This window comes from Arvicanthis niloticus, chromosome 8 (assembly GCF_011762505.2).
Source record: "Arvicanthis niloticus isolate mArvNil1 chromosome 8, mArvNil1.pat.X, whole genome shotgun sequence".
Classification (NCBI taxonomy): Eukaryota; Metazoa; Chordata; class Mammalia; order Rodentia; family Muridae; genus Arvicanthis; species Arvicanthis niloticus.
In genome coordinates, this window is record NC_047665.1 from 71,710,014 (window position 1) to 71,781,819 (window position 71,806).

The 71,806-nt window shown below is 41.7% G+C and overlaps 2 protein-coding genes and 1 long non-coding RNA gene across 7 annotated transcripts; 1 reads left to right on the forward strand and 2 right to left on the reverse strand.

The window, feature by feature from the left end:
* Nucleotides 1-951: 951 nt before the first annotated feature.
* On the reverse strand, nt 952-23,977 carry Enkur (enkurin, TRPC channel interacting protein). Of its 2 annotated transcripts, none has more exons than XM_076939601.1 (5): nt 23,839-23,977; nt 15,120-15,265; nt 13,963-14,186; nt 9,004-9,150; nt 952-1,355 (listed from the first exon to the last, which is right to left on the reverse strand). In XM_076939601.1, exons 2-5 carry the CDS (start codon nt 15,226-15,228, stop codon nt 1,182-1,184), a joined length of 654 nt encoding a protein of 217 aa, XP_076795716.1. In that variant the 5' UTR covers nt 15,229-15,265; nt 23,839-23,977; the 3' UTR covers nt 952-1,181. The 2 variants fall into 2 exon arrangements, with proteins under 2 accessions (XP_076795716.1, XP_034366944.1); XM_034511053.2 differs by lacking the exon at nt 23,839-23,977 and adding an exon at nt 23,199-23,758.
* Nucleotides 19,432-23,192, reverse strand: LOC143443376 (uncharacterized). The gene is made up of 2 exons (XR_013112315.1): nt 23,031-23,192; nt 19,432-19,622 (listed from the first exon to the last, which is right to left on the reverse strand). It is a non-coding gene; the product is annotated as an uncharacterized LOC143443376 (long non-coding RNA).
* Nucleotides 23,843-30,808, forward strand: Thnsl1 (threonine synthase like 1). Of its 4 annotated transcripts, none has more exons than XM_034511054.2 (3): nt 23,843-23,978; nt 26,397-26,455; nt 27,476-30,808. In XM_034511054.2, exon 3 carries the CDS (start codon nt 27,522-27,524, stop codon nt 29,757-29,759), a length of 2,238 nt encoding a protein of 745 aa, XP_034366945.1. In that variant the 5' UTR covers nt 23,843-23,978; nt 26,397-26,455; nt 27,476-27,521; the 3' UTR covers nt 29,760-30,808. The 4 variants fall into 4 exon arrangements, with proteins under 4 accessions (XP_034366945.1, XP_076795714.1, XP_076795713.1 ...); XM_076939598.1 differs by lacking the exon at nt 23,843-23,978 and adding an exon at nt 24,117-24,553; XM_076939599.1 differs by lacking the exon at nt 26,397-26,455 and having other exon boundaries at nt 23,853-23,978.
* Nucleotides 30,809-71,806: the final 40,998 nt, after the last annotated feature.

Consider the following 71,806-nt stretch of genomic DNA (forward strand, 5'->3'; position numbering starts at 1 on the left):
TATAATGATGTCTCAAATTCTGTACATGTAGAATGTTTCAAAAGGACTGTTGCTATAGAAACCCAGTGGAAATAACATAAGCTATATTTCTCTGGTAGTTTGCAGTACTAATGCCTAATCAAGGTTTCCTAACTTAAAATTTCATGAAAAAAAAAGTAACTTCTTTCTTAGGTTATGTGTAGATTTGTTTCTTATTTTGAGTTGAGGATACCTCTAGGTGCATAAATCTATTGATTAATAAGCTGTGTAATCTTACAAAGTTTGGGATTCATAAGATTGATATTTACACTAGACCTAAATGGAAACAGAGCCCTGCTTAGTGAAACATTCACAGTGAATCATGGAACAGATCAAAGGATCACAGGATATTGGGATCGTTCATTTTGTCTCCTTATTGTTCGTTTCTGCTCCCTTTGAGTGGTGTGCTGGAAATCCCTCACCTGTGTCCAGTCATTCTTCACCCCCATCCCTGTGATCTTTCAGGTCCTACTACTGAGCTACATCCAGGCCTTAAAGGGAGTCTTTCCTGAATTCTCCCTGGAGCCTTTCACAAATAGTCTTTTAAAATATTCTTCCTTTAAATCAACATTTTATCATGCATAGTGTTGTGGATACTGGAAAGATCTTGAGTTATAAATAATTACAAATAACACTGGACCCCTGAGAACACACGCTTCAAATGTCTGGAGTTTAGAAGCAACATAGAGGAAATGCTTTGGAGTATCAGGTAGTCAGGTGTCCCAGTCTCTGACAGGCGTGGTTTTGTGCACTGTATTCTTACTGTCACCCAGGGAAGGAAAAATAAAACAAAAAACAAACATCAAAACAAAGCACCCCCCCAAAAAAATCCCTGAAATGCTTAATGTTTTTGCTTTTCAACGTCCAAAATTAATGTTCACGTGAAACACATCCACGGTGATAGGATGATTGACATGGAAGACAGACCCAGGGTACAGCTTTCGGCTTTAATGGTTTGTTTATAAGTAGATCTCTGACAACGGAGGAGAAATTTTTTTCTAGAACAAACAAATAATTCAACTATTTTTTCAACACTGCCTACATTTTCAGTGAAAGCTTTATTCTCTTCATAGTCCTCTTTGAGAAGAGTGGGTTTAGTTTGATGTCGGTGTGAGTTTTTTCTTTTTTTCTTTTTTTTTTTTTCCTGTGCTTCAATAGTTGGCTCACTTGTTAGCGATGTAGATGATCTTGTGCTTCTCGATGATACTGATGTCGTGTTCCAGCTGCTTCATCTCGTTTTCCAGCTTCTGCTTGCGAATCTTCTTTGGTACGGAATCGATGAACACCGAGAGGGACTGGAACTCTTTGTGTACTTCTTCCCAGTTCTTCTTCAGCCCCTGCAAATGGTAAAGAGACCTTGACATAACAGGTAGACTGCACAAGGAACCAGTAACAAAATTGCCTGTAATTTGACTGAGAATTTGTAATTGACTGAGAAGGTGCAGACGGCTGTTGGAGGAACTTTGGAAATGATATCCTGTCTGTCCTGGACTTGGCTACAGTAACAGAAAACAAGTATAGAAGCAGAGCACTGCCCTCTGTCATCTGCTCCATCCCTGCTGGGAGCACTGACTTGCTTTACCAGCAGTGTGGCTGTAGCTTGATTTTTAGCGTCTGATATGTAAGTGCAGAGCTATGAGCGTTGTGGAGCCAAGCTTATAGCAAATGCTGTAATAAATATCAACAATCTGAAAACTGATAGTCCCAAGTAAAGTTGGTTTTGGAAATATTTTTCATACATTTATTTGAAAAGTTTTGTCTTTCTAAAGCATTTGTGTGTGTATGTGTATGTATATGTACATATGTGCTCATGTATATTTGTGTGTGCGCCTGGGCATGTGTGTGAGCAAGTCAGTGGAAGCTAGAAGACAATCTCGTGTATCATCTTCAGGACTACCACCCTACCTCTTTGCAGCCTGGAACTCAGGAACTTAGGTTAGCTGGCCAGTGGTCCCTCCCACTGCTGCCCCCTCCCCCACTGCCGAGATCTACCTGTTTCTTGCATGCTACTGCTAAGATGACAGCACATGTCTCCATGCCTGGCATTCCCATACAGGTTCTGGAGATCAAGCTCAGCTCCCGATGCTCATAATGTAGACACTTTATATAACAAACCACCCCACCCCTACCTTCACCTCCTCCCTTGTTCAGAATTTTCTGTTTTTAATCCTTATTCTTGAACATGGAGGTCACATCAGAAGCCTGAATTTTGACTGGCATATTCATATTTTATTTGGTAAAATGTTATTGTAAGAAAAATAGCAAAATTCAGTTTTACAATGACCTTTTTGTGTATCTTTTTCAGTATATTACAAAGACTAAAATTATCTTCTATAGAGTCAAGAGGTCCATACTTCCTGTTAATGTATTCTAGACATGGTTGGAATGTCATTAAATGCAGAACACATGCTAATTTAATAACGTAGTTAATGTTTTATGGTCTCTGAAATCAACAAATTCAAAATTAAGGATCTCTTAGGAGCTATAAATGCCATTTCCATCTTTGCCTAGTTACATTTCTCATTACAGTGCACCAGGGGGCTCCACTGACAATGTGGCCTTAATCTACTAATTGGATTCATTTAGTGAAGTTTTACAAAGTAGCACTTTTCATTCATTGTGAGATCATAGATCATTTTATTTACACACTTGTCTGTAACTAACTCCACTCCTGGGCATGATGGTGGAGACAAGAAGATACAACAGGAGCTTTCAGATCAACCAGCCTGGCTGAGTTGAAAACTCCAGGTTCAGTGGGAGACCCTTTCTCAAAAAATACAGTAGACAGTGGCAGAAGAAGTCCCCCCACATTGATCCGTGACCTCTACGTATGAGTGCACATGCACTCACATGCTTGCACGTGTGCACACTTCCAGACACAAAGAAAAAGTAAGCTGCATTTTAAGAGAGAAAGAATGGGCTTTGGAAGTCCACAAAGGAAGCAAAGGAACGCCCCAAAAGAGCAGATGCCACGTGAACAAGGAGAAAGCCAAGCTGGGTCATGCAGGCTGAGAAGAAACAGATGCCACTTCTAAAGGTTGACCCACACAGGCAACAGGCGATCTCACTATCCATCAGGACAAGCCCAAGGCAGCATCACAAGCTGCCACTCCAGCTGTGGGTTTTGGTGAGACAGTGAGAAATCCCACAGTGTCATTCTGGGTGACTCAGGGCAACTAACAGGCAGTATCTTGAGCAAGATCCTATGAAAAACTAAGCTTCCTTGAAGCGTGAGAACAGGCCTAGGAGCTTCAGTTTGGCCTGCCACAGCGTCAGGGTGTGGGAAGTCTCTGGAGGCAGAAGTGAAGAGCAGCAGGCTGGATGCTGACAAGCCCAGGCTGTAGGCAACAGGAAGCTGGGGAGGGAAGTGCATGGGGGAGGATAATCTGACCCTGGAGGCCAGAAACAGATCTCATTGACAAAGAATAGCCCTGCAGTCAGATAGCTCTTAGTCTGATCAACCTCTGGACCACGATTACTGACCTGCACTGCCATATAGCCCCAGAAACCTGATGTTCCAGGCCTGGTCTGTTACCTAAAAGCGGTTTCCCTCCAACATGGCATATTAAAAAGTTCTGGCAAGTATAGAGACAGTTTCTGCCTGACTAGATCTCAGTGCTGTGGTTGCTTCTCACACCCCCAAGACATTTGGGAGACATCTCCAGCTAGAACAGTAGCCATCACAGGGATGTAGTACAGGTTGTATCTGAAGGATAAGACAATTATCCATCCCACAGGCTGAAAAGCTACATGTGGCCATCAGAGATTCCTGAGACAAAGAGTAAAGCCACCAAAGTGCAGACAGACCTGGTAAACATCTAGTTTTCCAATATCTACTCAGCAGCAGTATAAAGCTGGGAAAGGATGGGAGTCCACTAGTTCAACTGACCCTGCCTCCACCTCTGAACACATATGTGTCAGTTTCAAATCTTCAAGAGCCTTGAATAGCCAAAACAGACTTTATTGAAAGAGCAATGCTGAAGGACTCTCAATACCTCATCTCAGACCATATTACAGAGCCACAGTAACAAAAACAGCATGGTACTGTCTCAAATGCAGATAAGCAGACTGATGGAATAGAATAGAGGACCTAGAAATAAACCCACAGGTACATAACTACCTAATTCTTGACCAAAGTGTCAAAAACACACATTGAAAAGGAGAATCTCTTCAAAATATGGAGCTGAGAAAATGGAATTTCCGAGTGTAGAAGAATGAAATTACTCAAATCAGTTCAAAATGTATAGAAGGGATCTAAGGTAAGACCCGAAGCTTTGAAACAACTGGGGAGATGCGTGGGAAATACTTGAGAACATCAGCACAGGCGACAGAACTGCAACAGCACTGGAAACCAGCCCGAAGATTGACAGACCTATGGGATTGCATGAAAGTAAAGGGTTTCTTGGGGTCTGCAGAGAGGGCTCAGAAGTTAAGAGCACTGGCTGCTCTTCTAAAATGCCACAGTGTGGCTCCCATCTTCCACACAGCAGCTCATAACTATCCGTAACTCAGTTGTAGGGGATCCAACACCCTCTCTCTAGCCTCCACAGGCACTAGGCATGTAGGTGCTGTGCACTCATACATACATGCAGGCAAAACACGGATACATGTAAAATAAAATGAAAATGTAAACTAGGCTTCTTCAGAGCAAAGGAAATAATCGGCACAGTGAAGACATAGCTTTCAGAATAGGGAACAAAGACAAGCACAAATCATTCAGCCTGCTTCATTGTCTAAGAAACAGAACAAATAGGTCTCCAAAGAAGAAATCCAGAAGCTGTCCATTAGATAGCTGAGAAAATGTTCAGTATCCTCGGCCATCAATGAAATTCAAATTAAAACCTCTTGAGGTCTCCCATCTCATCCCTGGCAGAATGGCTGCTTTGAGAAACATGAATGCCAGCAAATACTGGTGAGGCTGTGGGGGGAAGAAATCTGTATAGGCTGCTGGTAGGAAGCTAAGAGGCTTCACATTACCCTGATACAGAGAACATAGACATAAAAGTATGCATATTTGTATGTTCATGTATGTTACATGTGTGTGTGTGTGTGCACTCACGTGTCTAAATCATAGAAGCAGGGAGGAGTCTTGAGGGAGGAGGGGACAGAGGAGGAACAGATCTTAAGCAGGGCAGTAAAAGGAGAGGGTAATGGATCAATGTGACAAGAGAACAGAAAGGAGGCCCATTTGTGCAGAAAAAGACCAGCAGAGAAGGTCAGGGAGTATGGGAGAGGCCACTGGGGAGGAGAACAAACTTGAACAGAGTTCAAAGCCGCATAGCATGAAGTGCATCTCGATTCCCATCACTCTGTGTGCCAACTTCAAACACTGGTAACAAACAGGGGAGGAAATGCAAAGGAGAAGAGATCAGTAAGAGGGAGAAGAAACATGCGAAGGCCATGAGGGGCATATATGATCAAAGCCCATTAGGTGCATTTATGAAAAATGTTGCAATGATTCCCAGAATGATTCCCAGTAATTATTTGTATCAGTATTTTGCTAAGCAAAAAAAAAAAAAAAAAAAAAAAAAAAAAAAAAAAAAAAAAAAAGAATTGGAACTATCTTATCTTATATAATGATGATGTCACAGTAAATAGAAACCTGTGGGGAGCAAAAGTTTCAGTGATTTACTTCTGTATTTAGGTAAAGCAACGAGCAGATGGGATATGCTAAGTAAGACACACTGGTTAGGGACATGGGACAGGTGACTTGGTCTCTTTCTGAGTCAGATTGAAGCAAAGATCTGGGATGACAAAAGGTAGAAGCTGTAATCACTGGACTTTAACTCTCTCAAGAGGGAGTCTGGTCACGGAAGCTTTTAATAGCACACGGCATGTGTCCTGAAGAGAAGTCCTCAAAGACACTCTGCCTCCCCCTGGTACCTCATTGTGGAACCTGAACATGTTTCCACAGTGTGCCACACAGGCATCTACCGCAGAGAGAAGATGCATACATTTATATACTTTCAAATATCAAAGGGGTTTCAAGCGAGTTGGGGAATATTTTCATATTATTTGTGGTCCCAGAAGCACATCTTTCCCCCTGTGGATTTCTTTTTGAAGGGTAGTTTGCTTTTAACTCCTAGAATGTACAACACTGTCTGGATCAAAGTCAACAGCTAAGGATGGAAACTCAATATAATTTTGTATCATGTTGACGCAGCCCCCTTTGCTGCTTTTAAACCTTTTGTTGTTGTTTACTTTATCTTACAAAACGATCTTTTATCCATTGGAGCAATAGAAATGTATCCTTTTAATTTTTTCATTTTTTTCTCCTGTTTTTGTACTCAAATAATATTGTTAGTGATGTAAAATTTCAAATAGTGAGCCATAAAAATTGCCTTCCATTTCCTGTTCTTGGGTCCTTGGCTCCCAAACACTCTCTACCTCCCTGCCCTGCCTTATGACACAGCTAGAGTGAACTTCCTGCTTTTTGTCCTTCTGTCCTCTGAAGGAGCTGTGGAGAGAGGGGGGAGAGATTGAGCCTACCCCCTTGCCATCTATACTCTTGGATACACTTCCGGGTGTCCTGTACCGTGAGGTCTTTCCAGCTCATTATGTACTGAGAACACTGACGGTCCTTTGTTCCCATCTCGCAGTCCTTATGTCTATACATGGTGCTGCACTTCCCTGTCCCTGGTCTTGGAGGTCTCAGGGCCTTGCTGGTTCCCTTCAATAGACTTCCCTTCTGTCTATCGTTTCTTTCAAAACTCCCTTCAGAACCCCAGCTGAGTCTGTCTTCTGTTTCCCCACTGCAACCCAGACTCACACAACTTCCCTTTTACCCATCTAGTCTTTGGTGGGAAAAACACCAGCCCAGGGTTTGTTAGATGTGGCTTTAGTCCCGACACAGACTTGATGATATGTGGCCAAAGGCAAGTGTTCCAGTTCACTAGAGTAAGGGCTGTGTTTATTTTCTGTGTTAGATTCTTGACCATAAACACATAGGTATCCACCAATTGAGGAAGGAATAAACACACAGATGAACTGCTTATGATATTTGCATTTAATCTCCTCATCTGTAGAAATGAGGTGTTTGGAATCATTAGCTCAGATGGTCCCGTCTAGGTGCAATGGGGCTGCTACTCGTTTAAAGAAGGAGCTCAGGGCGTATGTACAACACCTGTACCATGGACCTCTGCAGTTTTGAATTGCACGGGAAGCAAGGCTTGTCAGTAGGGTCACAATTAGCTTTATAACCGAGTATGCACTGGCTATGCACTAGCTGGGGAGTGAGGCATTCCATGAAGAATTTACTATGTTGCTACTGAAGCATCAAAGGGAGGTCCTGGGGTGACCAGAAGAGGAAAGCAAAGAATGTTTCTCCACTACGGCCAAAGGCACAGGAGGGAGGAGCCTTTGCACTCTGAGGAAGGCCTTCCTGTTCCCATTTTCCAGCCTCATGCAGTCCTGCGGACATGATGATCTGGCTTTTGCAGAGGCATGTGCTTCCCGAAGCCAAGTAATAATTGAAAAATAATGGGCTATGAGCCCTGACCTCCTGAAATGACCTGCAATTCCCCACTTCTTGCCTGCCATACCTACCCTCATCCCCTGTATATTTTCAACATTCCATCATGTTGCTTCCTCAACAGAGAAGCCCCTGCTCTACAGTTCCCCCTGGCGTCTGGGTGCTTCTCACTCTGCAGCTCCTCTTAAAAGTGATGTCATTTGGTGCTGACAACTACCTTAGATTGTTCTTAAGCTTCACACACACACACACACACACACACACACACACACACACACACACACTCCTGTCTATCTGGTGCATTATACAGATCACGTCTTACCAATCCAATTACAGCACTCTCTGTAGCAAAACTTGTATCTTATACCACTTGTGGTATCTTCATGGCTCAGGCTAAAACTGTGTAGAGAGTGGACATTTAATAAATCTTTATTGGTGCTTATGGTGACATCCATTAAATGTTAGGAATCATAATGGCATGTGGCCCATTTTCAACACTTATTAATAAGAGAAAGTTTTGGTTTTTATGGTGTGTGTGTGTGTGTGTGTGTGTGTGTGTGTATGTATGTATTTATGATGTATTTATGATTCCTGTGGGGTGGTCAGAGGACAACCTCAGCTATTGGTCCTTGCCTAACTTGTTTGAGATAGTCTCCTTGTATGCCAGACTAACTGGCCCATGAGCTTCCAGGGACTCTCCTGTCAATCCATGCCTTCCATGTTGGCACAGGGACCCCAGGATTACAAACACACACTGTCACATTCCACAGTTTATGTACCCACATTCGTCAGACAAGCTCTTTACTACTGAGCTATATCCCCCCCAAAATCCTCTTGTTTTATGAAGTCATTGGATATTGTCTTATAGAAAGCTTTCAAAATAATGGAAAAAAGAATCATTATGTCACTTCTTTAAGGGTCAGCGTGGTGGCAGAAGAGGACAAGCAGGTGCTTAGTAACTGTTCTGTGCAAATGACAGTGTCACAGCCTGCTCGTCTCTTGATGCCTCCCACTTCAGATAGACCTCTTCCATTCAACTACAGCGACAATATGTCATGTGGCTCATTTATTCAAAATAGAGGACACATATGTGAAACCTAATACCCATTCACTTAATAATTTGTGTAGTTGAATTACTGGAATGAAAAAAAAGTAGCTTGGGCACAGCTTCAATTATTCTAGAGCTCCATCTAGTGAAAAATAGCTCCTTTGTGAGTGCTTTAAAAAGTAAATTTAGTGAATGAAAGTGTTTTCTCACTCTTTTAATAAAATACCAGTTTGTTGTAGGAGAACACGGGCTTCCCTACAACCTAAACTCACCAAATTAGAAACAAAATATTTTCTGCATCTCTGTATTATGGGTTGCTTTTGTTTTTTCCTTTCTTTTTTGAAAGAGTAAGCTTTACTCTGAGCATTTTTGCTAGAGCCCAAAGAGACGGTTTTGAGGCAGTGGAAGCCCTGGCTTCAGTAGCGAGCAGGGCTGGAGGGGAGGCTGGAGAGTTAGAAAGCCTCACCTGCAGAACCGCCTCCCTTTCTTCGTCCGAGAGTCTCTTCATGGCAGCTTTCTTAAGGTTCTCCTGGATGTAACTGTCATACTCTTCCTGTGCCCTCCTCACATCCTCGTTTCGCTTGCATATGTACTCGGGTGTGACACCATAATCCTGTGAGGATTTCCAGAGAAAAAACAATCAGTTTCCTGAGCAGTCTTCTATGTGTGAACATAGCAACCGAGGACTAGAGAACAAGCATGCTTGTTGTTTTAAATATTGAAGAAAAAAGAATGACCCAGGGCTGGAGAGATGGCTCAATGGTTAAGAGCACTGACTGCTCTTCCAGAGGTACTCAGTTCAATTCCCAGCAACCACATGGTGGCTCACAACCATCTGTAATGATTCTGGTGTATCTGAAGACAGCTGTAGTGTACTCATATACATTAAATAAACAAAATCTTAAAAAAAAAAGAATGACCCAGCAAACAAAAACTAGGCAAATTGGCAAAATTCAGCGATTACACACACACACACACACACACACACACACACACACACACACACACCGCTTCCAAAAGTTAGAGGTACTTCATTCTGCTCTCTTAAAATAAGATGCTAGATCAGAAAGTTGGCTTAGTGTGTAAAGAAAGGTACTTGCCACCAAGTCTAATAATCTGAATTCAATCCCCTGAACTCACATGATGGAAGCAGAGAAGTGACATCTATAAGTTGTCCTCTGACCTTCACATCCGTGTATATTACACACTTACACACACACACACACACACACACACACACACACACACGCACACGAGAGATCTTGTAGCAATTTGTCTTCTCTCTTCTATTACCAGTGTCTATTCTTAAGCTCTAGACATTTTTTTTTAAAGACAGAGTAGCCCAGGTTGGCCTTGAACTTTCTATGAAGACCAGATTGGTCACAAATTTATAGAGATCCGCTTGCCTTGGGAGAGTGCTGAGACTAACATCACCACACCCAGAAACTTTTACTTTTAGGAGTTGGCTTTTCTGAGGCTATGGAGAAGCTCCATGCTTAAGAAACCATTGCTGTCTTTGCAGAAGACCCGAGTTAAGGTCCCAGAACCCACTCAAGTGGCTCAGAACCACCAGAATCTCCAGTTCCAAGGGATCTGATGTCTTCTTCTTGTAGGTACCTGCACTGGCATGCACATGGACACAAGTGCACATACACAGCTAAAAAAAGTCTTAAAAAAAGACTTGGTTTGGTTTTTCTTTCCTGTATTTTATGTAATTCAGCTTTTATTTGAAATCTCCTGAGTATCTACAAGGCTTCTCTTCTCTTCTCTTCTCTTCTCTTCTCTTCTCTTCTTCTCTCTTTCTCTCTTTCTCTCTTTCTCTCTCTCTCTCTCATTTTTCTTTGAAATATGGTTAAATAAAAAAGACAAACCCTCATAAGCCATAAAAGCAAGCCCTTCATGGGCATCAGGCACAAGAACTTCAAGGGAAGCTTGACTCTGACCTCTAAGGTTGATTTGGAAGGGCAAGCTGCCTGTTCAGGCTCCTGGGATGTTCACAGAGACTGATGGTGAGGATACTGGCTATACTTCTTTCAGATTAGTGAATGTAGTGTCACTGTCTAGAGGAACACAATGTCTCTGTGTTCAGTTTTCAACACAGTATTAGAGACTATAACGAGTACTAAGAATAATAGGCAACAGAAAAGTAAGGTTTCTTTCCTCATAGGGTTCTTATTCTTGGGCAGAGAGATCTGTTAAGTCAACCTCAAAAGAAGAAAACATTAAGCATTGTATCTTGGACTGGTGAGATGGCTCAGAAGTTAAAGAACACTGGCTGCATCTTCAGAGGACCTGAGTTCAGTTCCCAGCCCTGTCATTGAGGCTTACAACCATCTGTAACTTCAGTTTCAGGGGATCTAGCAACCTTTTCTGGCCTTCACAGGTACTACTCACATACTTGGTGGACAGAGATACATGCAGACAAAATACTCATTAAAATACTCAGGCAAAATACACATAAAAATAAATAAAGCTAAAAAAACTAATCTATATCTGTATTGAATGCCTACAGACTCCCCTCCCCTCATTATTCTTCCCTAAGTAGCATGGTATACCAATGTTGTACACAGTATTTGCCATATACTGGTTATGTTAAGAAATCTAGAGATAAAATAAAGCCCATAACAGGTTATGCATGTTACACACATCCACTAAGCCATTCCTATGAAGGCCACAAGCATTTGTGGATATTGGTACCCACAAGGCAACCTTGTAATACCAAGGAAGAAAAGTATACTATACCGTGCGCACGTGCTCTGATGTAATCAAGGGCTAAGAAGGGCAATGAAAGGGAAGCAGCTGAAGATAAAGAACCCAGGGAAGTTATCTCCAAGGTAGCAGCCATGAGGGGTCTGGTAGTCATGGAAACAATTCACTGCCTGTGAGCTGTGGCACATGCACACTGCCCTGCCCCATAATAAAATATGTTTTCTAAAAGGTTAGATTATGTTTGGCATGTTATGTTTAGGAATGGGACCAGTGTAATACATTTTAAGAAAAAAAAAATCTGGCAAATGAACAAAAGCCTTAGCGATCTTACAGGTTCCTACAAGCTAAGTGGCTGGAGGCTGATGAATCTTGTCACTAATTGTTCTATTATAATGTTTATCCATTCTGGCTCTTTTATTAGGTGCCAGACATTGTCAGGTACTTAGTCCACTTAATGTCATTTAATGCTCACTATACCCCTGTGGTCGATTCCATGGCATGCCACAGATCCCAAAATTAGCAGGCAGCGAGTTAGAGTTTGAAATGCTAGCTCCCTGTTACTGAGATACACCCCATATGCTTGTTCATCTTTCAGTTTGTCTCCACAATCTTAAAGCATAAATGACATATAATTCATTTAGAACTAATGAGAGAGAGGAGTTGTCCATTTGGTTTTCTCCACATTGTATTCCCTTTACCATCTGACAATGGTTGTGGTTGTTGTTGACTTGACATAAGCTAGGGTTATCTGGGGGGATAGAAGCTCAATTGAGAAAATGTCTTCATCAAATTGGCTTCTAAAACAAGTCTATTTGGGCTTTTCTTGATTAATGGTTGATATGGGAGGGCCCAGCTCACTCTGGGTGGTGTCATCCCTGGGCCAGTGGTCCTGGGTTTTATTTAAGAAAGCTACTGAGCAAACCACGGGGAGCAAGCTAGTCAGCAGCACCCCTTCATGGCCTCTGCACCAGCTCCTGTCTCCCCATTCCTGCGTGGAGTTTCTGCTCTGAGTTCCTTCTGTGATGGACTATAAGCTGTAAGACTAAATAAACCCTTTCCAACTATGATGGTTTTGGTCATGCAGTCTACCACATAAAATAGCAATAAAAACCAAACAGAGATGCTGTGACCTCCATTACTTATCATGGATTTTTTTTTTTTTAGAGTTAACTCTGAATAATGAACAGTTGAACAAATAAGTTTGTGAAAAGAGACAGCAAAAGAAAGAACAGTAAGTGTGTGCCTTTGTGACTTGATAAACACACGCAGGTAGTAGGTGGGTCTGCAAGTGTCATGTTTCTATGATGGATACTTCAACATTTTTTTTGTTCAAATAAAAAAGCATATTGACATGGGGAGCATAAACAGAGACTGTCCAGAGGAGAGGCTGCGAGCATGGGCAGCCCTTGCTGTCGTAACAGATCAACAGTGGGTTGGGAGTGACTTGAAGGAGCCAGGAGGCCACTTTTTTCAGTGATGGGACAAGATACATAGAAGAAATATCCAGAGAAGCCTTAGTAATGTTCTTAGCATGGAGCCAATGACCGATGACAGCTGAGGTTTTCTGGAGATCATCATAGCTTGCTGGATGAGAGGAATTTCCCAGAGAATGAATGCTGTGCTCTGAATGTGGCCTGTCTTCATCTCCACACTCAGGGTGGTATGCAGTGCATCACAGGACTACCTAGACTCATTCCTCACTGTTGGAGTCCACCCTCCCCTCTCCTCCCCTCCTGTCCCCATCCCTTCCCCATCTCCTCCCTCTCCTCCCCTTCTCTCTCATCTGTTTTTCCTTCTCCTTTTCTTTCCCCTTTTCCAGTTTTCCTCTCACCCTCTGCCCCTTCATTCCTTGAGCTCTCTCTTTTCCTCCTCCCTCCTTCCCTCCCTCCCTCCCTCCCTCCCTCCTTCCCTCCCTTCCCTCCCTCCCTCCCTTCCTTCCTTTCTCTTATTCCTTTTCTATTTTTGACCACAACTAATTATTATTTGTTATTAATATTTAGGACTTTGCAGCTGATTTTAGTATGTGTTCACATGTACTTTAATGCTCTATAAAGTATATAAAATAGAGTATGATTTGTGTATTTTTCTTTGTAAGTTTTTATATTTAAAAACCGTCTTTTTACTAATTGCAAACTGCTAATTTACTAGTTTCATGAATTTACTTTTTATATAATGTCTAGCAAATAAAATTCTGTCCCTCCCCGATGAACACCTTGCCAGGTAGAAATCAAGAACCCAAGCCATTAATCCCTTTACAGTGCTTTTCCCAAACTCAGATCACATAAATTGGCTTTCACTAAAATAGTAACACGGGTTATTTCAGAGAGATTGACAGGACGGGTGGCTCTGAAACTTCATGTGTTCGATTCTCATCCTACCCCTATGTTGATGCAGGTGAATGACTACATCTCAGGACCTCCTGAAAGGTGCGTCCCTCCAGATTTACAGTAGTGACTGCCTTTAGTGATGTTTTTACCACACTGATAGTTAACTTTTTTTTTTTAGAGACTGCTGTAGCTATTAAGTACATTAGTAACTAAAATTGAAGAAGATGGCATTCATGCTTTAAATGTGAGCCTCACACAGACCACAAAGCAATGGGAATGAGCGGACTTTGTCGAGGGAGCACACTGCTTATCTATCTCATAGAGACGGCTAGGAGCTCTCTTGGAGGACTTTGGAATCTCATGTCTCTTACTTACAAATAAAGGGCTACCTTTTTGTTGATGTACTTGGGAAATAGTCCTGAAGTTTCAAGATCATGCTTATCTCCAGTTCTTTTGTCAACATAAATTGGCTTGGGCTTTTTGGCCACGCCCATGATGACGTCAGCTGCATTTGTGTTTATGAAGTTTTTTCCACTCTGTATTCCCATGACTGGATGATCGGTCCTCAAGGGCACTGCAGGCTTCTTGGGAGAGCACCTATTAAACTTTTTTTCTGTTAAACATAACATTTCATTGTTAATGTTCAAAAGTAAACGTTATTGCTTACCACTATTCAGGACGTCTAAATATGTACCACTGGTATTGAGGTTTCATTCCAACATATATAAATTCTTAAGGTGAAAAAAATGTATATATCCAAGAATTTATTGGTTTGTCTACATCAAAGATGCATTGCTTTTCATTTGTCAATCGTACTTCTGTAAAAGTACTTAAGCAGAAAGAATGTAATTAATCAAAATACAAAATTAAGCACAATGTAATCGATTTGATGTTGAACAGCAGCATAAAAAGCAAGAGGGTGAAAACAATAGATCACAGTACAGTTTTGATGGCGATTATAAAGGCTACAGCAGCCCGTATTCAGTTTTAACACTTAAAATAAGCTTATACAAAACCAGCATCCTTTCAGTATTAACCAGAATTATTTTTTAAGAGAAAATTATAACAAAGCCCAGGAATAAATTAATAAAGCTTTACATTGGAAGCCCAATGATCTCTGGATATTTTCACAGACACTATTATTATTATTATTATTATTATTATTATTATTATTATTATTATTATTATTACAAAATGAGTGGTAACCTGGACCATCAATCAAACACTATACCTGGGGTGCTAACCCTTTTCATAAATGCTTCGTATTAAAGATACACACCAGGGGATGGATACTGAAGCATGTGCTGTTGGAGATGGGGTCTCTTTGGATAGGTCAAGAAGTAACTACTCAAGATGCTTGCTCCACCAAGAGTCTGTATGGAACCAAGTTATACTTCTTCTTTCTCCTAGTCTCCTAAGCCTGACTTACTATTAGGTAAGTTGCTGTTGCCTGTGTATATTTAATATTCATCGATGGTAACATAATGGTAACTAAATTACCTACCAACAATTCTAATATTTAAAAACAGTAAGTGATTTAACCTACTGGGTGGTAGTGTTTTCTCCTTGGAATGTTTCTTTAGGAAATCCTTTGGGGAAGGTACTTCTACTTTTGCAGGCCCCATGGTTTTCATTGCAGTTTTGATTTTCTTCATGTCATCTTTTATAGTTGTTCTAAACAGTGACGTATACCTGAAATTAAAAATTAAAAATTTTAGCATTTCTATTTCTAGTGCAAAATACTTAATGATTAAAAACAGCCACAAAATTCTGCTTTATGTATGTCTATATTGATAACAAAGAGAGGGCATAAAGAATAACAATCTGAAACAGCATCCATTACACTTACACACACTAGGCTAAAACAGGGACTAGGGCAAGGGTATTCATTTGTATCATCCTCTGGCTGTCCCTAGCATTAATTGGGATGTCTCCTCCCTCGCTGCTGTTCTTAGTGATGTATATGTCTCCTAGCTGCAAGCCACAGACAGTTTTACTGGCAGTTTAATCATATTCTCAATGAATCCAAATTTCATTGTTTTTCTCTAATGGTGATTTCTTGCTTCATCTCAACATTTTCCTCACTGTTCTTTAGTATTTATTCCCCTTCCTTAAGGTGTGATTTGCCTTTTTAAAAAAGTTTTTTGAGGTATAATCACTATAATCACTATAATCACACACACATACACACACACACACACACACACACACACACACACACCAGGGAAAGGTTTTAAACTCTTGGGACCTTCTGAATATTTAGAGCTATAGATTTTCCTCTAAGCACTGCCTTGGCTGCATCCCAAATATTTTGAAAAATCTTTCACCAGGCTTGGGGCACACACTCTTAATCCCAGCAGCAGGCAGATCTGTGAGTTCCAGGCCAGTCTGCTTTACAAAGTGAGTTCCAGGATGGCCAGCACTACATAGAGCAACACTGTTTCTCAGGGTTGTAGTGGGAAAGTATAGCTTTCATTTTTATGCAACCTTAAATACATTTCATATTGCCTTCATTTAGACGTTTGTTTTTCATTTTTAAAGAAGTTTGCTTGTGTTTGCTCAGTTTTCATAGATTCAGAGTTCCCAATTATTTTTAACTGATTTCTAATTTATTTCCATTGCAGTTGGAGAATACACTTTGTGTGACTTCAATCTTTAAAAATAAATACCGATACTTCTGTGTATACTTGAGAGGTTGGCGCCTAGACAGAGCACAGTTGGACTCTTGACTGAAGAATAGTCCTCTTTGTTTCAGAGAAAGGTCATCCTCTTTTCCCCAGCATAACTTTAGGGTGCACATATATGGGGTGGTAAGGAAGGGGGTAGCAGCCTATGCTAGTCGGATCACTGAATCAACCTGGTTTTGTACTTGATACCTTTATTTTTAGAGGGATTTTCTCATAGATTGCATAGAAATTTTAGCACTAATCACTTTTATTTTGTATGTTTGTGTCAATTAATTTTAATGTGCTTTTTAGGCTATATTTGTGAGTTGATAAGATGGTTCAGCAGGTTAAGGAGTTTGACAGGAAGTCTAGGGACCTAGTTTTGATCCCTGGGACCACAGGCAGAGAGACAGAGGGAATGACTCCTGAGGATTAAAAAAGGTATGCACTACCATGCCTAATTTATGTCCTTAGCTTGACAATGCTGTGTTCTCTTTTCTGGTCTTTATTCTCCATGTTTCATTTTGTGTTGTTGCTACTGTGTCTTCAGATTCCTGTTTGTTACTGTGTCTTCAGATTCCCGTTTGTTACAGTGTCTTCAGATTCCCATTTGTTACAGTGTCTTCAGATTCCCATTTGTTACAGTGTCTTCAGATTCCTGTTTGTTACTGTGTCTTCAGATTCCTGTTTGTTACTGTGTCTTCAGATTCCACATTTTTTTTATGAGTGGCTTCCCTGCTGCTGAGCCCACCCAGTGTGCTGTTTTCATTTTGGACATGGTCATCTTCACATCTAGAAGGTAGACTTGTATCTTCTTACCCCTTTCATTTATCTCTGTATCTTAGTCTTGCATCTTTCTACCTCTTTGAATATTTTGATATTTAAAATAGCTGTTTTAAATGCCATTGTCTGGTATTTTATTTGTGCTATTTCTAGCTATTTAGATTGGCCACTTTTCTTTAGGTTATAACTTATATTTTTTTTGGTTCTTTGAGTGCCTGTTCATTTCTGTTGTTTTATTTTGATTTTGAGACATGGTTTCTCTGCTTAGCCCTGTCTGCCTTGGAACTCACTTTGTAGACCAGGCTGGCCTCCAACTCACAGAGATCCCCCTGCCTCTGCTTTTCAAGTATGGGGATTAAAGGCATGCACCATCATACCTGATTTGCCTGTACATTTTTTATTGGGTGTCAAGTATCATGAGTTTTATAGTTCCTGCTTTTTCTTTCTTTCTTTTTTTTTCCTTTACTTTTAACATTTGTTTTAGTATCTCTTTAGTTTGATTCTAGAATGCAGTTATCATAGTCCAAAAATTTGGTCATTTTAAGGCTAGATGTGAAGTCTTCAGCTTTCGAGCTTTGTCTCCAATTCTGCCCTGTCTCTTCAGCAATGTGTTCTGTGTATAAGGAGACTTCGCCCCTCTGGCTGGTGAGCAGACGAACTTTACAGCACTGCTGCTTTCTGAGGTCATTTTCGAGGTGTTACATTTCATCACACATCTGCACTATCAGTCAAGGAGCTCAAGGAGATCTCATGTAGGTTTCTGCCCCGCTCTGGACTGTGCTCTCCTTGCTGGCACACTGTTCTGTGAATGCTAGCTGCTTTGTCTTTTTAGCTCCTAACTGTCTTCTTAATTCTCAGATAATCAACGGCTTTGTTTCCTTTCTCTGGACTTTGGCCAGGATGTTGCCCCTAGAGTGTCTGTGAGGGCAATTGTAAGCCTGCCTCAATCCTTTCTCCTTGCTCAGGAAGGACTGACTGCTCTGTGCTGTTCTCTGCCTGGTGTTTGAAAACCTTTGTTCCATGTGTTTTGTTCCTGGTGTTCTGTTTCTGATGAGAGAATAAATCCCATCTTTGCTTGGAAGTGGATGTTCAATTATCCTTGTTTGTTTGTTTACCAAGAATTGAAAAATTGATTTGTTTTTTTAAAATCTCAATAGCTTTAGAAAATCCTCAGGACCTGATGCTGTTGTTATTAAAATTCTATGTATAATATCTACCCCAATATAGATATATCAAAATGTTTATACTAATATTGTTGGAAGGAAATGCATCAAAGCATAACTATCTTAGGGATGGAATGTGGGGTAATCTGTTTTCTTCCTCATCTGTTCCTAATTTGGGTTTTTAACTTTTGACAATTTCATACTTGTATAAATTCGCTCTGCTCACACGCCCTTCCCACTCAGTCATCCTACCCCTATCTGTTTGCATTATATAGATACACAGACATGGATGCAAAAACAAACTGTTTCTATGCTTTAGGGCCTTCCCTCAACCATGAACTCAGTAGCTGGGAACATTATGGAAATGAATGAGTCATAGACAACTTTCGGAAGTGATCTTCAAGCCAAGCCTGTTCCTTAAAGCTTCTGTGGAAGTTGGCAGAGAAGGTGTGGCATCCTTTGGTGTGAAATAGGATCTGTTTATAGCCTCCTCCTTTTTAATTTGGAAATTTGTGATTCAATACTTTCTGTGTGTATATGAGCCGAAATCATGCTCATTGGTTAGACAAAACTCTGATATTTTAGTCGATAAGTAACAGTTTTTGTTCCAAATCAATTACAAATGAATAATGATCTCAGTTCCCTTCTTTTCATCCTTCCAATTAGTTTTCCTGTATAAACTCAGTGTATGTTTGTCTATACAAATTGCAACTCCAATTGGTGTTGTCTTCTTTCTTTTTTATTCTTTCATCCTCTTAGTGTACTGTCATCAATGCTTAACTTTGTTTACCTCCATATTTATTTCTTTTATTTTTTTAAGATTTATAATTACATCATTTCCCCCTTTCTCCCTCCTAACCATCCCATAGACCCCTCTTGCCCTTTCGCAAATTCATGACCTCTTTTACTTGTTACATAGATATGTGTACATGTACATGTGCAGTTTTATTTCTTAAACATAATATACTGTGATACTTTTCCATGTCAGTATATAGAAAAATTCTTTCAAATAGCTATATTCCATTGAATCTTTGAAATTGTGCAGCCTCTTTATAAAGATGTGGTAGCCCGGGCAGTGGTGGCGCACGCCTTTAATCCCAGCACTTGGGAGGCAGAGGCAGGCAGATTTCTGAGTTCGAGGCCAGCCTGGTCTACAGAGTGAGTTCCAGGATAGCCAGGACTACACAGAAAAACCCTGTCTCAAAAAAACCAAAAACCAAAACAAAACAAATAAAGATGTGGCAGGTATGATTTTAAAAATATTTATTCATCTATTTTATGTATATGAGTACACTGTAGCTGTTTTCAGACACACCAGAAGAGGGCATCAGATCCCATTACAGATGGTTGTGAGCCACAATGTGGTTGCTGGGAATTGAACTCAGGACCTCCAAAAAAGCAGCCAGTGCTCTTAACTGCCAAGCCATCTCTCCATCCCTGTGGTAGATAATTTTATCAGATGACTGGACCTGTTTTCTACTTATTTTAAACTGGGCTAGAAATAACTTATTTTGAAACTAAAATTGTCATCTTTATTAAAATACTGTAACTATTTTATTGCCAATGAGCACAGCATCATAATCAATAACATATTAAAAGGATACACAAAAAGAAGCAATATTGCTTAAATGTGTTGATAAATTGAAAGCACTTCAGATTTTCCTTGTAATGAATGAGAGATCTGAGAAGCTACAGTGTGTGAGTGTGTGTTTGTGGACTCATTAATCTAATCAATTTTTGATTAATATTGCCTCTCAAGCCCGAACTGTCTTAGAGAGTCCTCCAAAGTATGTCTTGAGAATTTTACATTTAGTTAAATACCGCATAAGTTCATTCACAGACATTGAAATGATTTTTTTTCAATTCATCCTATTGACTCTATAGGGTAATTAAGTTTTCAAAATTAGATGAATTTCTACTCCCAGAGTGGTTAGTTGTCATCGTTATGCCCTGTACTTAATTTATAGCCAGTAATGCACGTATATGTCATTGAGTGTAATTATGGTCTTTCTTAAGCCATTGAGAAAAAAATATAGTAAATTTCAATGTTGTCAATATAATCATCTAGATTTCAGCTTGTGGATATTGGGGCCACATATTGAAATAATGGTACTGCAGATACATCAGGGTAAAGAGCATATGTCATGAAGGTTAATTTTGCTTGTCTTCTTTTTTTTTCTTTTAAAAATGACTATTAGAAAAAATTTTAAATCATATTTCATTTCTATTGGACAGGGTTGGCCTAAATACCAGAAAAATCCGTCTAATTAAACTATTGAATTAAACCAATGAATTAGTTTCATTTAAACTGCTTTCATTAAGCTATGCTGGCACTGGAGTAATATCAGAGCAACAAAACATGGAACATTCCAGTGAGACTGATACTGACTCCGGTTCCCATCCCACACTGTGTTCTCTCTCCAAGAACCATGAGAAGTTATTTATGGTTTCCTATAAAGAGCATCATACTTCTGCTCAGCTATGACTTAACTTTTGGCTATGATGCGGTGACTTAGACATTTCTTCCTTTGTGGATGACTGACTGCCTCCTGGTAGCTCTAAGTCAAATCTAAGTGAGACAGATTCAAGACTTCCAAGCACACAGTCATGTCCTATGTCATTTGTAATACCATCTTACTTTTCTGTCACTATATTCTTTTTTCTATGATTCTCATCATAACATATCGTACTGCACAAGGAGAAAACAGCGTATGGATACTGAACAGTATCGGATGCATGCTAAATTACCAGGATCCAAAGGTGAATGCTCTACTGAAGCCAAGGTGCGCCTCTAGTTTCTTCCTGTTATTTGGGCAGTTGCAAGCTGATAGCGAGTTGGAGCTTGCAGTCAGACTGCTGTCAGTCTCGGCCCTTGTTCTTCTTACCTGCCTCAACTAAAACAGTGCTAATCATCTGATAGAGTCCCCATGGGAATGAACAGGGAGAGTGAAAAGCAGTACAGAGCCCACAGTGTCAGACCTACTAGTAAGTTGGACGTGACTCTGGGTAGTATCAGTTGCCACTGTATCTGTTGGCTGGATATTGGGTTAACTTTTTAAACTAAATTCATCTAACACTGTTTTATTTTCAGAGTCCTGGGTAAAATAAAAATGCAGTCTTAACGCCCTAATTTTTTTAATTCTGGTGAATCTAACAGACGACCTAAGTTCCTAAAAATCTTAAAATGGCTTCTCTTATCAAAATATGTTATACAGGGTTGTTTGCATAGAATGGTAAACTTTGTTCTGCAATGGAATAATGTTCTGAACAGTTTGAGTTTGATTTATCTACAGATTTCCTTGGCAGCTAATTTTAACTGGTAATGTTGGCACACAGGCACACTTCCTGTCCCCAGTGGTTTGTATGCAGAATGCCACTGGGGTGAGTCAACAGTTCTGTGTGCTATCTACGGAAGTGTGGGTGAGAGACAGTGACGTGGATAAATCATGGCAGCTGCATTTTTCCTTGCTGTCAAAACCCTGTTTGCATATCATGTCCTTCTCTTCATTTATACGGCAGAAAGTGAAAACTGATATTTTGAAGTATCTCTTCCACTCATTCATTTGAAACTTCTATTAGGGTTTTAAATAATATATTTCTTTGCAGTTAATCAGCATTTTAATGTTTCTATTTCTGTTGGACAAGAAGACTGTTTGTTGACTGTGAGGTGTGGTACATCATGGTTGGGATCAGTTAGTGATCAGCCTCTGCCAGAGCTTCAGAGCTGTGACAACCTCCCCAGAAACTCGCATTATAATTCAATGATGCTAGCAGGACTTGTGCATTTAAATATTTTCTTGTTATTAAGCATCTTAGGGAGAAGACTGAGGGGAGAAAGTTTGTGTTAGTGTGGTGAAGAAATATGATGAAATGTTTTATCATGCTTAAAAAAATAAGAGTGGAAGTGCAGTATCGTGGTTGCTCTGATATAAGTTACATCTTCACTTAGGGTTAAAATGGAAGATGTTACACTTTGCTGTTACCACTTCAAGTCATAAAAAAAAATGCCCATTACATTTGGAGGGAGCCTCAGAACGTCTACTTCACTTATTTTCAAATCAGAAAACAAGTGCAAATTGATTGCACACCTCCATAATAATAACTGGTAAATCTTGATCTTTTTTTTAACTCAGAGGATTTTTTTTTCTTGGTTGTTTGGTTTTAGAGACAGGGTCTGTCTTTGCAGCCCATGCTAGCCTTGAACTCAGATTCTCTCTCCTGGGTATGTGCATCTGAGTGCTAGTTCTTTTAAAGTGGCTGTGACTTTCATAAGTCAAAAGACAAAGGTAGATAACAGAAACCACCAAGTCTTAGGGGGCATGGGACCACCTTCTTCTCTCAGATATCAATAGAGTTTACAAAATAGCTATATGGCAGAGTATCTGGGACACTTAGTTCGTAGTTTCCTTTTTGAGATTTGGAGATTTTCAGAAGTGTAACAAATACATAAAAATTTCCTTCAATTATATATTTTTGGAATCTTTGTCCACCCAATCATATCCCTTCCATTAAACCACAAGATATGAAAAAAATCTGAGACATACTCTCTGGTCCATCATCTTTGTTTAACCAATTGAAATACCAAGGCCTAGAAACAAATGAGAATTCAATTTAGACACAAATTACGTGCAAATGACTTCTGCAAATGAGTGCAGAAGTCAAATACATCATTGAGTTCGTGAAATTAAACATCAGATTTCTTAAAGCGTACTGATAAAACAGATTTTTTTCTCTTTTCAACGACATGGAATTTCACAATATACATACCACCTAAAACCGAATCACTAATTGCATATTAGTGGGTGACTATGATAATAAAATGGACGTCTGACAATACTAGCTCACCTTTTTTTTTCTGTGAAATATGAAACGCTATTTAGATTTGTCCACCTGTTCCTAAGAAGTTGCCACCCAAGATTAAAAAGTCCTATGATATGCAAGCCCAGTAAGTCCTTAAAAGAGGTCAGCAATCTTCCTCTGGGCTGAAGCCATCGCTTTTGCTTACCCACATACCTAGGTTGCTGGGGCGGCTCCTTCAAGTCACTGGGTATGAGGTTATAAATACTCTCGGAAGTGCAGGAGGGGTCCATGGCCACCAAGGAATGCCTTAAAAGCTACTCAGCTTTTGGCTCACTTTCCCACTGTCTCTATTCCTTCTCTCACCGTCTTTTCCTTTTCTTACTCTCTTATCAAGGAACTAAAATCTCTCTTTCGTGTAATTTCCCTTTGACCCTTTTGTAGTAGCCCCTTTTCAGGAAGAAAATAATTCTCCTTCTGGGACTGCTTAGCGTTGTTGACCGCGTGGTTGTTAAGGAAACAGTTGCTAGGAGACGGGGTAGTGGCAAACTGGCTTTTTCTGATTCCTTTTTTTGTAACCTCTTCTCCTGTCTGAGAAAAACGTAAGGATAAAGACGTTCCTGCGTCTTTGGAAAAGATGACATGAAAACAGTGACCCACCCCGCACCCAAACATTTGCTTTTTTCCTTGGTGCATACGGAAAGAAAAATTCTACAATAGGCAGCAAAGGCAGACGCGCAGGCGTCACACAATAGTCTTCAACAAGCAGGCCTTGTCCCTTTGGGGGTGGAGCGACCGACGGGGAAGGGGAGGAGCCGCGGGGAGATGGGCGGGGCGTCTGGGTTACGTGACTTGCCTAGTGGCGCGGCGCGCAGTCGGCGCAGGCGCAGAAGCAGCAGCTTTGGGGTGGGCTTGCCGGCGGAGGCTAACAAGGCTGTGCCGAAGTCGCTTCTCTTTCCCCTTTCTCTCCCTACTCTTCTCTGGGTGGTTCTCTTGGTGAGTTAATGGAGGAGGAAGGGAAGGCCTGCGAGGGTTGTTGCCCTAGCATCCCTCCTTCCGTCGCGCCCCATCAGGCCCCGCTTCGCCATCCACCTGTCGCACCGGATCCCGTGGCGCGCCCTGAGCTCCGCTGTCCCCACGGCGCATGCGCGAGCGCTAGCCTGCGCCAGGAGGACCAGCCTTTGGAAGTGGGCCTCGTGTTTTGCCTAGGTTTCAGCCCTTGACCCCTTTTTGACATGTATTTTTTTTCTTTCTCTCCGAGAAGTGCTTTTTCGTTTTGAGCTGTTTGATCTAACGTTCATGCGTATGCACTTGTGACTGCACGCTCATTTGAAGTCACATCCATTGGCCCTGTGATTTCGGGAGGCGGGATGGGGGTTGGGGAGCAATCCATGGGTCTGAATCCACTTGGCAGTTGTCCAGCCAGGGAAGTAAAATGCATCAGTTCTGCAATTCTCATTGCCTGGTGGATGGGTTAAATGGCCTGGTGGCTTAGTGAACTTCTCAGTTCTCACTTTAAAGGCTTTGCTCAATGCCAATCGTGATTGGAGGCTTTTGTCAAATTTTATTCGGTAAGAATAAAGAAGCAAGTTAGCTTCCTGTTTTTCGGTATGATAGAATTTACTACTTTTTTCTGGGCAGCCCACAGTTCAGATGAATAATCTTTGGGGGTGGGGGTTGATTCCTTATTTCACAGCAGATTGGGTTTCTTTAAAAACATTTCATATAGATTTATGTGTGGTAAGGAGCACCCGTTTTTGCTCTTGGGAAGAAAATTCTCTCTGTTTCTTTTTACTTAACATGTAAAGAGAAAAACTTCCTTGTTGGGTATGTGCTCCTGTGCATGTTAACCTTTGAATTGTGAATTCATAGAATGCAACAGTATCAACCAACTTGCTAGCCATTAGCCAAGGCATATACCTTCCTGACCTCGGGACAGAACCCAAGGATTCAGGTATTTGAGGCCAGTGGTCAGAACCAGATTGACACCCCAAGGTGTGTTCTAATTAGAAGCAATTGATATGTGAGAAAGGGTGTGAGAATGCAGCTTTCAATAAGGGGAAATGACATAAAGTTAACCGACATTATTTATGGATTCTATATGTCAATGTCTCTTTTGTTCAAGTTTATTCATAATTCTTCAGTACTTGGCCACACATTGTTAGTCATCTGTGGATGTAGGCATGGCAGTGAAAATTCTGAAGTGTAGTAAGTAAGTGCATGTTCTCAGAGGAAGCGAGGCGAGCTGCGTTTTTGTCTTGTTTGGAGTTTCAGTAACATATATCCTTTTTATATTCTGCAAAACATGCCACATGTTTTTGCATTCTTATGGTTTCAGTGGCCACTTAAAGTGATTCCTAAACTGAGTGCTCAGGTGCTCTGTAGTAGTCCAAAGTATAAAGAGACTGGCATGTTTTTACAGAAAAGCAGCTATGTTAAGATGAACTTCATTCAGGTATGAGTTAGAGCGCTGCTGGTGTCACTCATATTCATGAGCAGTGTACAGATGTATATGTATATATACATAGAGTAAGGCTAATATACTCATTCATTGGAAAAAAGAATTGTAACTAAAGGCTCATGGGAACCCAACCCAGCATCTCACTTAGGAAATCATAGTGGCTATGCTCACAAGTTCAGGGGTGGTGGGACTGTTACAGACCCTAAGTATACATGAATGAGAAGCATCATAGTGAAGACTCAGATTACAGGTTAGTGATCGGCAGTGGAGAATTAGTCCATCTTCTGTCTTTCAGTTAGCTCAACTAAGACCTAGGCAGAGAGGCTTTAAAGTTATTTTTATGGCTGAATATTACAAAACAAAATCTGGCATGTAGTTTAAAACAGAATTAGAAAGGAAACTCTGTTTTCTGCCACTTGTCATAGCACTTGCCTGCCTTTTGCTAGTCTAATGAGACCATTTACTGTGAAATGACATGTATGCAGAATTTATAAGTTGAACAAAAATAGTCTTGTTTTTACTTTGATCTGCCAATGTTGTTTGGAAAGAGGAAATGAGGTAACATTTAAAATGAGAATAAAAGGTGGTGAGCCCAAGGAAGACTGAGAAAGTAAGGAAAGTTAGTATGTGTAGTGTTTGCTTTTCTACTATCTGCTCTTTATGGAATGGATAGTAAACAACTCATGTAAAAAGTTGAATCAAACATGAAAGATTCATTGTCTATGAAGACAATAAGAACAAACCAGCTACTCAGGTAACACCATGTATTGTATGTGTGTGCATTGTGAGTTGTTTCATGCATGTGTGTACTTAATAGTATTCCTATGCATGTGTATAAACAAAAGATTAATTATGTTGTTTTGAGGTGTCCTTAAAAGCAGGTAGTGCTAACACACACTACCAGAGTACAATTTGTGAATTGCTGAGTGATTTAAGTTAAAATTTTTCTCTAGGCTTTGCTTTGCTTCAGAGAGTGTATCAGACTGCATGGCAAAATTGTTTGTAATTTGGGGTAAGCATCACTGTTTTCTCTAAAATTTATACATGATATGCTTGATCTTGTCCCTGCATAATTTGATTCCGTCTATAGATTCTTTGATATTTATCATTGACTGGGAGTTATTAGTATTAATATTTTTGTGTTACTTACAAGAATATACACTTTGAATTTATCACGGGTAAATTGTAGGTAGCAAGGGCTTACAGGCTTTTCAGAGTGGTTTAGATGGACATGAAAATCTGAAAGAACAGTTTAGGTACTCATCTCACTACATAGCTTTTAGTTCATCGATCTGCCCATAGCATTAAACATACAGTTAAGTAATTAAAATCAGATGGCATAATGCTACTGAGAAATTAATAAATAATGACAGTCAATTTACATGATCATAAAGATAAATTGAATGTTAAGACTGCATTCAGCTTCTGTGAATTACAAATAAGTATTAATATGAGTCTACATACTGTCTGTTATAAGCCAACAAATCGTGAGCCAGTATTTTCTACAGGATTTTTTTACAAGGAAAAGTGATACTAATAGGCCTTACTGTGCTTTTAAAAAGACTTTGTGGTAAGGTATTTTCTGAATAATATTTCTTCTGCTAATATTTCCTCTTTCTAATACTCAGTCATACACCTTTTTTGAATTTTATTGGTATCTTGAAATTTGGAAAGATATTAATAAATACTGTTTTTTTCTCAAAGAACTAAACAGACATGACAGTAGAAGAGGTATTTGGAGGGAGGAGATGGGAGAGGAGGGGGTGGGAGGGAGCAGAGAAAGGATAATCAGAACTTAATAAAAGCAGGCTGGAAATGGCACACTGAGGCCCATTGGTTGAATAATTATGTCATAATTATAATTGTTGATTAAGAAGAATAGTGTACAGTATTTATTATAAAACTTTTAAGTGTTCTGTGAATTTGAAGTAATTTGAACATCTGTGTATTGAGTGCATGTATAGATTCAGTTCTATCAGGAGTTAGCAGTTGTTGAAAAAGTAACCATGTGCTTTTTTTATGTCTTGAAAAGGGCTAAAGCCAACCCTTAGGTTGGCCTGGTCACAAAAGTGAAGAGAATGCTGAACTTTACCAGATGTCACCATCTGAGGCAGATAACCCAGAAGTGTTTTCCCAGTGCGCCGGTTAAAGTGCAGACCCCTACACAGCTTCCACGAGCCTTTGCACATGCACAATCAGGGAAGTCATGGCACTCCACTCACTCTCTTGTTGGAGGCAAAAATATTGTCCTGATGGGGCCTCCTGGTGCTGGGAAAACAACAGTTGGCAGAATATTAGGTGACAAACTCAGCTGTTGTGTCATCGATGTGGATGGTGATGTCCTTGAGAAAACCTGGAATATGAGCGTGTCTGAAAAATTGCAGGATGTTGGTAATGAGCGATTTCTAGAAGAGGAAGGAAAAGCAGTGTTAAACTTGTCTGCATCTGGAAGTGTGATTTCCCTTAGTGGGTCCAATCCCATGCATGATGCTAGCATGTGGCATCTGAAGAAGAATGGAATTGTTGTATACCTAGATGTGCCTCTAACAGATATAATTAGCCGTCTGAAATCAATGAGAATTGATAGGATTGTGGGCCAGAACACTGGAACATCTCTGAGAGACTTGTTGAAGCATGGAAGACTGTACTATAAGAAGTGGTACGATGCCCGAGTCGTTTGTGAGAGTGGGGCTTCAGCCGAGGAGGTTGCGGACAAAGTGCTTGATGTGGTTAAAAGATACCAAGACGTGGATTCCGAGACCTTCATTTCAACAAGGCATGTTTGTCTTAAAGATCGTGACAAGAAGTTTCCACCAAAATACTTCAGTGAAGCTGTGGTTGAGGGATTGGCTTCTGATGGTGGCCTCTTTGTTCCTGAGAAGGAGTTTCCAAAGCTAAGCCGCGGGGAGTGGAATAACCTAATAGGAGCAACCTATATAGAAAGAGCACAGGTACTCTTGGAAAGGTGCATTCACCCTGCGGACATACCTGCTGCCAAGTTAGGAGAAATGATTGAAACTGCTTATGGGGAAAACTTTGCCTGCTCCAAAGTTGCCCCTGTCCGGCACCTTTCTGGTAATCAGTTCATCCTGGAGTTGTTCTATGGCCCAACAGGGTCCTTTAAAGATTTGTCTTTACAGCTTATGCCTCATATTTTTGCATACTGTATCCCACCAGGTTGCAATTATGTGATACTTGTAGCTACTTCAGGAGACACTGGAAGTGCAGTCTTAAATGGGTTTAGCCGTCTTAATAAAAATGATAAGGAAAGAATAGCTGTGGTCGCATTTTTTCCAGAGAATGGAGTTAGTGATTTCCAGAAAGCAGAGATAGTTGGCAATCAGAAAGAAAATGGATGGGCAATAGGTGTCAGGTCAGATTTTGATTTTTGCCAGACAGCTATTAGAAAAATATTTAATGATTCCAATTTTACTGGCTTCCTGACTGTGGAATATGGAACAATCTTAAGTTCAGCTAATTCTATAAATTGGGCTCGACTACTTCCGCAGGTAGTTTATCATGCCTCTGCATACCTTGAGCTTGTTAGCCAAGGGTTTATTTCTTTTGGAAGCCCAGTAGATGTCTGTATTCCCACAGGAAACTTTGGGAACATATTAGCTGCAGTGTATGCCAAGATGATGGGGATTCCTATTCGAAAATTTATCTGTGCCTCTAATCAGAACCACGTCTTGACTGATTTCATAAAAACTGGACACTACGATCTAAGGAATAGGAAATTAGCACAAACCTTTTCGCCATCAATAGATATTCTCAAGTCTTCAAACCTGGAGCGACATTTATACTCGATGGCTAACAAAGATGGACAGTTAATGGCAAATTTATATAATCAGTTAGAGAGTCAGCTTCACTTCCAGATTGAGAAGATGCTGGTTGAGAAGCTGCAGCAGGATTTTGTTGCTGACTGGTGTTCTGAGGGAGAATGCCTAGCAGCCATCAGCACCACCTACAACGCGTCAGGCTATATTTTGGATCCCCACACCGCTGTTGCAAAAGTGGTTGCAGACAAGATGCAAGACAAAAGCTGCCCAGTGGTGATCGCAGCCACAGCTCACTACTCCAAGTTTGCCCCTGCCATCATGCAGGCACTGAGGATTAAAGAGCTCAACCAGACCTCATCAAGCCAGCTTTACCTACTGAGCTCGTACAACGCCTTACCACCTCCCCATGAGGCTCTATTAGGGAGAATGAAGCAGAAGGAGAAGATGGATTACCAGGTTTGTGTAGCTGACGTGGATGTCCTGAAGAGTCATGTAGAAAAACTCATCCAAAATTGGTTTGTTAGGAAGTCTGAGTAGGGCTTTGTTTTTTCTTGGCAAGGAGCAACAATAAATCTCAAAAATTGATTTGGACTACCATAGCATTTTGTTTGTGTAAATGTTTTATGTGTGCATCTGATCTCTGGAGCTGACTGTTACACCTGCTGTGTACCTCCTCAGGTCCTGCAGAAGAGACAGAGGCCATCATAGTACCGGAACCCTGGCCTGTCATGCTTTATTCTCTGCTTGTGTTGGGTATGGCAGTTTCTCCTTCACCCCCCACTTTTGAGTGGAACAAAATATCTGGTATTTAGCCTGGCATTTAAAAATACTTAAACACAGTTAGGTACTGAATCTATAGCCATTTAGTGTTTATTGAACAATTTGCTGCTTGAGACGCTTAGCTAACATAGAGGAAGTAGTAAGCTCACTAGGATTACAGTCATCATTTTTAACGCCTTTCAGATTCCATTTTGGACAATAGTTGCTGACATGTACCATACACTATCCAGTAGAGAGTTGGTGGACTATTCACTGCTCTTTGAATGTCTGTAGTTAGTGCTGGTGAAGTTTGAAAATCAGGCCAACATGTGACTCTAGGATGTAGCAGTTGACAGAACTGTGGAGTAGTGGATGCGGAAACAAAGTCACCTACTTCAGGAAGATGATCCAAGATTAGTAATGTTTAAGATGCTTTAATAAAAGTTCAGTTACAGACAGCAGCTCTTCTGTATTATTTGTAGTCTGTTCCTATTTGTCTCACTTTCAAAAAACATTTTGGGGTACCTAAATCCACACAAAAGATGCAAATGCTTCATTTCCATTGCTGTGTAGTGACCGTGACCTTAACTGTGGTTTGTGTATTTCCTGAGTATTTACTTTCTGGATTAAAGGATGTGACTGATTGAAGAAGTGCAGCGGGCTGCTCCTCACCACAAGATGGCATTCCCACAGCATTTGCTATGACAGTCTGCTTCTAGTTACCTTACAGAAATGTTCAAAATTGAAATGATGACAACAGTTAATAGTTTTGATGGGCAAGAAGCAATTTGTTGTACAAGTTTTAAATTAAACCAATTACATGTTAATATCAGCTCTCTGGCTTTGCTTCTAAAATGTAGTTCTAGAGCCTATAATGGAGGCTGGGAATGTTCCTGTACAGTGCACAAAACCCTAGTTTCCATCCTTAGCACCTAGGAAGGTAGAGGCAGTAGTTAAAGGTCATGTTTAGCCACACAGTTTGAGGGTAGCCTGGGATACATGAGATCCTGTTATTTTTTTTTTTAAATAGAATAGAAGGAAAAAAAAAGAAAGACTCAAGGCTCTATATTTGTGTACACATTCTATCGTTTCAGAATACTTGTTTCAGTAGATATACTCAGAAAATTATCTGTAAAAAAGAAAAAAATAATTCTAATGTTACTGTATGTATATGTGATAATCTCCTTTAAAAATAATAGGATAATGTTGAGCCTTGAGTTTCGGGTTTAGCGACTAATGGAAGAGCACATGAAGTCCAAGTGATATACAACACAAAGTAATTACTGCAGAAACTGTGGGAATACATAAAAAGCCAATGATGCAGCTGGGAGGGTGGAGCTTAACAGAAAAAGGAACAAGGTGTGGTGGACTTACCTGAGCTCTCATCACCGGGGAAGCTGAGGCAGGATTGTGAGCTTGAGACCAGTCTCTGCCTCATAGGGTACTCTGTCTCTAAATGAGTAAGTGAGCTAACAAAAAGGAAGTCCTGCTATAAAGTCATCAGGCTTCCATAGTGGATGTAGGTCCGGAGGGACAGCTTTAGGAAGTCAAGCAGTAGAGAGAGGAGACACTGAGTGCTTCACTCATCATTATATGATTATTCTCTCAGTATCTAGATGGTTACCTCATGTCTTTACATAGCATTTGGGTCCCCATCACCCTCAGATCCTCTTTTTTGTTTGTTTCTTTTGAGACAGGGTTTCTCTGTGTAGCCCTGGCTGTCCTGGAACTCACTTTGTAGACCAGGCTGGCTACAAACTCACATCAATCCACCTGCCTCTGCCTCCCAAGTGCTGGACTCAGCTTCAGCTCACTCTTGTAAAAAGATGCTCACGCTCCTCCCATGTGACTTAGGTGGTAGTTCTCCTTTCAAGGGCTAGTGTCCAGGTGAGCCGTGTGTCCAGTTTTCTTCAACTCTGATAACATGCTTTATTCTGATATCTTGTTTCCTTCCTCTCTTGTTCCTTCAGTGTCTTCAAGGGAGCTTGCCTTCCTGTGGCATTTAGATGCTCTTTACATAGTTCAGCATTCATAACCAAACCTCTGCAAGCACCCACACTTCTACCTTCTGCAATTCTCTATGCTCTAACCAAAACATAGTGCTACAAAGGCTGAAGAATTGATCCCACCTTCTCGCCTCCACTGTACAGTGAGTATAGATGGGTAGTAAATACTGAGGTGCTTGAGTCTCTGGAGTAACAGCTGAGCACCACAGACATTCTCACCTCTGGCACCTTAAGAGACAAGAAGTAGCTATCCCCAATTCCATGTCTGAAGTTAGTTTTTTTTTTCTTTAATACAGTTTTCCTTTGTTTAGTTTACCACCTTGCTTTGCTTTTAGTTGTTAGCTGTATTTAATTTGTGAATCTGTGTGTGTGTGTGGGGGGGGCTGGAGAGATGGCTCAGCTGTCAAGTGCCCTGGCTACTCTTCCAAAGGATCCAGGTTTGATTACTAGCACCCACATGGCAGCTTACAACTATCTGCACCTCCAGTTCCTGGGGATAGAGTGCTCTCTTCTGGCTACTGCATGTACTAGGCATGTGCACTGTGCACAGACATACATACAGGCAAAACACAAACATATTTAAAATAAATGTTCTAGAGGACATGATGACATACATGGGAACATGGGACCCAAATCTTAAAATTTAAGTGAAAGTTAAATAGGCAAATAGGAGCTGGAAGGAATTTGACACAGAGGATGGTATGTAGTGTTTTAGTTTGTCTGAAACAAAGGGTATCTGGAGACGAAGCTAGGAAGTCAGGTAAGATCTACAGGTTTAAACATTTCTGAGAGGTATATGATAAGAGTGAGGTTTTTTGTTTTTGTCTTTTTGAGTGTGAGTGTTTTGCTTATATGCTTGCAGGTCAGAAAAGAGCATCAGATTCTTTAGAACTGAAGTTATGGAGAGCTGTGAGCCGCCATGTGGATGCTGGGAATCAAACTTGAGCCCTCTACAAGAACAAGTGCTCACAGCTACCAAGCTATCTCCAGATCCCTCCAATATTTTTTTTTTAAGAGAGAGATCCTGTTGACAACTGGGTGGAGGTAGAGAAATTAGAACTTACAGATCCAGAGCCATTAGAAGGCTAGAGCCTGGGCCAAAGCACACATCCTCTCTTCTCTGCCTTTCTCCTCTTTACAAATGTTATTCTATCCTCCCAGACCTCTTCACCTGGCTTCTGTACAGGGGGAAATCACTTTTCTATAGTTGCCATATTCCAAAAGCAGAAGTAGAACTATAAGGCTACACAACCATAACAATATCCCTGGAAGACACTGAATATTCCAGAACATTACTTCCACTGTATTGTATGCTTAAAGCAGGTGGCAAGTCCAGTTAGATTCAAGTTGTACAGAAATAAATTGCATTTCCTTATGGCCAGAGTAGTAAAGTCACACAGTAAAAGAATTTGGACTTGGAGTCACCCATTGGGGCCATATTATACACTCTACCAGTTATAACACATGGTCACTTCAAGTGGCAATCACATCAAGAAGATAGTTTCTTGTTCATAATTTGAGATTTCTATCACTAAAAATGTATAGACAGTGATAAATCCTGCACTTCATGGTGTTTGATCTTCTGGCCTGTCTTTTTTTTAAAAACAAAATTCTGTCTCTTCTTGGTGAAAACATGGCTGGGCTTACATTCAGAATATACATGAGTTCATGCCATATAATAACCTCTCTTTAAAGCTTCACCAGATGGGTTCTATTGGCAAAGCCTTTGCTATACAAGATGAAGACCTGAGTTTATTTCCAGAACCTGTGTTTAAAATGCCAGACACAGTGGTGCATGCTTATAATCCCAGTACTGGGTGCAGAGACAGATGAATCCCAAGGGAAGCGGGGCTTGCAGGACTGCCAGCCTAGTCTACTGGGTGAGCTTCTGATCAGTAAGAGACCCTACTAAACAAACCAAGGTAGACTACATCTGTCTCGGCCCGAGTTGCCCCACACATGGGGGCCAAAATGTCTGGGACTGCTCTGCCCCATGCTGGGGGGGAGGAGCAAAATGTCCCGGACCACTCTGCTGCTCCAGTCTGTGGGTCAGGGTCTAGCAAGAGAGAGAGAGAGAGTGGGGATAAAGGGGAAGAGACACGAAGAATGGAGACAAGACAGAGGTTCTGATCAAGTCTCAAGTCTCATTTATTGTCTCTCTCATTGAAGGGAAGACCGGAGTAATTATACACTTTTGCCACGTGCCTTGTAGGCATGTGGTATCCACATGCCTTGCAGGTGTGGATATGACGTAAGCCTTACAGGCGTGTATAGCATGGATAGTACGGTGCACCATGTGCCTTGCGGGCGTGGATACCATGTGCACCTTGCAGCTGGGGGCACTAAACAGCAAAAACAAGATATGTGGGATAAACAAGATGTTTATCAGAGTGTGCTTCAGCTGTTGTAGGCTGTTGAAAAACAAGTCTCTTGTCAGGGTATATGGCTCCAGATGGCTGCAAAGCTGATAGCTGCTTTCTGCTACAAGTCGGTTCCCAACATACATCTAAGGAAAGAAACCTGAGGCTGATCTGCCCTTCATACAGTGTATCCACCCCCACACATAAATGCACATATACACAGACAAATGAATAGGATTGTCCAAATCTGTCAATAATTATGAGCATGATTTTAAATAGCTCCTAGATATACATCAATACTTAATCCCCCATCTACTGCTTAAATCTACTTATATCACTTCGATCATTTATTCATGGCAGATTTGTTGAAGTGGAATTTTAAAGGGTGTGGACATTTAAAATATGCATGTTATCTTTCAGAGAGAACGCTGAGATAATCTTCTGCTTCCCAAGGCTTTGATGAGGAACAGTGTTTATCCAGGCCTCTCTGCCTCCTTGTGTGAAACATGGCTTTTTCCTATCTAATTTTTTTTTCTTGTCTCTCTATTGCTTCTTTTCAACACTTACATTGTGCATCTGACTGTGGCTTTCTTTGAAAGTAGTTAATGCCAACCAAATGAACATGAGTGTGGAGCCATCTGATGAAATGTGGGCAACCTATCACAAGTCATACTGGAAGAAAAAGGGCTCTCCTCCCAGGAGCCTTCCCAGCCTCAGCCCATCCAAGCTGGAATGTTGGCTGGCTTTATCTTTTGGAGACAGTCACAGTAGCACAGGTCTTCAGTGCAGCAGTCTGTCACGTTCAGAAGACACTATGTTGCAGCAGTCCTCCTTACCCGTAGAATCTTACAAGTCCTCTGGCTCTTACAGTCTGCTTCCTCCTCTTGGACATTTTCTGAGCCTTGTGGGGCAGTGAATTATATAGATGTCTCATTTATGACTGGGCGATCTACAGTCACTTATTCTCTGGGCTTTGACAAACAGTTAATCTCTGCAATTGTCTGCCATCCACTGCATAAACAGCTGTTCTGGTGAGACTTGACAGCAGTACTAATCTCTTTGTCTAAGAATAGATATTTAAAAGCAGTTTGATGCTATGTCCATTCATTAAAATAATAACAGTAGTTTCTTCCCTGGGCCAATGACCTCCCTTGTCACAGGATCTACTGTATTATCCTATAAGCTCACTGTCTCCCTACCAATGGTCCCTTTCTAGTTTCCTGGCTTTAAGTTTACTTTAAGTTAGACACACAAACCCAAAGATGGAAAACCTAGGATGCACTTATGAGTAAGAACAGGTGCCATTTGCCTTTCTAGACTGGGTCATTCCTCTCAGCTCCATCCAGTTACTGGAATCATCTATTTTTCTTGTACTCTAGAATTTTTCAAAACGATTGAAATATAGTAAAAATAATTTTTTTGAGACAGGATCTTATTATGTCACCTTAGCTAGCCTGAAGTTTTCTGTGTAGACCAGGTGGGCCTCAAACTCACAGACATCCCCCTGTCTCTTGCTCTAGCTTGCAGGGATCAAAGGCATGCGCCACAATTCCTGGCTCTGTAGTCAATTAAAAAAAACACCATTATCTGTGCATATTTTGTGACACTGTGCTGGGGTTTTAACTGTCTGTTCTGTTCTGTCCTGGGGTTTTAACTGGAGTAAGATTTCTGTTCTTTGCCACTTTCTTGGAAGTAAAGGGAGGAAGTTTATGCTGACATGTTTTTTAAAATGTATTTTAAAGATGGTAAGATGGTTCCAAAGCTAAAGGTGCTTGCTGCCCAGACTGTTGACCCAAGTTTGATTGCTAGGACTCACTTGGTGGAAGTGTGAGAACTAACTCCTGCAAGCTGTCCTTTCTGTGACCGCCACACATGTGCATGAGTGTGAGAGCTCACACAGAAATGCACAATGAATAAATAAATGCAATAAAAATGTTTTAACTATTTAGTGCTTAAAAATGATACAAATAATTTTGAAGAAAAAAATAATTCTTTAAGGAATCAGACCAATTCAAATAGTTTGCAAAATATAGTACATTACCATAAACGTACAGGTATGTTGACAGATAGTTTTGCCTAAACCCCCTAAGGATTCCGCTAAAAGGTTGCTATACTCAAAATTTAATTCTTGTGTGTTAGTTCCCACCTTTAGAAGTAAGTCTAAGTTATTAACAGAAGCTGTTGTATTTGGGTGAAAAAAATGACAATTTGCCAACTGCAAGCTAATCTGAGTTTTAAGCAAAGACAGTAGACTCTTGCTGGGTTTTTCAACAAATTAAAACAATGTTTGTTGTTGGTGGTGGTCCCTCCCACCCCCAAAAACCTCCAAGTAATTGTCTCTGGAACTGTTGGCAGTTTAAGTACCATCTATGCAAATCCTTATACTTTAGGAAACATGAATTCCAGTTTTTCCTTTTACAAATTTAACCTGATGTGAACAGACTTGGAAGGTTTATTCACAGATGCCAGTTACTTTTGTTTCTTGTTCTTTTTAGGACAAGGGTATTGTTGTATGTCAGCAGCAGGATTAGATCCCAGGTGACTACTAGGAGATGCTGGTCTTTTGTTCTGTCTGGTCACTCATATTTGATCACTCAGAGGAATCATGGGTAGAGAAAGCATGCATAATTAAATTGGCAAACTCTTGTACCCGATTTTGACTGAAGACTTTTCCCTGTCAGACCTTTGTGCTGTGGTAACAAGCAGGGTGGCTGGCACCATGTTTTCTAATCTTGTTCTTCCCTTTGTCCTTTCAAAGAAGCATTGGCAATCAATGAGACATCCCCCACCATGCCCCATTCCTCTGCCATTAGAAAAGGCACCAGCAAGGAGAAGAAAGCAAAGCTAACAATCCCTTCATTTGGAGATACACTTACCTTTTCTAATACATTTTTGGTTATAAAAGGGAAGAAAGATCTTGAACTTCAGATTTGAAATTTTGGTTTTTCCTTTTCTTGAACACTTTCTAGCAATCTTTTAAAAAGTTTTTGGGGAATTTTTTTTATGTATATTAGTGTTTTGCTCATAGATACGTGCACCACGTGCGTGCCTGTGGAAAGCAGAAGGTGGCATTGGCTCCCTGGAACTGAAGTACAGACAGTTGTAAGCCACCATGTAGTTGCTGGGAATTGATCCTGAGTCCTCTGCAAGAGCAATAAGTCCTCTTAACTGCTGAGCCATCTCTCTAGCCCGTTTCTGTCAATCTTAAAGACTACTTTTCTTTCCTTATATGGTAAGTTTGTTGTTGTTGTTGCTGCTGTTGGCAGTTTGATTTGGGTACCTGAACAAAAACAATGGAAGCAGATTTAACATGGTCTCTGCAGCTTCCCTAGCCAGCATATATAACACAAAGGAGAGCATACACGGTGGGGCTGGTTAGGCTTTATTTAATTGCTTTATATCCCACAGAATACTCTCCTGGCCACAATATTTGCTATAGTTTCTGCCGTTTATCCCTGGATTGCCTTATATATAATTTCTGAAGCATTCTTCAAGGTCAAGACCTTGTACTCCGTGCACCCCAACCCCACACCACAAAAAAAATGTATAATACTCTTGGCACAAATGGCATCTCCATGGTTCCCCTGCAAATCTTCTGTGGGAACAATTAGGAAACTCCCACAGCTACATCTGGCTCTCCCATGAAACCACAGGTCATAGAGGTGGCAGGAAAGTCAAGCCACGTTAGCAAGAAAAAGAGGGAACGAGTTGAGAGAGGATGCTGAGAACTTTTAATTGGAAAGTGAAAAAATAAGCACAGAGGTAAAAATGACTGAGGTTTTAGAGGCAGCCGGAGGAGGACTACTGGAGACCCTTCCCATCCTGCATGCGGATACCATATCCTGTCAAGGTCCACATATTTACCAACATGAAAAGGCACAGAAGCTTATCAAAAGTGAATGGGAGAGTTCCAAGTCTGAACATTCCATGAGAAATGACAGGCACAAGGCCAGTGGGCCTAGGTCCATGTGAGGACGAGCAAGCCCAGAAATGGAGAAGTTCAAACCCCAGTCAGGATCTTGACACCAAGCAGCATGGCTGATGAGAAGCAGAGCCCTGCACAGGCTGTGGCCCAAACCAACAGCCAAACCACATTGGATTCAATTTGTGAGCCAAGGTCTCACAGAGCTGTTTTCAGCCCTTAGGACACTTCAAGTGGGGTGGTCATGTGGAACTCTCATGGCAGGCTGGGAATCAGGGGGGACACAATGGGCTCTTCCTAATCCATTCTTAGATGTTGGTCTCTAGTGGTAAAGGAATTTTTATACGGCTTGCCCCAGTGACTTTTTGTTGTTGTTGTATTGTTTTTCGAGACAGGGTCTTATTATGTAGCCCTGGCTGTCCTGGAACTCACTGTGTAGACCAAGCTGTTCTTGAACTCAGAGATCCATCTGCCTCTACCTCCCAAATACTGAGATTAAAGGTAAGCTCCACACCTAGCTCAACACCACCATGATTTGGAGTAAAAATCAAACTACATTTCTTTCTGTTTTAGTTTTTGTTTGCTTATTCATCGTTTACGCATATGTCTGCACGTCTATATGTACATATTCATTTGAGCGCCCAAGGAGGCCAGAAGTTGTGAGCCGCCCAGCACAGGTAATGATAATCAAACTATTTCTCTGCAGATCTTTGTCTTTAAGTTGACTAGATTTAGAATCCCTCAGGAGATTGGTGAGTCAAAGCTCTGAATGCGCGTGGAGGCCTGAGTGAGAGACGACGACTCACCTGAAGTGTAGGAGGACACTCCATGAGAGCAGGAGAGATGAAAGGAGAAATGCAGAGAGCCAGCATCCCTTTCTCTCTGCTTCCTGAAATGCTCTGCACACACTTCCTCGCTGTCGACTCACACCTCTGAAACTGTGAGCCAAAATAATACATCCTCATTCAGCCTTGTTTTCCTTAGGGATTTGGTCACAGCAATGAGAAAAGTAATGAATACGCAAACAGGGTAAATTATTAAATGTTTTTATGTCTCACCAATAAAATGAGGATAATAAAGTCAAAAGGTTGTTGGGAAGACTATTGTAAATTAGATGGCACTCCATGCACTATAGTTGAGCTGTCTGTTCTCTAGGGGAATCTTACCAGCAAGGAACTCAGAATTGTTAGGTGTTGGGAAAAACTTGAGAAACAAAGTATACATAGTTTCAGGAGATAACAATAGAACTGGATTTGGAAATCTGGGTAAGGACCCATAGCTCAAAAACAAATGATAAGAATGAATGGGAAAGATAAAAAAAGCAAGAGGAAAACAATTCTATCAGCTAAGGTATAGAAAAAGAGTGAGAAGTATCTAGGAGAGACCAGCAAGAGAAACCCTGTCATCAGAAGAATCATGTGATGGTAATGACAGGAGCCAGCAGAGATGGGCTGTGCAGAGGAGACAGTGAAACCCAGGATCAGATACCTGGAGTTGTGGAGAATGTCTTAAAATGACAGAGTGGGACCTCTATAAAACCCAACCCTTGACATCTGGATACAGTGATAACACATGGGTGACTGCAGAGCTGCCCCAGCAGTAAAGGTTTGCTGGGCCAAAGTCCAAGCCCTGAAGAGACACACTCATTGAGTCATAGTTGTTCTCAAGGTGTTCTGATTTTGGAGGCCAAGCTGAGAGGCCAAGCATTGATGTTTCAGGTTCACAGAATGGTGGAATAAAATGAAAGGAAATAGAGCTATGAGGTGGAGTTTCAGGGCTCCAAGGGACAGAGTGTCTGCAAAATACCCAGCTCCAGTTGGATCCTCAAAGTAGCTTGAACTAACCACAACCCTTAGTACTTTGACAGAAATGTCAAAGTTTTAAAGACTTTATTTAGAAAGCTAGTGTGTGTGTCTGTGTGTGTCTGTGTGTGTCTGTGTGTGTCTGTGTCTGTGTGTCTGGGGAGGGAGTAGGAAAGGGTTTATTTGACTTATACCTTCACAGGACAGTTCATCATCAAAGTCAGGACAGGAGCTCAAGCAGGAAAGGGACCTGGAGGCAGGAGCTGATGCAGAGGCCATGGTAGAGTGCTGCCTCCTGACCTGTTCCTCATGGCTTGCCCAGCATGCTTTCTTATGAAACCCAGGACCACCTGCTCAGGACTGGCATCACTCACAATGTGCTGGGCCCCCCTTCATCAATCACTAATCAACTTGGGTCAACTTGACAGAAAGCTAGTTACATTTTTTTTTATTCTGTGAAAAGAATTAATTTGAGGAAAATTAATCTCTTTGTAATAATTGCCTTTTCCAATAACTCAGGAGATAGTCCACTTATTCAGATAATCCCAGAAGGCAGTTTTACAGTGTTATGATTTCTCCACCAACATTGTGTCTGCAGGTTTTCTGTTACTGTTACAGAACATCTGAGGTAATCAACCTCAACAAGAAGAGTCTATTTTGGCTCCTGGTTTTGGAGTGTCCAGACTATGACCTAATCTCATCTCTCATATTACACCATGATGAGAGGGCAGTAGGAGACATTGCTCACCTTCTGGCCAAAAGCAAAGCAACAGGACCAGTCCTGCAGCTCCCACTGAGAGCAAGGCCCCAAGGACCTGAAACTGACTATTCTCCTCATAAAAAACAAAACAAAACAAAAACAAACAAACAAACAAAAAACACTGCTACTACCGGCATCATTGAGGGTTCAGGATGAAGCCTTTGGCATTAGGGAGTGATGGGCGAGGTGGTGAGTGGGGTCGGGTGGGTAGGTTGAGAATAAGGGTGGAGGAGTAGGAGAGTGGAGGGTGTGGGGGTGTGAGGCTGCACTGGGGAAGAAGCCTTTCACACACAGGCCACACAGAGATTTTGATGCTGTATGTCAGGCTAATCTCTAGATACTTCGCAGTTCACACTGCCATTGTAAGTGGTTGCTTGGATATAAATAGTTATGTGATTATAAGTGGCATAGAAGACATAGTGTCATAATTTGATATTAGGTTATTGATGCAATGATATTCTGTAAGCCACAGAGAGGTGACAGCATAGTCAGGGTCATGCTGAGTACTATATAATAAGACAGAGCTGGCAAAAATTCTTGAACTCTCTTATTTTTACTGTCTTCCCAAGTGAAACAAGAAATACAATAGTTATTTATTTAATATAGAACAGAACTATTAAAAAATAAAACCGTCCAAATCCACAGATGATAGAAATGTACTCTGTGTTTATAAAAGCTTGAAATGCATTTTATAAAAAGGGAGATTCATTAAAGTTAACACAAGAGTCATCTTTTCACTGGTCAATTATGGCAAAAAATCTAATTCAGTTCAAATTTCTTACTATTTACTGATAGCATAGTCTTACTCATGTCTAATTTGAACAGACTGGGGCATTTTATTTATATCCATTATATTTATACTGGACCTATGATGATGCCTGCCCAGTGCCACTAGGAGACACCCAGAGGCCCTGGGTGCCACTAAGATGAATAAGTAAGTAAAGGACAGATGGAAGAGAAAGAGAAACAGAACCATTTGCTCGCTATGAAGAGAGGCAGACTGGAGACTCCGGGGTGGTAAGGAACAGCCTGTGTGAGAAGCCTGTGCTGCCACCTGAAGCCATGGTGAGGTTCTTGTCGGTGCTCCCACCACCAGGGCCATGTCTAGGTCTGTGGCCCTGCAGCAGTGGGCTTGTGACCAACGTTATCACCAAGGTAAGGCCATGTGGACATCCCCAGTCTGGGCTGCTTCCTGGGGACATGTTGATATTTTAGGGCTGTGCAGGGCTGGCCAGGCCCCTCAATGGGCTTACAGAGCTGGTCCCACCCAATACGGGCTGCAGTACTCCGGAGAGTGGGCCCTGAACCTCATCTAGGCAGTACAATAGAGCTGGCCCTGGGGGATGTGGTGTGGAAAAGCCAGCTCAGATGTTTGAGAGCAGGTGAGCTGGCCCCATCTCTTACTTGGGCAGTGCTGGAGCGCTATCCCAGGTGGTGAACTTAGTTACCACTCAGACCAAGATTCAGGGCTTTGAGTTGGCCAACATCCACTCCATCTATGAACTGTTGGAGCACGTGAAGGGGCCGGTCCTCCAGAACCAAAGCTGCAAATCTCCACACAAGGCAATAACAGGATATCTGGGAGGAGTCCCACTGAGAATCCAGTACTGATGGTGTATCCGAAGCCAGAGTCCTCAAACCAGACCAATGACTCACAGCAGTGAACATTTGCAAGAAAAACTATTTGGCAAAAGGGTATACACTCTGTGACACTGCAGCTCCCACAGCAAGATGTTTGTTTGTTTGTTTTTCTTTTGAGGGGTAGATTGCAAGGGCAGAGGGCAGATATGAAGGAACAGGAAGATGAGTGGGATTGGGGCACATGGTGTGAAATTCACAAAGAATCAATAAAAAGTTAAACAATTATTCCTGTTTTATATATATGAGTGTTTTGCCTGCATACATGTCTGTGTATCATATGGACCTAGTGCCCACAGAAGCCAGAAGAAGGCATCAGATCCCGTGGAACTGGATTTAAAGATGATTGTTAGCCAACATTCGCGTGCTGGGAACTAATCTCTGGTTCTTTGGAAGATCAACTTGGAATCATCTTCATATTTTTCTGAGCAAGCATTAGATATCTTTGTCTAATATGATTAGGCACAGACTGTGTCAACTGAATTTATTCTGAATCTGCAGTAATTCTCACCTGGTAAACACATGTATACCAGTCATGGGGTTATAAAAGAATGGAGAACATGGAAACAGACTCTCAGCTAGGTGCCACTTCCTTTTTAAGTTTTTTTTTTGCAGTAAATTGGCAAATTAAAATTGTGCATGATTACATATATTGACTGATTTAAATATAATTGTACAAATGTATCCCTCAAATACTTATCTTGTACGTGTAGTAAAAACATTTAAAATTTATTCTTTTAGTCATTTGAAATATGTACAGTTACTAACTCTAGTCACTATGTTGTATAATAGACACACAAACAAAACAAAACAGAACAGAACAAAAAAATAATTCTTATTTTTTCTACTCAGCTCTTTTTGACCATCACCCCTGTCTTAAGGTTTCCACTGTTATGAAGAGACACAGGGTCCAAGGCAACTCTTATAAAGGACAACATTTAATTGGGTCTGGCTTTCAGGTTCTGAGATTCAGTCCACTATCATCATTGCAGAAAGTGTGGCAGTGTCCAGCAGTGTCCAGGTAGACATGATGCTCAAGGAGCTGAGAGTTCTATATTTTGTTTCGATGTGAGAAGCCAGGAGAAGACTCGTTCTTCCAGGCTAAGAAGGTTTTCAAAGCCCACCTCCACACTGACACACTAACAAGGCCACACCTACTCCAACAAGGCCACACCTCCTAGTAGTGCCACTTCCATAGGGCCAAGCGTATTCAAACCACCACAGCTCCCAACCACAGCCCCAGCCTCACTGAACCTGGAACCTGAAGCTTTTGTTTCGGTTTGTTTTGGGCTGAGTTGGCTAGCCAGCAAGCCCCAGTGATTCTCCTGTATCCACTTCTCCCATAGGACTGGAGTTTAGGGCACATGCCCAGCTTTTATATGAGCTCTGGGGATTTGAACTCAGGTTCTTAAGCATGCATAGCAAGTGTTCTTATCCACTGAACCATCTCTCCAGCCCAGAACTATGCTTCTGATTACAAATGCAAGGCACACTCCTTGAAAGGCTGAGAATAAATAGCAGCTTTAGACTGAACGGTGCTTTGCCATTTGCAAGGACCTAATTCCCTTGCTTCCCTATGAAGGATATGATTGTTGGTCTCCACTTTCGACATTCAAAACAGAGGTTCTGAGAGATCTTGAGATGTTTTGGCAATAGAGTCAAGGACCAAAACTTATACCTGTATTTTTCCATTTCATATTCACTGGGTTTTTATTAATATATTTTATCATAGTTCTTTGGTTCTCTGTTTCTTCAAATCTCCAGAGTGAGTGATAGCATCCACAATATATTTTTTTCTTGTCTTCTTGTGACTTCTCTATTTGAATAGGAATGTTCATAGATATTTTAAATACATTTTTCTTGTGTACCAAAGTTAGGCAGGGAACAGAAATACATTACACTTTACCTTAGATGCCACTCTCCAAAAAACATGGTGTTGATCTCGGGCTCCCTTTTCATAACCTATCTCCTTTCTGTGGGGAGGCATGCACCCACAGGGCCGGCAGACTCCCTTTAAACTTGCCTTTCTAAGTGTGTTTATATTGTTCCCATGTGGTACAGTGTAACCCTTCTGCCTAGGCATAACATTTCACACTAAATTCAGGGAGCAATTTGCAAAACCAACAAATGTTGGCAATCACAAAACAAGCAACGGGCAGGAAGTGGGGCTGTTGGGGGTCACAGGAGACCCTAGTAACCCTGATGATCAGAAGACAGCCTCACTTCTTTTTGAGAAGCCTGATTTAAAAAAAAAAAAAGACACCAGGCTACTTCCTTTATGCCTCTTGGACTCTCTGATGCTCTCTGGTCACTTTCACTTATCAGGCTATTCCTTTAGCACCACCAGCTGTCTACCTTCCCTTAGAGTAACCTAAGCTGAGCCCTGAAGCAAGCTCCTAGGCAGCTGCTTCTTCTTGTGACTACAAAGGCTGCCAGAAAGATGTGTAGTACCCTGACCCTCATCTCCTGTCATCTTTGATGTACATTTCTGGCACCATCTTAGTTTCGTTCAAGATATATACGCTGTTGCTCTCTCTTCACAGATGAGGAATCTAAGGCTCTGTAGGTAAACCAGCCCACCTAAGTAGGGAAAGGAGTCAGAATCTGAATTCAGGTCTGCTGGGAATCAAAGCCTGTGCTCTGTAGAGAGGCAGCACCACCCTTCCACCCCAGGGGTTCCCAGGTTATGGGAGGAGAAGGCACAGACAGGGAAAGATCCTCTGCAGACTTGGCTGTACAGATTGCTAAAATCAGAGACTGGTGGCAAGATTCAGGCTGGGACAAAGGTGAATTTGTATGTGTGTGTGTGGGCTAACTAGGGACTTCACAGGGGCTCTGAAAGATGGACATCATCAGGTTCAGTAAAGAGAATACAAGGTGTGTAATAATGCAAGTGTAACTCCTAGTGCAGTGCTGCAAACAGGTGAGAAGATAAGGGGATTATCCCAGGGGCATGGCTTAGAGGGAGAAATGTCTGGAAGGCCAGAGATTACTTTGTGGAAGGACTGGAATGCTGAGAATTCTAATAAAAGCAAGAGTTAAAGACTTTCCAGCTTACTGACATGTTAATGGCATGGAGTTTGGGGCACTGATCTTACTCGATGGCTTTAAGGTGCCAGCACAGGTGTGTTTATTTGTTGCACGCACTAATGGTATGGCATTAACTCTAACAATCTAAAAAACTCACCTCTAGGATGTACTCTCAGTGAGCTGCCACCTGAAGCTATGGCAGTTGCCACAAGAGGCCCAGCTATGGGAGGAATCCAGGAGCAATCAAAACATTGCTCAGCCAAAGATAGGCAGCCACAGCTGGCCAGGGCTGGAGTGATAGGCTCCAGAGCAAATTCACTGTCAAGGGCTCTTTTCCAAGGTCAGAAAGGCACTCGTTACTTGGAAATAAATTCTACCCAAAGGCACTAAAACTATAATTAATGGTATTTAACTAAAGCAAAAAACAACCAAACAACCAAACAAACAGCCCCAAAATGGGTGAGTGCCAGGGTTATAGCTCAGCTGGTAGAGCATTTGCCTAGCATCCACAAAGCCCTAGGTCAGATCTCTAGTACCCTGGAATGTTAGGCATGGTGGGGATGCTTCTAATTCTAACACTTGGGAAGTAGAACAGGAGGATTGGAAATTCAAGGTCATCTTCAGCTACGTAGCAAGTTCTGGTCCAACCTAAGCTACAAGAAATTCTGTCTCAAAAATGAAATAAATTTACAAAAGTGGAAAAAAAAGAAGAGGTTAAAACCCAAATGACATGTATGATATGGTATGACATGTATGATATGGTATGTACATCTAAAATATACTCATCTAGGGAGAGTGAACATTCTGTGTAGTCATACACATCTCCCAAATACACACGAAACTCAGAGAGGTAGAGCGGGGAGAGTGAGAGGAAAGGAAAGAGTCAAGGATGGCCCAGCTCAGAGCTCTGCTCTGCCAGGAACTACATCAAAAAATTAGATTTGGGATATGCTTGCATGCACTTGCATGCAGAGAGGGATGGGGGGAGACAGAGACACAGAGAACTTTGGGAAGATTAAGAGTACCAGGTTTGCTTAGGACCCAATACAGAAACACAATAAAGTGGATAAACACAGTGTTTCTGGACTCCTAGACTTTGGAAGAGTCAGATTAAGATGCTACTGCTAAATGTGTTTATCCAAATGATCACTCTAAGGTTCTTCCCAGTGAGAGCTAGCAACACGGCAATAACCAGTGACAGCCAAGCACACAGAGAAGGGGCAAGACCGCGGGAGATGTGGTAGTGAAGAGGAAAATTCCACCAGACCCCTCCCCTCCTGGAAGAGAAAGGTCTTAGAAGGGAGAGGCTAATTAACATTCCTCAGACCACAGGGGGTGGGAACTGACCTGGGGGCGGGGGCAGAGCACATGGTCAACGGACTTGGCCATGCACAGACAAGGGAGGTCCTTGCCACTTCATTCCCTAGAGACCAATCAGTTTAAAAAGTCACACTGATCTGCCAATCACATTGTGCCTAATAGCTGTTGCTCTAAGGACTGTATAACAAGCTCACTGAACAAGCAAGCGTGGGGTTGGCTCTCCTTTTGGGATGCAGGATGGCCCCAGCATGCTGGAACATTAAAATTCCTCTTGTTTTTTGCAGTGATTCTCGGTGGTTCACTCAGGGGGTCTCTGGTAAACGAAGGCTCTGCTCATTAGAGTCTTACAGTAGCAGCTAGACTTCTGTGTCATTTCCTTCTGCTACAAAATACCTGAACATTTTCATGGCCTCACTTATGGAATCCTTCAGGATGTACACTCAAGATCTATTTTAGACCATTGGAAATCCTACACTACAAGCCTTACATATGTGTAGTAGCATCCTACACACATATATATGAATATACATTTATCAGAATAGAATATACAATATAATATATAGAGAATATATATTAGAATATACAGTTATCAGTATATATATATTACATATATATGAAGTTGGGGTGTAGCTCAGTGGTAAAGTGCTTAAGTGCTTACGTATCACTGGTTTTAATTTGTGGCACCTCAAAATAAACAAGTGCACACACACATCCTGCTAGAGCAATGCCTGTCTCCTTTCCTCTCTTAAGTCAGTTCAGAGGTCTCTCTTCCTCTGTTTTTGCCTCAGTTATGTCAGGTCCCATGAATGGAGACAAGGTGGTGGGGAGAAAGGAAGCTTTTCTTGCTGCCACCCCAGGCTGAAGCAGTTTGCACCCAGGACCAACTGTTCCACCTATTTCCTTTCTGGTTCAAGAAAGTCTCTGGCTCTTACTGCCTTTCCATCCTGTCTATGTCACGTAATTTAAAATAGGCTACCTTTTACATAAGCCCAGTTGATTTCTGACACAGAAGGTAGCCAGTAGGAAAGGCAGTCATGCCTGGCAGAGTGATGGGGACCTAGTGTAACATCCTCATACAAAGCAACTGCTCTGAGAAACTGTGGCCACGCCCCTCTCCACAGGCCTGTGCTTCAGAGTTCAGTTTTCCTGTGCATAAGTTAGCTTTTTATTTAGGAGGACAGCTGATTGATGTTACTTTTGTCCCTGTTTTCTTTTTTTTAAAGTATAATTTTGTATTAGTTATGGGAGGCCTGTATATATAGTACAAAGAAAATTCTTACAGTAGAAATAGCCAAAGTTCTGGCGGTACCTGTTGACCCTTTCATGAGAGAGGAGATCTGTTTCTCCTCTCTGTCTCTTTCTGTGTCTCTGTGTCTCTGTGTCTCTGTGTCTCTGTGTCTCTGTCTCTGTCTCTGTCTGTCTGTCTGTCTGTCTGTCTCTCTCTCTCTCTCTCTCTCTCTCTCTCACACACACACACACACACACTTTGTTATTGTATCTGCAGTGCCTAGACATGGCAAGGTAATTGCTAAGAAACACATGTCGCATGACGTTATATTTTACTGGGAATGGGAGGGTCTACTAGCTAAAGTTAAGCTAAGGAAAGGCTGAAAAAAAAATCTCAGAAGAGTTGGACTTGTTACACTATTTTGCCCAAGGCAGCTTTCTGTGAATTCGGTAAGGCAGGGAATGATAACACCAATGTTATCGATACCTGGTATTCCCAGGCAAGTCGGTGTAATATAGGCAACTCTTTGATCTGCCCTGGCTCCTCTACCTGTGGAGGTGGGGCTCCTGGGAAGCCTTTGGAGCAGACCTGCCTGTACAGGGAAGCAGAGGTAACAGGATGCTGTGAGGTTTAATCCAACCTGATACCAGAAAGAACTCAAGGGTGACTCAGAGTCTAAAAATGTGTTGTGCAAACAGACTGGGTGCCAGGCTCCTGGGTAATTTGGATGGGCGGGAACAGGCTCCTGAATGAGGAAAGTAAGTCTCCATTCTCATAACACAGGCTCCAACAAAGAGACAAAGAATACCTCAGCTGCTCGACTTTCTCAACTGGTCATAGAAAGAAGACACTTCTCATTCCAACAAGTCCAGAAAGAAAACATAATTCATGGAAGCCTCACACCTACCCAAACTGGAAACAGACCTTACCTGCTTCCTCAGTCTCCAGGACAAATGTACATTCACTACATCAATGCAGAGAGATTTTCCAGAAGGAATTCCCCCAGTGTCTGTCACCTTACATGTTAAAACTTCAGTCATGGTTGGATCAGAATTGGTAGACAGTTTGCTCTGGATACAGGACAAGTAGAGCCCACCACAGCCATGTACCCACAAAGATAAGGCCAATCAATCTCTCCTATTTCTTTAGATGAGGTATAGCCTCCTGTGTTTCTTCCTTCCTTCCTTTTTCCTTCCTTCCTCCCTCCCTCTCTTTTTTCTTATTCTGTCTTTGTGTTACTGTCTGTCTGTCTGTCTGTCTCAGTCTCTCTCTGTGTCTCTCTCTGTGTGTCTCTCTCTCTGTCTCTCTCTCTCTCTCCCTCCCCCCTCCCTCATCCACCTTACAGTGAAGCACAGGCTAGCTTTGAACTCAAAACCCTCCTGCCCCAGCCTCCTGAGTGCCAGGATTACAAGTTCCACCTACCTCCCTCATGAATTGTTAGATGAGATAAGAAGACCCCCAAAACGCCCTGCTGAGCTAGCTGTCCAGATGTCAAAACTTTGAGCAGGACAGTTTCAATGTTCCATGGCAATGGGTCTCCATGAGAAGATTCCCAGGTTCCAGACGCATGTTGCAAGGTGTTAGTCTCTGAGATGTGCTGCAGATCCAAGGCAGGCTCCAAGACACCCCCAGGCAAGAGAACAGAAACTTATTGCAGGCTCAGCACTTAAAGCAACTTCTAGACTGCTCAACCCATGCTCCAATCCTCCTGTCACCCTCCTGTATCACACAGACATACTGGCAGTCAGTCAGTCAGTCAGACAGACAGACAGACAGACACACACACACACACACACAGAGAGACAGAGAGAGAGAGAGAGAGAGAGAGAGAGAGAAATCAGTAATGCTCAGTAAGTTTATCATCAGAATCCTAACCAGCTGCTTCCCCCTTCTAGCCCACACACTTCTCTTCTCCATCTGATGTATCAACATGGTCCTTACAACTTAACCCCTAGCCCCAGCCAAAATACATACAATCAGTATTTAGAACAAATAGTTCCTGGTGTATGGTGGATACTTCAAAATATTTGCTGGGATGACAGCTGCAAAAATGTGGATTTACTATGAACCCCACCAGTTGGCCATCTGTCTGAGGGAAACCAACAATAACTACTATAAACAAGGAGGAAGTATACACGGCCACAACATCCCTGCTAGTTAAAACGGTAGCTTATGAGTTGTTTCACACACTTAAGAATAGGAGTTTGGCATTTACACCAGCCTGGTGGTGTGTTTCCTGTGTATAGAGACCTTCCTGGTTCCTACAAAGGACACCACCATTCCTGCTCTAACAAATAACCATGGTCTCGCCCACAGAATCAGTCTTCCTTAATCAAACTGATCTTGCTTTTCCTGACATTTGCACCAATGCTCTGTCTCAAAGACAGAAACGGTAGACGCGTTTGCTTTGAAAAGTTGTATACATACTTGCGTGCGTGCGTGCGTGCGTGCGTGCGTGCGTGCGTGTGTGTGTGTGTGTGTGTGTGTGTGTGTGTGTGTGTTTGTGCGCGCGCACTCGCGCACGCACTTGTCAAGGAAGGAAAGATAGAGGCAGAAGATGACCGAGAATATTCAGGAAGAATGGAGGTCCGGGACAGCCACTCCCCATCTGGGAAGTCTCTACTTAGCTTCTAGCATTTCCCTTTTGCTTTTCCTCTGTGCCCCTCCAGAGTGACTATCTGCTTTCCTCAGGCAGGAGCTGTCAGCAGGTCTGCCCAAGATCTCAGCCAATTGCCCATCTGGAGCTAGATTTCTGGCTACCAGTGACACTACAAGTCTGGCCTTATTCATTAATAATCACCGAAATAGTGTGAGGAGAGCCGTGTTTAGACATCACACACCTCACTAAGCCAGGCTTGGGGCTAGACAGGGAATATACGCAATGACTCATTTGTGGGGAGAGAGCCCGCTCAACTAGGCTGCTGGGAAGTGACAGGGAAGCCTAGCTGAGAGCGGAAGCTCCGCCCCCTCCTGTCCATCCTTAGCCACCCTTTCCACATCATTCATTCATTCATTCTGTCCTTCAGTTCCCGTGTTCAATTCCCGTGTTCTAGGTACATGGGATGACCTCCCTGTCTCCAGATGTCACTTGTTTTTCCCTCTGGGCTTTTACACGTTGTCGCCTATGCTTATCTCGCTTTTCCCTCTGTTCTACTTTCATGCGTCCAAGCCCAACCAAGCTTTTCCTTCTCTGCATTCCTTTCCTACAGGGAAGTCCTGCATCACGGTGGCTCTCAAGAGTCCTAGTAGATTTGGAGCGCTTGAAGGCGGGAGGGGTAGTTTGCTCTTCTGTATATCTCCTTTACCCTCTGAGGGACTGGCATATGTGTGTGTGTGTGTGCCACAGGATAGGAGAAGAAGCAGACAAGGTGCCATGCTCAGCACCGGGTCAAGCAGAACCAGCTCATGCTGGAGGCGATGCTGTGATGCTTTGTCCAATTTCTGACCCCTCAGAGTCTGAAAAGGATCCTTGCCCAGTATGTGCTGTAGGAGGGGGGCACTGAGGTTAGTGTTTGGAGGGGCCCAGGGGTTGGGAGCGTGATGGATCCCTTGTTCAAAGCACTTGGGCATGTCAGCTGGAATTTCCCTAGCTCTCTGGATAAAATGTTGCTTGTCTTAGAAATAGTTTGATGGAAAAACCAACAAACAAATACAAAACAATAACAACAACCCCCGCACCCCCCCAAACCCCCCCCCCACAACAAATGCAATCTAGTACTTGTTTGCAGATAACCTTGTATTTCAGCTCCCGTATTGGATCTCAGGGAGGGCCAAAGCTCAGGATGGCAAGCCTGGTTTAGGCAGGTGGGGAGGGTGAAGTGGAGGTGGAGGATCCTTAGGAGATTTTTGTCTTTCATGCAAGAGTTGGCAGGGGATGGGGTGAGGCAGGGGTAGGCGAGGAGACTGCTCTTTGAGAGGAATTGAAATTGTGCTCAGACAGTTTATCTCCACCGCTGCCTCTCAGGCACTGACAACTAGTGTAGGAGAGAGAAGGCTAGCATAGAGCATGGAGCTGGGGGAAGGAGTGGGCTACCCACCAACCCCCAGCTCAGAGAAGCTTTTCTCTCATGGAGATCTATTATGATTTTTGAAAGCACATCAGTGCTTGGATTGCTTAGATTCTCCATGGCAAAATTTAATTTCTTTAATAAGTTTAATTGATGCACTCATTGCTCGTGTTTCGTGCGGTTAAGAATGCTATCGAGTTATGCAAGGAGACTCAGTGCTCCTTCATCTCAGAATGAACCTGGCCTTGGATTATTCTACCAGCCCTACATCTAAAACCTACCACTCACTAAATACATAAATAATAAAAAATAGAAAAACCTATCAGTTGTATGTTCAAGTAAGAATGTCTACTGGAAATATTAATGGTATTTTGTCTATTCTAAGCATATATGCTTACTGAATAAAAATATGGCTGATAAATGCTAAAAAGAATTATACAATAATTAATGTTTTTATCCTGGTTCCCTTTTGTCTGGGGCTGGAACTACACGAAGGAGAATGGAAGGGGCACTTCACAGGAAAATTGAACTTTTATTCTGGATGTCAGCTGCCCTGGATGTGGGTCTACATCTTAGTCATGGAAGAGCTTTTATTGCTAGGCCTTTCCATTATCCCGACAGCTCAGCTTGTGGCACTGTTGGTATGGGGAGACCCTTAGTATTATGCTTGTTTGTATGTGTATGTGTGATATTTTAAGGAAGGGGGACACATGACTTTTCTGAGATTACACAAAAAAATCACATGTGTGGGGTAGGGGGACAGCTTAGTAAATAAAGAGTCTGCTGTGTAAACACAAGCTTCTGAGAACTGGTATAAAAAGCCACGCACGATGGGGCAGGGTAAACACATGTAACCCCATCCCTGGGTGCTGGGGAGACAGGTTGACACTGAAGCCAAATTTAGCCAGGCAGTCTTAGTAAACTTGACAAACTTCCAGTTAAAGGTGGAAAATGGTTGACTAAAGATACCCAATATCTACCTACACTAATAAGTACATATACTATCCCACACAGCCTACAGCCCTCCCCCCCCCATCATATATGTATACACAGGTACTTTCTTTGTTATTTGTTATTGAGAATTAAGGCCAAAGCTCTTACTTCAGAGTGGGGTCCTCTAAGAGTTCCAACTGGTGGTACCTTGACTTCCCTGAAGAACTGTGTTGAGCTGAGGGTGTCTTTTAAATGTGACAGGCAGAGGCAAATGAAAAGGGGGCAAATGTGCCTCTGCCCTTAGCTTGTCCAGGGTGCCAGCTTTCTGTTTTGCTCAGAAGTCTCTGTTCCTAAGCTCAGCTAGTGAACAACCTGTTTCCTGTGCAGCCACAGAGAAACATGTGCCCGGGCCTTTCTGCTGTTGCTGTTCTCTCCCAGGAGTGTCAGCCTGCATCTCTACTTCTCTAAGTCAGCATCGGTCCAGCTGTGGCAAAAGCTTGAGGGATGACAGTGGAGTTTAGAGAGCAGAGTGTGTCACTCTGGTTTGCAGACAAAGGGATACAAAGCTCACGCATGACTAAAGTTTCAACTGCATGTCTGCTCAGGAAGAGGAAATGACTGGACCCATCACTCAAAGATGGCTTCTCTTCCTTGCAGTGAGTACTTAGAAACATTGACAAAGGGACACTTTCTCCTTTGGTTCTGGGTAATGAACAGTGACTTCATCTGTGTGCTGATTTACCTGGAGATAATAATCACCACCCTGGGAGTGAGGAGGCCTTTGAAATATCCTAATCAGGCATCCACATTCCAAGAGTGGCTAGGTAGCACTTGAAATGCCCTAATTAGGGATCAACCCTCTCGAGAGTGTTGCTTAGAGCCTCAAATATTATTGCTAAAATGTACACCACAAAGGTGTATTCATCTGCATAAGACAAGCCAGAAGTGAAACTTTCCTTCTGTGAATCGGTGGCATTCTGGGGATGCAGTTAGCTGGAAAGATTTGTATCTCTGCCACCCTTGCTAACTAAGGTTTAAAGATTAAGACAATAGATGGCTCCATGGATAGATCAGAGGTCCAGAGCACACGCCTCAGGGAACTGCGAATTCCCCCTGACCGCTACTTTCCAGAGAAACTCTACAGTCATCGTTTTAGATACAGGGATTCATTCATTCATTCATTCATTCATTCATTCATTCATTCTTTTTTTTCCACTGCAGCTTGAGTGTTTAGTATAAGGTGCTTATCAGACATCTGAGGACAAAACATAACTAAACCCTGACAGAGGAAATGCCAGTTTCTGCCTGCCTCTAAAGCTTTCGAAGTTACTGAGGTGCAGAGGGCAGTGTTGGAAATGTAGGTCCTCACCCATTAGTAACTGTTTGTATTCTCTCTTCCATTCAAATTAGGGCTCAAAGAAATGTAGGATAAACTGAGGCCTCATCATATGAATGACTTCAGTCTCTCCAGTTCTGTTTAGAGTCCATTAGGAGTTTTCCTAGCTACGGCATGGAAGTTTTAATGTGGAAGACCCGCATCACTTGAGCAGAGACACCAGAGCCCGTCAGCAGGCTTCCCTCTGTGTTCCTGCTGTGCTGGTGCTACCTCTGCACAGCCCCACAAGTACAGAGCATATGTACCATTCTCATTTCTTTCTTTGCACTCTTCATAAAAACTGTTTTCTTGGCTGGAAGCATTCTCCCTAACAGTGTTCTGCAACTTGATGATTGTGTGAACTTGAGAAGGCACTTACTATTCCAAAACCTTCAAATCTCCATTTTTTCTGATCTATAAAATGGGAAGAAATTTGTGCATACAGAATTCCCTTTAGATTATTCATGCTTTTTTCTATTCTTTTCTTTCTTATGTATTTATTTTCATTAATTGACAGTGTCTCATGTAACATAGGCTGGCCTTGAGCTCATTTGCAACTCAGGATGACCTTGAACTTCCCTGATCTTCCTGTGTCTGTCTCTGCATCACTGGCATGCTGGGATTACAGGCATGTATCACCAAGCCCAGTTTATGAGGTGATGGGGATCAAACCCAGAACTTTGTCCATGCTAGACAAGTACTCTACCAACTGAGTACATCCCCAGCTCTGAATTACTGAGATTCTACTGTGAGATGTGCCTACACATGAGAAATTCAATCATTCTTGTAAGCTTATATTTTTCAAAACCTACTTTAATAAGTGTTTTTAAATACTTTAACCCCCCTTCTAGCCCACCACCCACCAGAGGTAGTTGAAAGGAAAGGTTAATAGGGCAAAGGAAACCGTAGATCTGTTTAGAAATAGTTCTTTGGAGAGATTCCAATGTTCATTATCAGGATAGCAGAAGTTCAGTTCATATGAATCAACAGTGTAGCTTGACCCACTCACAAACATCATTCATGAATCAACAATGGCAGTTTGATCCAGAAGAAACTTCGAGGTTCTGCCAATCATCCTGTCTGCAGAAGTGGCAATAAATTACCAGAACACCACCAGAAGTTCTTTGGTGCATTTCTCTCTACAAAGTCACAACAAATGATGATCAGGGAAGAAGGCAAGATGAACCAATGTTACAGTGTCATCAGCAAAGATGAAGGTTAGCAAAATCTAACGAAGACCAGCTAAGAGTGGCAAGGCAAACCAATGCCACAGAGTCATCCACTGTCTGTTGGGTTATACTTATAACCTTTCCAAACATCACGTGTCCTCTCAAGCATCTGCTCTAGCAAAACATCACATGTTCCTTTCCCAGGCTGCTTTCAGAAAAACACCACGTGTTTATTCTCAGCAAAACATCTTCCCAAATGTCTGCTTCAGCAAAAACTTCCTCTCATAAGACAGTTTCCAGAAAAAAAATCACTACACAACTGAGTCTCCAAAGAAATCAGAAATTTCCACTTCATATTGTTTTTATGGTTTTTAGTGAATATAATCTAATTTGATCATAAAAATTTATTTTAAGAACCCTTGTTTTATTCTCCAACATTCTAAATCAAAACCAAGTCTCCTGTCCTTGTTTTGTGTTCTCATAAAGTCTGGTCAAGTTGTATGGAAACGCCATCTTCCACAGTCAGCTTCTTTCTCTGTGTTAGTCTCTACCTAAATTCTATTAGCTTTCAAGGGCAGGGCTATGCCTTGTCTCTTTTTTCTAACACTCATTATACAGTAGATATTTAATAAGTGTTTAATATGTGAGTAAACACATATGCAAACTCATTGGGGATGTATGGCTTCATGAAGTGACAACTCAGAGGGAGTTTTTAGGTTTGTCAAATGGCAGTCAGATGGCAAGGAGAGGCAAGAAGAATAAACTAGTGTGATCAGGAAATTAAAGCTATGTTAACAAATGTTAGTACTATAACAAACTGCTTTCATCCACTGTTAAAAAATTATCTATCTCCAAAACTCCATGAGGAGAAATAACATGAGATAAAATACAATCTCATGTAAACATTTGGACTCTGTTGCATATTGAGTCTATATTTTAATATCCACATACTCTTCTTCTAAGTACACATTTTAGTTTTTTAAAAATGATTTATATCTCTCCTGATCAATTTTATATAAACTATTATGTTTTTGTAGCTAATATCCAATACGGTTTTATTGATAAGATGATATCTCCTGTGAGACTTGTGCTTGGCTATTGGTAAAGCAGAGTGATTGTAAAGTATTCATACCAAATTGTCTGATTTTATTTCTACTTGCTAAAAGCACATGAATTGCTGTGGTGGGTATTTTGGTTTTAAAATAAGAATATCTTTAAGCCCCAAAGACTAAACATGAGGTAAAGGCTGAACTAAACTTTAAGTTCTCAGTATCACTAAATGCTGAAAAATCCAAAAGTTCTCAAGACAATAGTCAAACTCAAAATGAATCCATTTCTCAAATACAGTGATCAACTGTTGGAAAGAGATGGTCTCAAGCTATAACTGGATGCAGGGCATTTAACCAGAAATGGCTACATTGCTTCTAGGGTAAGTCTCTTTACCAAGAGGGGCTCAACAGGGGCATTGCACCACACAGAAAGGCTTTAACATTTTTAAGACATTTTTTTTTCATGTGATATATTTTGATCATATTCTTCCCCTCTTCCAACTTCTCCCTGATTCTCCCTATATCCCTGCCCACTTAACTTTCTGTTCTCTTTCTCAAAACAAAAACAAAACCTATGAAAATCAAAACAACAACAAAACCCAATGAAACAAAAATTACCAAAACAAAACAAAAAAGTCCCTATCCCATTCCAAACTAGCACAGGATACCAGGAGATCCAGTGCTCTCTCCTGGCTTGTCCTGAAGTACGGTTGATATGCCAAGTTGATACACCATTGAAGAACACTGATTTTTCTTTTCTTAGCAGTTATCAATGGCAAATAGCTTCTTGGTTAGGGCTAGGACTTTGTGTCTACTTTTTCTTCTCAGTGTTGAGATTTTGTCTGGTTTGAAGCTGTTCAGGTCTTGTGTATGTTGTCACAGTCTCTGTGAATTCATATGTGTATCAGTTCTGTTGTGTCTGGAAGACACTGTTTTCTTGGAGTTACCCACCACTGGCTCTTACAATCTTTCCACCTCCTCTTCTGCATAGATTGCTGAGCCTTGAGGCTCATCCCATTTAGGACTTAGTGCTCCAAAGTCTCTCACTCTCTACACATTGCTCAGTGTTGGTATCTGTGTTAATCACTACCTATTGAAATAAGAAGCTTTCAGAGAGATTTTGGTTTCATGATTATATAGCAAATAGATTTAACTCACTCATCAGCAATATTCTTCTTATTTTTATGATCAAAATCAGATGGTGGCCTCATGGGATTAAGCACTCAGTAACTTTGGTCCTAAACTTCTTTGGAAAAGCAAGATGGCTTTTAACACAAGGGAAAGAGCTGGATTCTTCCCATGTTTATTTCCCAGATACTCTTTTCTTTATTTCAGGTCTTCCTTGTGCATCGGCTGATACAGATATGGTGACCCTCTAAGATAGGGTAGAAAGCATTTCTTCTCATGGCTGAAGCTCAAACCTCTTTTTGGCACACATAGATTGTAGAATGCATAACAAGTTAGCCTGGTGAAATGTGACGCTTGAGGGAAGTAGATCTGACAATTACCCAACTGCCTCCCTGTCTTGTTTACAGGAGAAAAGCATTGGCTCTATCTAGACTCCACTTGAAACCATGGAGACAAAGTCTACTGACATTCAGTCCTAAGAACTGTCTTGGCTTTTACAAAAGTTAGGTGTGCTGTTGCTCTTCAGGATAAATGTGAAAAACAGCTACACTGAGATTGCCTTAAGAAATTAATGAACAGTCAATAGGCTTGATAGCCTTTACATCAGCAGTTGTCAACCTGTGGGTTGCATAGGTGCTAGATATCAGATATTTACATTATGATTCATGACAATAGCAGAATTATAGTGATTTGCACACCCTTCCCCCATCCCTGCCTCTTGAAACCTATGGTAGATAGGAGAGATGGGCCTGACGTCATGAGAGTAGGAGAGCTCTGCCCCTCACTGGTTGCAGTACTTGGGAGAACAGGGCCTATACATCACCTGGGCAACACAGTAGAGCTGACCAACGATGGCAAGAGCCTCAGTGTAACAGAGCCAACCCTGCAGCTTGTCTGCTGAGCAGTTGTGTAGGCAAGGGACAGAAGCTCTCCCTTGAGTCCTTGCCACCTACAGTAGACAGAAGAATTGACCCTAGAGTTATGAGAGTGGGGGAGCTGGCCCTACCCTTCACCAGCTGCAATACTCAGGAGGGCCAGCCCTGCACCTTACCTGGGCAGCACAGTAGATGTACTGCTAGAGTGCCTGAAGGAGTTGGTCCTACAGACCCAAAGCTGAAGGAGCTCCATGACAAAGGACAACATCAGGATATCTGAGAAGAACCCTAGTAAGGACCTAGTATTGATAGTGTAGCAGAATTCAGAGGCCTTGAACCAGACCAATGATTCATTGCAATAAACATGTGCAAATGAGTAAGTGTGGACTCACAGTGCACACTATAGCTTTCACAATGAGATTTTCTTTCCTTTATGGCGGGGGGGGGGGGCGTAAGTTGCAATGGTGGAGGGATAGTATGATGGATGGAAGATAAGTAGGATGGGGGTGCACAATGTGAAATTCACAAATAATTAATAAAAAGATAAATAAAAAATAAATTAATGAACAATCAAGAAAGCTTCACAGCTACCATATCAGTGGTTCTCAACCTGTGGGTCATGACCCCTACAGGGGTTATTCAGATATCTACATTATGATTTTTAACAGTAGCAAAATTACAATCATGAAGTAGCAATGAGAATAATTTTGTGGTTTCAGGGTCACCATAACATAAGGAACTGTACTAAAGGTTCACTGCATTAGAAAGGTTGAGAATCACTGCATTGTATAGTATTTTGTGGTTTGAAACTATTACTATATAGTGCTTAAGACAAGCTCATAATACCCTCCATTAGTGTTTCTAAATGATTTCATGTTATACACACTTGGTAAGGAACAATATTCACAGTCTTGCTTTTCTGGGACTCCTTTGTTCTCTTCTATGGTGCCAATGTCAACACTGGAGGACGTAACAGCAGCACTTGAACAACTGGAGGGTGATTTCACTGTGACAAAGACCCCTCCTCCATTCACAGCTGTACACTATCATGATTTTTTAAATTAGAAAAATCTAAAGAATCAAGAAAACATCAGAGAGATGAAGTTTTGAATATTGGCCTTTAAGAATCAAGGGAGCAAACAAACAAAACTTCTATAGGTTTTTCTTTTTAGGTATTGGATAGACTTAAGTTTTCATTTATTAATTAAAAAGTATATATGTAACATCAATTGAAAAACAAAAGGAAGTAGGAGCTGTGCACATGGGAGGGATTTATATAATTGTTCTTTTAAAAATATCTATTTATTTTATTTATATGAGTACACTGTAGCTGCCCTCAGACACACCAGAAGAGGGCATCAGATGGTTATGAGCCACCATGTTGTTGCTGGGAATTGAACTTAGCACCTCTGGAAGATTGGTCAGTGCTTTTAAGCTCTGAGCCAACTCTCTAGCCTGATGCAATTGTATTTTAATTTCAAAGAAAATTTTAAAAATTATTTCCCAGTTGGAGCAATAACTTGGCAGGTAAACACCAAGAGTTGAGCAAGCCTGATGACCCAAGTCTGATCCATAAAACCCACTGTAAAAAGCTAGACATGCAGCACACACCAAAAATCTCTTACCTAGAATTGGGAGGCAGAGACAGGAAAGCCTGCCAGAAATGGAGAGGCAGCTAGCCTGGAATCTGATGAACAGGAGAAACAACAAGGGAGACCCTCCCTAAACAAGGTGGGAGGTGAGAAAGGATTTCAGAAAGTCCTCTGACCTCCACAAGTGTAGTCTGACAATATGCACAATAACACCTACTAAATAAATGAATGAAATATTTTTCTTTTAAAAAGTTTATATCTATATCTACATCTATATCTATATAGTAAGACAAGGAGGGTACAAAAAGGAGAAGAGGAGGAGGAAGAGGAAGAAGAAATAGTAGTAGTAGAAGAAGAAGGAGGAGGAGGAAGAGGAAGAAGAAATAGTAGTAGTAGAAGAAGAAGGAGGAAGAGGAGGAGGAGGAGGAGGAGGAGGAGGAGGAGGAGGAGGAGGAAGAAGAAGAAGAAGAAGAAGAAGAAGAAGAAGAAGAAGAAGAAGAAGAAGAAGAAGAAGAAGAAGCAGCAGCAGCAGTAGTAGCAGCCAATAACCAAAATGGGACTGAAATTTGTCTAAAAATTCTATTAAATTTTTAAAGGATAAATGTCCTGTCTTTGAACACATAACAAAGTGCCCTGAAAATAATTGCCAAGGCTCTGGGAGTTTCTTAAATTAAGCAATCCCGAGAAGATAAAATACTGGGAACCATGAGAAAGTCAAATATCTGAATTGCTTACACCTTACTCTGAATACTGAGATTAAAACATCCTTGGGCTTCAAGAGCATATTGTTAACAGTGAGATGTTTTTTGAAAGACATACATCAGTTTTACTTTAAGCAGAGACACATCCAAATAAGCCAGCACTGCCTGGCGATTGTTCTCCTGGGCACGGGCTGCCAGCTCTGCTCATTCAGGAGCAAGAAGAAGTAACCACACAGGCCACCAGCATTCTTTCAATTTGCATTCTGGTTTTCAAAGGCATCTTCTGTTGAATACAACAAGGAGTCACACCCCACTACTAAGAAACAGGGGTTATTCTCTGGCTCCACCCACTGACTCCCACAATGGCTCTGGTAGAACTCCTCTTGGTTTACATTTTTTTTCTTAATTGTGTTTATCTGTATTGATGTGGTGTCTTAATGTTTAAAGTAGATACCTAATCATTTCTTCCCATGGAATAACTTCGCTCCTAAAACCAGTAACATTTGGGAAGCTAAGGAGAGCAGACAGCCAAAATACCTCTCTGTAATTATAGAAACCATAATGGCCTAGTGAGGTAACTTGTGTGGTTACATGTTTAAACAGGGTTGGGAGGGATGGGAAAGAGGCTGGTATGAAGAAAAATGAATCTTTGACAATGGTCTAGAGACTTCCAGCAGACAGATATAACTTTAAAAAAAATCCCTATCAAAGCAGTAGTAGTTTATGTCTCCACATTTACTTTCTGTCCTTAACCACCTGACTTCTCTTTCAGTAAGAGAGTTGCTGGGCAATGTGGGCTTAGGTTTTTTTTTTTTTTCTTCAAAATTTCCTTTATTTAGGGTTCTTAAATGCTTCAACCTCCCTTCTAGCCCACCAATCAGAAGTAGGGGAAAAAGAAGGTTTCCTTGGGCCAATTCCACTATTCGTTGTCAGGAATACCAGCAGTCCAGTTCAATAGTAAACACCAAACATGAATCAGTATCAGCAACATGATCCAGAAGAAATAGCAAGGCTCTGCCAAATCAGCAGAGTCAGCAGAAGTGGACAGAATCAGCCAGGAGAAGGCCTTTGGCAGTTTGCTCTGTGAAGTGAAGACCAACAAAGACCAGTGAAGACCAACAAAGTGTGGCACAGGGTACCAAAGCAAGAGCGTCCTTTCACTGTTTTCGGGGTTCCACTTACATTCTTTCTAACCATCACGCACCCTCTCAAGTATCTATTTTCAGCAAAACATCACATGCCCTCTCACAAGACAGCTTTCAGAAAAAAACATCATGTGATACAACTGAGTAGTTAAAGAAACCGGAAATTTCCACTTCAGGGTAAGAAAGCAGCTAGGTTCCCAGCACACACATCACTTGGTGTGCAACTCTAGCTCCAGAGGATTCAACACCCGCTTGTGGCCTGAGTGTGCACCTGTGCCCACATTTGCATGCGTGCACGCGCGCGCGCGCACACACACACACACACACACACACACACACACACACACACACCCCACACACATTAAATAAATAAGAAAACCCAGTGAATACGAGGGGAAAGAAAACATGATAAGCTGCTAGCTACAAAGTGGTGGTGGGTGGAGTCAAAAAGCATGTGAAGGGCTGGGGAGATAGATGGCTCAGCGGTTAAAAGCATCACCGTTCGAGCAGAGGACCCAAGTTCAGATCCTGCCCCAAAGCATGTAACTCCAGCTCTGGGGGTGGGGCTCAGTGACAATGGCTTCTATAGGCATCTGCACTCACATGCATACACCCCCACACAGACACATGCATGTGCAAATAATTTTAAAAATAATACAGGTGAATACATATTTTAGAAACAATTGTTATTATAAATAAAGTTTAGTCTTATTTATGCAATCCTGAGAAAGTATCAAGTAAAGGAGTAAGACTATGCTTAAAGGCATGATGCACTGTGATTAAAAACAAATGTGTGTGTGTGACTTTGTGTGTTGAAACAATCACATAAACATGTATGTGTTTATATATATGAAATATATACTGCGTGTTATGTATTATTTTTATATATATATATATATATATATATATATATATTCAGATTTAAAATAAAAAATATATAAAAAACCACAACAGCTTCACTATATAGGTCAGGTTGGTCTTAAACTCAACACTCTCTTGCCTTAACCTCATGAATGCTGGGGTTACAAGCATGGGCCACTGTCGTTAGCTCAAAAGTAGATTTTTAGTAACCCATTGTCTGGTTACAAAGGCACTTGCAGGGACTACTTTAAATGCAAGATGTTTTCCCTGACTTCCATTTTACTGAAAGACTGCAGAATTAAAAACATAAGGATACTATGGATATTGATATATCTCTATGTATCTATGTATCTATCATCTCTAAATCTATCTGTATCTAAAGCTATCTCCAAATCTATCTATCTATCTATCTATCTATCTATCTATCTATCTATCTATCTATCTATCCATCTATCCATCCATCCATCTAAATTTTCCTCGGAACTCTTTGTTCCTTTAAAACCTTGGGTCATAGATCAAGGACAGGGGTTTTAGGGCACTGACCTCCCCCTCTCTGTAAGCCTGAGTGTCCTGCTTGGGTGCTCCAATCTAGAAGTGACTCCCATAGGCTGCTGCTAGATGTTATTAAAGCTACTAACTTTCCCACTATATGATGCCTCTTCACCATGCCCATTCTCACATCTCATTTCTTTCCCTTTCCTTCCTTTCTTCCTTGGTGTTCACTTTTGAATATATCATATGTGGCCCAGGCTAGCCTCAAAGTCAAAATCCCTTTGCCTCAACCTCTTCTGTGCTACGATTCTGATCATGTTTGATATAATTACAAATGTTGCTTTCCTACTTAATTCTGATGGATTCACTATGACAGAGCCTTACTATGTGCCAGGAACTGGGCTATGCTCATTAAAATGCAAGTTCTTTGATGCCCCACACTAGGGAAATTTTTATTATCTCTAATAATGGTCTATGGCCATGTTACCCTAAACAAGCCCAGCCTTGCCTAATAATAAAAATGCATATTAATTTGTAAACAAGAAAACTGAGGTTTATAGAAAGTAAATATTGTTTTATATGCTGTTGTAAATAGGATTCTGTATTCACAGACTCAACCAGCTCTAGGCCAAAATCATGTTTTAATAAGTGACTTACTGAATGTGCATGGGTCTCTCATCTATGCCAACAACTATTTCCACAGCATTTATATTGTAGGGGTATTACAACTAGTCAAGAGGTGGTGATGGGAAGGCATGTACTCAAATTGTATGCACATATCATGCCATTTTATATAGGGCCTTGAGGATCTGGCAATAAAGCCTGCATAAACAGAACTGGCACCTGCTCCACATCTGTCTGACTCATACCACTTAAGATCCCTCCTGTTGTTTAACTTCATCTTCTGCACTTCTGAAAAAGAAGGTCTTTCATCCCACTGCAGCAGATAGATCTTAGTAAGTGTCCACAGTAGCATCCTTCTATTTTCAGCCACAGTTTTGGCTGGCTAGGGTTCTGCTCTGAGCCTTGGGAATGGCCTGGTGCTTTTCTTATGGTTACTTCACGTGTTAGAAACAACAGCATCCTGCCCAGTGCCTTCTAAGGCAGCAGTGTACCCATTTTGTGTTGGTAGTGATTCTCAGTTGCAATCTTCGTGGAAAAATTCCTCCTTGCTCTGCCACAGCTTCTCTTAAGATCATGAGAACCTATCTGTCTACCCATGTGCCCTACTCAACTGTGGCTAAAGCCATCTGGGTCTAAGTTATAAGACAGAACTTAATCCTAGTGTAGTTTGTGGATAACAAGAGTGTCCGTTGGATCTGGACTTGGTATTTGTTTTGTTGGTTTTCAGGCAGGGTCTCCCCATGTAGTTCTGGTTGGCCTGGAACTCGTTATATAGTCCAGGATGGCCTTAAACGCATAGATCTCTACCTGCCTTTGCCTTCTGAGTGCTGAGATTAAAGATGTATGTCACCATGGCCATCAGCTTCCCTAACTCTAGATCTACCTTTCCTCTTATTTTCCAGTCCTAAAAGCACAGGCTAAGAAGTCATTTGGACAAGAATTATCATTTTGGCTCCTCTCTCAGAAAATCTGAATTGAACCAGTTGGGTTCAGTTGAGAGTTTTTTGTACGGAACAATACTTAACTTTATACTAACTACTTCTGTGTCACTAGTTCTGAAATTCTGGACAGAAACAACCTAAGGGAGGAAGTTTTTATTTTGGTTCATGTTTTCATACTGTCATAATATCTGGAAGATATGGTTTCAGGAGGGACCGTGTGTGTAGAGATAGGAGCTGGAGGTGGCCATTCACATAATTGGTGGGTCAGTAAACTAAGACTCCATTATAGTCTGGAATCAGGAATAGATATAACCTTCCAAGGCAGACATGTCCCTGTTGACTCTTTTCTGCTAGCCAGATCCCAGAGCTTTCAAAATCACACAAGCTGGGACCAGGCCTTCAAAACGTGAGTGCAGGGGCCCAAGACACGTTTCAGCCATTAAAAATGTGAGCTGCTCTTCTTTCAGAGGACTTGAAATCAGGTACTCATCACCTGTGTTGAGTGGCTCACAACCCCCTATAATTTCAAATCCAGAGGAGCCAATGTTTCTGGCCACTACGGGTGCCCCTCACCCCCACCTCATTATAAATAAGCCCTTAACAAATAACATGAGCCTAGGGTTGGTGGATTTCAGATTCAAACCATAACCCTCACACTAAAAGATTTCAGTTTTAAAAAATCTACTTTATTTTATATGTATGAATGTTTATATGTTGAATCATTTTTTTATTTTATAGTATGATGTCTAGGCATTGTGTGCGTGCCTAGCCCAAAGAATGAGTCAGATACCCTGACACTGGAATTACCGATGCCTGTGAGCCAGCATGTGGATACTGAGAATCAAAACCCTGGTCATATGCAAGCACAAGTGCTCTGAACTGCTGAGCTGTCTCTTCAAACCCAGAGTCAATGCTTTAAAAAGCCTTGTTTATATATTTATATACAATTTTCTTGTATACGGTTTTTGTTTGCCTGTGACCTTTGTTGTTTTATTCCCTTTGATTAGAGGAAAAGTTGATAATAAATGCTTGTTGTAGTCCAGCAGTGTATTCTAAAAGTTCACCCCTCTTTAATTGCTGACATATTATCAGTGCTTTCTATTTGGGTCTCTGCTTCTGGTTGTACACTCAGGAACCTTGAGGTATCTTTTCAGAGAATTTGCTTATAGGACCCATGCGACATGCAATGGTCACTATAGCTCTCCTCCTACAGTGTCAGGCTGTGTTTCTCCCTCTCACACTATCAGAAATGTCACCCTTTTTCTTTCCCAAGGGAGAAGCAGAATCACATGGTGGTTTTCTCTTTGGCTGGGCTCCGTGCTAGTCCCTAAATCAGGCTGCATAGGAGACTATTGATGGTGTGAACTTCCCCATTCTGCTTCACCTTGGAGCAGCAACACAGCAATTCTCTGAGAGCTAAAGAAATAATAACAGAAATGCTTGCTCCAGATGGAGCAATATTCCAGTTTGTAAGAAAAGCTTCTCCAAAATAACAGCTGTGAAGGGAAAGTGTTTGCTTGAGAGAGATGGTCGCAAGCCTTAGGCGTTTCCTTTCCACCAGTTAATCATTCACAGTGTTCAGCTGAGGTAGGTCAACGAGAGTCATGAAAAGATAAGAGGGTTGAAGAGTAACATTTACCCGGTCAAAGTCTAGCAGTTCTTCTTGCAGCCTCTGTGGTCTGTTTCAGGGGCCCCACTTTCCTCCCACCACTGGCTGAAGTCAGAGAGCAAGAGAAGGCCAATGGAGAAGGGTTTCAAGATTCACCTTAATGAGCTGAAGATAGAAATCTTGCTTCCACTCCTGCTTTTCCTGAGTTCAGGTGTTTTTAAAATTTTTTTAAATTCACACTTCGATCATTTAATCTTTTTAGCGTTACAAGTCTGTCGGTGCATCACGCCTGCCTCTACCCTCCACACTATTTCAGAGTCAGGCAATCCACTCTCCTTCCTTTCCATAGAGCCTTTTACTAGGTGAGTTACAAGTGACTGATAAGGAGCTGATGAAATTGTGGAGACTCCTGGTCCCTCCTCCCCCACCCCCCAAATTTTAGATGCTCATTTGCATGTGTGCAGGGAGTTGCAACCATTCTACTTATACGAAATAAAAACATCTTCCAAGGCAATGCGCCCTCAGCCATCACATTTTACCTAGTTCCTCTACTTCTGATCTTAAAAAGAACAGGGGCTCAATGAGGGACAGTCTCCTCCAGGTCTTCTTGCAAACACACATGCTTGCTTGCCTCATCTGGGTAGTTATTTCTTGCTAATTCCACTTTACAGAGGCCACACGTATATCTTAAAATGCAAGTGCTTTCCTGTATACATAAAACATATCCATTCTCTGACTTGGGCAAATTGCCTAAATAAATTTTATGCAGTAAAGAACATCATTTATGAGTTAATTAAAATTATTTGGGTCATTTATAATCACTGTGAATTGAACTGAACAGAAGAATCAAAATAAAACTTGCCAAAATGGTAACTGTTTCTCTCTGCCTTGCAAAGCCAATCAAAGATCTCAACGCTCGCTCACTCTAACAGGCCTGCAAGCCAAAGGGCTTGTGTTCGGTAGGCAGTTCAGTAGTCTGGAAGGTTGTCATCTGCTCCCCTCCCCCTGCCACCCTGAGTTCCATCACAGAGAGTGGTGCCTGGCTGGGCACTGTGCAGGGAAGCAGGGGAGATGCTCACTCATTAGCTTCCCCATCCCCCCTCCTCATCCTTCCTATTAGAGCACTGTCTTAGTAACCATCCTTTTTTCTCACTGGTTACAATCTCCGTTTTAGTCATTCACAAAAAGGGAGCAACCTCTTGTCTCCCTAGAAGTGGTTTATTCCACTTTTTGATTATAAAATGAACATCTATTTCAACATAAAAAATTTAAAAAGGTGGGGTAGGTTCAGCTCTTAGGGATATTTCTCTCAGGTCTTGAGCCTTTGCTTTTTTTTTTTTTTTTTTTTTTTTTTTTTTTTTTTTTTTTTTTTTTTAGACTATTTCATTTTATGTGTATGAGTCTTTTGCCTAAAAGCATGTGTGTGCACTACCTGTAGGCCTAGTCTCCAAGGAAGACAGGTTCAGTGAACCACCATGTGGGTGCCGGGAATTGAACCTGGTCCCTCTGGAAGAGCGGATAGTGCTCCTGGAGATATGGCTCAGCCGTGGGGCTTTACTTTAAAAACAAACAAACAAACAAAATGAATTAAGATCAGTCAGCTGTAGTGGTGCAGAGGGAAAAGGGTGTTCAGTTTGGGTCAGCTTGACTAGACCTGTTTCAAAAAACTAGATCCTGTTTCAAAAACCAAAAAAGTGGTCTAGCTCAATTTATTCATTAGTTTTTCACTGTGCTAGTTTCCATTTAGCGTTAATTTTGAAAATTAATTATAATTGTGTGTATGTGTGCGCGTGGATCCAGTGTCACAGTGTACACACGGAAATCAGAGAATGGCTTGGTTCTTGCCTACTCTTGGATTCGGGAATTGCACTCAGATCATCAGGCTTGTGTGGCAAATACTTTTACTAGCTGAAAACTGCTTTTAGTAGCTGGCACAGAGAGTCATTAGAATCACGATTAGATTGTGATGATAAAGGATTCCTCATAACACATCCTGGAGCATCCTCAGAACTGATGACTCTTTCCTTGGTCGAGAGCATCTGGTCTCCCTCCAATACCAAGCAAACACCTTTTTCATATACCCACGGGGCATTTTGATAGATGGTGCCCAAGATAGATGGGTTTGATAGATAACCCAAGAGACGTCTCCTTTATGCTAATTGAGGGAACTGTCTCATGTAGCAGATACAATTTTGAAAGGCAAAGGAGAATTTGCTTCATTAGTTTAACTACCTCAAGTGTGGCCAGAGCCAGGCAGCAGATGCTGCTGGTCTCTCCTAAGTTGTCAGTCAGATGAGGTACGAGCCTGGGGGGGAAGCTGGCATGTTTTCAGACAGCATGTTTGCTTCGTAAGCTTCCTGACTTCTCTCTATACCATTCTAAATGCAAGACTGGCCCTACTGTGTGTAAAGATTCTGTGTCCCTCACTGTCTAATGTGAACATACAGAGGCCCTTCAATGACTATTAAGGAGAAGACTCAATCTAGGAGTTAAGCGATCTCCCAAGACAGAAGTGAAACTTCTTCCACTCTATAGGCAAGCCAGACTGCTGTGGAAGTTCAGGTCCCTGCCTCCCTCTAGCGGTTGACCTGCACACTGGACCAGCAGGATGATTCTGCCCTGCACAGACCAGAAGCCAAGATCAGCGGTGTCCTTAAATGCCCTTTGGAAATAATTGGAGCTGTGTTTTTTAAAGTGTCTTCCTCACTTCACAGAAGTTTCTGTCTTAAGCAGGCCATCTGTATCTGCTACTGCCATGAGGCATCAGGCTGGAATTTCTCCTCCAGGGCAGCACCTCAACGTCTTAAAAATGAATTCAATAACCCACAATGGGGTATGTGTGTATGTATGCATGCACTCACTTTGTGTGTGTGTGTGTGTGATTTACATTTTTTCACTATGTTTTGCAACTTATTTCCTGGTTGACTTTATGTCATGGACAATGTCTGTTGCTAACAAGAGCCGAGCACAAAGTAAAACAGCCATGGAGTTGACAATGCTCACATAAACTATGGGGGAACACACAAGACACATTCTCACACATGCACACCCACCCACATATATGCTAAAAATATCATTTTTGCTTTTCATAAATTTGAAAGCATTAGGAAAACAATAAAAACCTGAAGAGATTTCAGGCTTTACTAGTAAGCCAGCTGCTTGCTCAGCGCTGTGTTCGAAGTCTGTGTGAGTCTTTTCTTGTAGTTTTAGCCAATTGCCCCAGCCACACCACCATTTTACCTTTTCATTGTCTTTTATTGAGTTCTTCATGTGCTTGACATGTCTGTAGGCAGGTCAGGTAACTTGGATAGATGGAGTACCATCTATCTCCTCCTCTGCCTCCTTTCCCCCACTTCCTTCCTGCCCACCTTTCCCCTCCCTATCTGTATTTCCTTCCCACATCCTTTCTTCCTTCCTATCTTCTTATATCCCTCCGGACTATTCCTTTCTAACGCCCTCCTTCTTACCTAAGGCAAACAACTGGAAATATTGGTGCAGACTTTCATATGTCTCTTCTTAGAGGACTCAAGTCACTGGTGCATAACTTTGACTCCAGTCCTAGGCATACGAGCAAAGAAGCCTCTTCTTAGCCAAGCTACCAGCTCTCAGTTAGCTGCTACCATTGTGCTTGGCTCATGATTTACAGAAAGTGCCATCCGTAAACCGAGAAACACTTCCCTTTTGTGACTTTGGTTCACCTGTCCAGTAAATGTTCTATTGCAGTTCCAACCACCTTTCTCCCACCCACCTCTTTCCTTTGGGATGGAAGCTGGCTATCCCAGCTTCTCAGTCTGTACTTGGCTAAGAGCTGGCCACCTTCCAGGACTTAATGCATAGCTGCAATGTGGATGGGTGGATGAGTGGGGACAGACAAATGTATTCACCTCAGCAGACTCTCAACAATGAGGCCATGCATCCAGGCTCTGCTCTGTGTTTCAATTGATGTCATGGTGGACAAGGAAGGATGTGACCTGTATGAGTGGTGTTAGTACTTCAGCCCAGAAACCATTTCCTCTATCCCCCTGCCTTTTTTTTATGAGGCTGGACTCTTGATACTTTTTTGGAGGAGGGCTCTTTATGGGCTTGCAAACAAAGTGTTGGAGGAATGGAATTCAAAGGATGCTCTTAGCAAAGTTGGGGGTGGGGGTTATTCCAAGAGGCCAAACTATGCATTATGCTCTCACCTCCCAAGACACAGCAGCTGCTGGTCCTGAGGTCCTGAGGCCCTGGAGAAATGGACAGTTAGGAGCTAGAGGGCTTTGCTTGAGAGGTATTGAGGAGACTACTTCCTCAGAGTGCTGGCTCCTATTCTAGCTGATACTAAGCAATGGAGGAAAAAGGAAGGGAAAGGGGAGGTGAGACAGACCTTCAGGGTGGGCTGGGACTCACTGATTTTCACTAGGTAATCTGCATTTTATTTAAGACTTGCTGGCCTCAGTGGGAAAGGATGTGCCTAGACCTTCAGTGACCTGATATGTCAGGTACTCAAGGGGTGCTTCCTCCTTCTCAGAGGAGAATAGGAGGGGGGAGAGGGAGAGGGACCATGTGAGGGATGCACTTGGAGGAGATGGACCGTTGATCATGATGGAAAGTGAATAAATAAATAAATTAATGAAAAAAAAAAAAGACTTGCCAGGTTTCAGCCCTGATGGAAGGATGTGTGGGCTATTCTTGAAGTGCAACAGTATTGGCACACCCTGTGTAAAAGAAAACTGTAGTAGGTTTTGAAATTACAACAGATTGACGAGTAAAAGTTGAGTCAGTCAAAGTTCAGAACTACCCCTTGTCTCCTTAGGTGCAGATATTGAACGCCGAAGCTAACGAACCACAGGGTTTTAATTTTGTACTACCATTCCTGTCTTAGTCTTTTGACACCCCTTAAGTCTGAGTAGGGAAAGGAAAAAAAATGCTTGTCTTTGATTTAAGCCCCAGTTTACCTTTTAAAAGTTTTGATGAAGAAGGTAACCTAACTTTCCCTTAGATTGGGGCAGCACCACAGTACCCCAATACTTGAAACATGTGATGTTAATAAATGATGCTCTTGGAGGTTTTGTTCTCAGTGAGAACAAAGCAAGCCCTGTCTTCATTGCACCCTTGGCTGACCCTGCTGCTGTCTCGCCCCATGACTGCTGATGGAAGGAACCAGAGCATCCTCGTGCCCTCTGGCACTTGGCCTTGCTTGGAGTAATGTTGCTGGTCTCTTGGTGGAGAGTATGATTCTTCTTGCTGAATGACTGGAGGACAGGGTTACAGAAGGA

What these genes read in the sequence shown, in the direction of transcription:
- Enkur (XM_034511053.2), bottom strand. Translation starts at nt 23,275, where the DNA reads ATGGACCCCTCCTGCACTTCCGAGAGTATTTATAACCTCATACCCAGT. An exon ending in GGAGAAAACACTACCACCCA is followed by an intron (nt 14,187 to 15,119) that starts GTAGGTTAAATC and finishes TATGTTTAACAG; the next exon opens with AAAAAAAGTTTAATAGGTGC. An exon ending in AAAGGGAGGCGGTTCTGCAG is followed by an intron (nt 1,356 to 9,003) that starts GTGAGGCTTTCT and finishes TACCATTTGCAG; the next exon opens with GGGCTGAAGAAGAACTGGGA.
- Thnsl1 (XM_034511054.2), top strand. Translation starts at nt 27,522, where the DNA reads ATGCTGAACTTTACCAGATGTCACCATCTGAGGCAGATAACCCAGAAG.